This window comes from Hordeum vulgare, chromosome 7H (assembly GCF_904849725.1).
Source record: "Hordeum vulgare subsp. vulgare chromosome 7H, MorexV3_pseudomolecules_assembly, whole genome shotgun sequence".
NCBI classification, from domain to species: Eukaryota; Viridiplantae; Streptophyta; class Magnoliopsida; order Poales; family Poaceae; genus Hordeum; species Hordeum vulgare.
Genome location: NC_058524.1, coordinates 324,048,544 through 324,120,632, shown reverse-complemented (window position 1 = coordinate 324,120,632; position 72,089 = coordinate 324,048,544).

Below are 72,089 nucleotides of genomic sequence, written 5' to 3'. Positions count from 1 at the left end.
CTCAAGCAACACCGCCGACTCACCCCACTCGCTTGTGTTCCCTACAGCATGGGCTACATCCTCGTCGGAGCACTAGTGTGCGATGGACCTCGGTTCGGCTATATAAGCCAGCCCCGAACCCATCCTCTCCATCCCTGGCATCCCTGCACTCCTACTCGGACGCCCGCTGCAAGTCCCCCTCGTTTTGGTGCTCAGAAGCTCGAGTCCGAGCAGGATCTATGCCATGGTGGGTCCTCGTCGACCGGATGGTATAGAGCCTCCCTGGGCTTTCTTCTTCCTCATGTGCGATCTCCATAGGCCCCTGACTCCATGCCCCTCTTCTCTATTTCATTTGCAATATGGGGTGCTGGAATTCATCTTGGCCCGAAGCTCCACCGCCCTGCATCATTGTGGCCGGCAATATAGGTGTCCCCGCGGACCAACTACATCCTGTCTTGAATGGAGGCAGCCCCTCGAGCATTATGGTGCTGTCCACTTGCCTCGCTGTTGCCGGAAGCAGCCTTGGTGAGCTCCTCCCGGATCTAGCCGGAGGCGGGGGATGACTGGTGGCCCCCGCCTATCATACCCTCCACTCTGTTTGTTCCAATGTCCGCTGGGGCTGTGTGGGGACCCCGAGTCAATAGTCGTGATCACAGAATTCAGATGTATAGCGATCCCAGAGATCAATGCTCAGTGAACACACATAAGCGAAATAACAAGAGTCTTACATCCATACATATCGTGTGATACAAATAGAGACCGTTTAGGTCAACTCTTAAATAGCTATGACCTCGAAGGCCGACACACCAATAATAACTAGTAGCGGAATCCTTGAACAAAAGCGTGAACCCATGCCATCTTCCTCAACCCTACATGCATTCTGACTAGGTAGTGTCCAATTGTGTGTGTTCATCTCCAATGAACTCTTGCCCTTATTCCTTCTCTTCCATGCTTGTCCAATTAAATAACTAGTGGCAAGCCAATGAGTACCTTGAATGTACTCGCAAGCAACCAATTGTGTGAAACAAGGTTATGGCAAAACATGATCAAGCACTAAATATGTAATTTACAGAAAGCTAATTTTAAGTGCAATGACATGATTAATATCTTGGAGTGTATGCATCATAGGGTAGAAAATATCCATATGAACCGGTTACAGATATCAATATGAAGTGAGGGTTGAACATCCCATGTTCATCCTCCATGTCAAGTCGTCTGTCTCATCTCGTGACTCACATTGGCATCTTTCCCACACCGTCATCCTTCTCACACCCACGCACGCTTGGTTTATGCAAAAACATCTGGACATAGTTTAAGCAGGTCCATCAACTCTCCTTAAGTCTATACATGGCTATTCGAATAGTTTTACACTTTACAAAGGTTGCATGTTGTTCCCAAAGGCTCAAGGAACTTCCATGACATCCGCGACTCGTGTTATACTACATACCCGAGGTACGTACCTGAACAATGCCTTTCCCCTGGCGACACTAAACAAGGAGTCCACTCGTTGGCCCACATCCTCATTATGTTGGGAAACGTAGCATGGGAAACAAAAAAATTCCTACGCGTACGCAATGCCTATCCATGGTGATGATGATCTACGAGAGGGGAGAGTGAATCTACATACACTTGTAGATCTCTAAGCGGAAGCGTATATAATGCGGTTGATGTAGTGGAACATATTCGCGGTTGATGTCATCATGATCCGTCCTACGATCCCATCAAAATCCATCCTGATCTAGTGCCGAACGGACGGCACCTCCGCATTCAGCACACCTACAGATCGATGACGATCCCCGCCTTTTTGATCCAGCAAGAAGGGCACAGAGGTAGATGAGTTCTCCAGCACGGCGGCATGGTGGTGGTGGTGGTGAACTAATCCAGCAGAGCTTCGCCTAAGCACCGCCGAACTAGACTAGAGGAGAAACAGATCTAGAGTGAAGTAGAGGGACACGTGGTAATTAGGGTTACTCCACACCTCTAAAACCTCTAGTATATATAGGAGGGAGGGAGGGGAGGAGGCAGCATTAAACCCTCAAGGTTTGGCTAAAATTGGAGCTGGAGGAGTCCTCCTCTCCACTTGGAAACCCTTTCCACCTTTTCCACCTTTGGGTTTCTTTCCTTCGCACCTCCAATCCGCCTTGGAATTAAGTGGAGGCTTAGGTCAGCCCACTAAGGGCTGGTTCACGTCCTCCCACAGCCCATGAGACCCTTTGGGGTGGGTGGGCTAGCCTGGTGGACCCCTGGAACCCATTCATCACACCCGGTGCACTACCGGAAATGTCCGAAAGTTTTCCGGAGTTCAAAAACAACTTTCCTATAAAACAATATTTACCTCTGTACCATTCCAGAGCTCCTCGTGACGTCCAGGATCTCATCTACGACATCAAAAAACCTTTGGTTACTAACACCTATAAGTCAACTATACCGAAAACGCACCGAACCTTAAGTGTGCGGACCCTGCGGGTTCGAGAACTATGCAGACATGACCTGACACACTCCCGAGTCAATAACCAATAGCGGGATTTGGATGTCCATATTGTCTCCTACATACTCTACGAAGATCTCTATTGGTGGAACCTCTATGTCAAGGATTTAGTTAATCCCTTATGATGTTCCCTTTGTCCTTCGGTTTGTTACTTACCCGAGATACGATCATCGGTATCTCCATACCTAGTTCAATCTCGTTACCGGCAAGTCTCTTTACTTGTTCTGTAATACAAGATCAAGTGACTAACTCCTTAGTAACATTGCTTGCGAGGCTTGTTGTGATGATGTATTACCGAGTGGGCCCCGAGATACCTCTCCATCACACGGAGTGACAAATCCCAGTCTTGATCCATGCCAACCCAACAGACACCTTTCGAGATACATGTAGAGCACCTTTATGTTCACCCAGTAATGTTGCGACGTTCTATACACATAAGGTATTCCTCCGGTGTCCGGGAGTTGCATGAACTCATGGTCGTACGAACAGATACATTAACATGCAGAAAACAGTAGCAATAAACTGTCACGATCATATGCTACATTTATAGTTTGGGTCTTTTCCATCACATCATTCTCCTAATGATGTGATCCCGTTATCAAGTTAGAACACTTGTCTATGGCCAGGAAACCTTGACCATCTTTTATCAACGAGCTAGTCAACTAGAGGCTCACTAGGGGCAGTGTGTTGTCTATGCCCACACATGTATTTGAGTTTCTAATCAATACAATTCTAGCATGGATAATAAACGATTATCATGAACAAGGAAACATAATAATAACCAATTTATTATTGCCTCTAGGCATATTTCCAACAGTCTCCCACTTGCACTAGAGTCAATAATCTAGTTCACATCACTATGTGAGTGTAATGGATCTAACACCCGTACAGTTCTGGGGTTCGATCATGTCTTGCTTGACTATGATGAGACTTTCTCACTCCTAGCGATGCTAAGAGTCTGTTGGAATTATGTTAGCAGTTGCTGCATTATTTATGAAATCTTATATATAGGATGTCAAAACATTGTTTCCTTGAGGAAAGGTTGTATGTGATACAACCAGAAGGTTTTGTCGATCCTAAGGATGCTGACAAGTATGCAAGCTCCAGCGATCCTTCAATGTACTGGAGCAAGCATCTTGGAGTTGGAATATACGCTTTGATGAGATGATCAAAGTTTTTGGTTTTATAAAAGTTTATGAGAAACTTGTATTTCCAAAGAAGTGAGTGGGAGCACTATAGAATTTCTGATTAGTATATGTGGTTGACATATTGTTGATCGGGAATAATGTAGAATTTGTGGAAAGCATAAAGGCTTGTTTGAAAGGAGTTTTTCAAACGAAAACCTGGATTGAGATACTTGAATATTGAGCACCAAGATCTATGGAGATAGATCAAGACGCTTGATAAAACTTTCAATGAATACATACCTTGACAAGAGTTTTGAAGGAGTTAAAAATGGATCATTTTATGAAGGGGTTCTTGACTATATTGTAAGGTGTGATTTTGAGTACGACTCACACAGCCTGACCACGGCAGAAGAAAGAGAAAGGACGAAGGTCGTCCCCTATGCCTTAGCTGTAGGCTCTAAAGTATCACATGCTGTGTATCGCACCTCATGTGTGCCTTGTCATGAATCTGTCAAGGGGTATAGAAAGTGATCCAAGATTGAATCGCTGAACAACGGTCAAAGTTTTCCTTAGTAACTAGTGGACTAAGAAATTTTTCTCGATTATGGAGGTGTTAAAAGAGTTCGTTGTAAAGGGTTACGCCGATGCATGCTTTGACACTAATCCAGAAAACTCTGAGTAGTAAACCGGGTTCGTATAGTGGAGCAGTCATTTGGAATAGTTCCCAAATGGCACGTTGGTAGCAGGACCAATAGGATGACATAGAAATTTGTAAAGCACACTCAGATGTGAAAGGTTCGGACCCATTTACTAAAACCTCTCTCCCAAGCAAGACAAGATCAAACCCTAGAATTGTATGGGTGTTAGATTCATCAAAATCACATAGTGATGTGAACTAGATTACTGACCCTGGTGCAAGTGGGAGACTGTTGGAAATATTCCCTAGAGGCAATAGTAAATAGGTTATTATTATATTTCCTTGTTCAGGATAATCGTTTATTATGCATGCTATAATTGTATTGATTGGAAACTCAAATATATGTGTGGATACATAGACAAAACACTATCCCTAGTAAGCCTCTAGTTTACTAGCTCGTTGATCAAAGATGCTTAAGGTTTCCTTGCCATAAACAAGTGTTGTCACTTGATAACGGGATCACATCATTAGGAGAATTATGTGATGGACAAGACCCAAACTATAAACGTAGCATATGATTGTGTTAGTTTATTGCTACTGTTTTCTCCATGTCAATGTATCTGTTCCTATGACCATGTGATCATGCAACTCCCGGACACCGGAGGAGTACCTTGTGTGTATCAATCATCGCAACGTTACTGGGTGACTATAAAGGTGCTCTACAGGTATCTCCAAAGGTGTCTGTTGGGTTGGCATGGATCAAGACTGGGATTTGTCACTCCGTGTGATGGAGAGGTATCTCGGGGCCCACTCGGTAATACAACATCACAACAAGCCTTGCAAGCAATGTGACTAAGGAGTTAGTAACGAGATCTTTTATTACAGAACGAGTAAAGAGAACTGATGGTAACGAGATTGAACTAGGTATGGCGATGTCGACGATCGAATCTCGGGCAAGTAACATACCAAAGGACAAAGGGAAAAACATACGGGATTAAATGAATCCTTGACATAGAGGTTCAACCAATAAAGATCTTCGTAGAATATGCACTACAAGAATCACCTTCTTTGCCGTCTGCCATCACAGACGGCAAAGACAGTATCCCTGACGGCAAAGACAATACCACAGACGGCAAAGATTGTCACGGCTGGCAAAATTTCTGCGTCAGCCTACGACGACATAGGACCTTCTTTGCCGTCTGCCCCCCCAAAGGGGACGGCAAAGTTCTTTGCCGTCAGCTTTCATTAGGAGCAGTCGGCAAAGCTTTTGAGACGGCAGCCGACAGGCGTTGCGTCTATTAGGGGTTAACGGAGCCTTTGTCGTCTGCCTCCCCGTCAATCTTTGCCGTCTGCCTCCCCGTCAATCTTTGCCGTCTGCCTTCTCCTCCCCTCCCCTGCCCTCCATCTTTGCCGTCCGCCTCCCCGTCAATCTTTGCCGTCTGCCGGGTCCTTCGACCCCCTCTCTCCACTCTTTGCCGTCTGCCTCCTCCTCCCCCCTCTCTATGTTGCCGTCTGCCCCCTAGGAAGCAGACGGCAAAGAGACTATATGGCCAGCTGCTACTGCCCAGGTTGCACAGCTGGGCGCCACATGGCACCTTTGCCGTCGGCTGGCTGATGGCAAAGAGCCTATATTGTCACATTTTTATTTATTTTTTCTATTTCACAGCACATATACATATAATTCATAGCACATATATCATAAATAGATCACGACACATATATGATATACATATAAATCTCATCAATGCCATTTGTTCATCAACGTACATCCCATATATCAAAAGAACCAACACATACAAAGTTTCATCCATATATACATACATATAGTTGCACATATATTGTTCATCAACACATACAAAGAACCAACACATTGTTCATCAACTCAAATAAAAACGGAAACTAAAGCACTCCAACGCCAGCTTCCATGCATTTAGTACATCCAATCTGCAAAATGGGAATAAGAAAGTTAGAAGAAGAACCACAACAACATATATATGACAAATAAGCTAAATTGAAGAAGAAAGAGAAGAAGCAAGAAGAGAACAGGGAGAAGAAAAACAAGAAGGAGGAGGAGGAGGGGAAGGGGAAGGAGAAGGAGAAGGAGGAGGAGAAGAAGAAAAAAAAAGAGAAGAAGAAGGAGAAGAAGGAGGAGAAGAAGGAGAGAAGAAGAAGGAGAAGGAGGAGAAGAAGAAGGAGAAGGAGCCCTCCTTCTTCCTTCTCCTTCTTCTTCTCCTCCTTCTCCTTCTTCTTCTCTTCTTCTACTCCTCCTCCTTCTTCTTCTTCTCCTTCTCCTACTCTTCTTCTTATCTTCTTCTTCTTCTTCTTCCTCCTCCTTCTTTTTGAGCTAAATATTCCTATTATGTCATTTTAGAGGAAAACAAGCTAACTATATAATATTCATGAGCCAACCAAGGTTCTTATGCCATTTTGAGCTTATTATGGTATTTTGGAGCTAAATGGGCTAATTATGTCATTGTTGGGTTAATTAAAGCAAGGATAATATGAAAGAGGATAAGAAAGAAAATGGAGAAGGAGGAGGAGGAGAAGGATAGAAGGTCCTTGGCCTTCTCCTCCTCCTCCTCCTTCTTCTTCATCTCTTCTTCTTCTTCTATCTTTTCATTTTGCCTATTTCTTCTCCTCTTCTCCTCTTGTTGGAGCTAAATTACCTAATTATGTCTTTTTTGAGCTAAATATTCCAATTATGTCATTTTAGAGGAAAACAAGCTAAGTATATAATATTCATGAGCTAACCAAGGTTCTTGTGCCATTTTGAGCTTATTATGGTATTTTGGAGCTAAATGGGCTAATTATGTCATTGTTGGGTTAATTAAAGCAAGGTTAATATGAAAGCGGAGAAGAAAGAGGAGGAGGAGGAGAAGAAGAAGAAATCAAGAAGAAGGAGGAGGAGGAGGAGAAGGATAGAAGGGCCTTGGCCTTCTCCTCCTCCTCCTCCTTCTCCTTCTTCTCTTCTTCTTCTTCTTCTTCTTTCTTTTCATTTTGCCTATTTCTTCTCCTCTTCTCCTCTTGTTGGAGCTAAATTACCTGATTATGTCTTTTTTGAGCTAAATGGGCTAATTATCCCATTTTAGAGGAAAACAAGCTAAGTATATAATATTAATGAGCTAACCAAGGTTCTTATGCCATTTTGAGCTTATTATGGTATTTTGGAGCTAAATGGACTAATTATGTCATTGTTGGGGAAATTAAAGCAATTGCAAGGATAATATGAAAGAGGAGAAGAAAGAGGAGGAGGAGGAGAAGAAGAATAAATCAAGGAGGAGGAGGAGGAGAAGGAGGAGGAGGAGCAGGACTAGAAGGTCCTTGGCCTCCTCCTCCTCCTCCTCCTCCTCCTTCTCCTTCTTCTCTTCTTCTTCTTCTCTTCTTCTTCTTCTTCTATCTTTTCATTTTGCCTATTTCTTCTCCTCTTCTCCTCTTGTTGGAGCTAAATTATCTAATTATGTATTTTTTGAGCTAAATGTTCCAATTATGTCATTTTAGAGGAAAACAAGCTAAGTATATAATATTAATGAGCTAACCAAGGTTCTTGTGCCATTTTGAGCTTATTATGGTATTTTGGAGCTAAATGGACTAATTAATTCCAAAAAACTAAATACCAAACATGTGATCTTATTTTTGTCTTCTCCTCCTCCTATTCTTCTTCTTATTCTTCCTATTCTTCTTCTTCTTCTTCTCCTCCTCCTCCTCTTCTCCTCTTCTCCTCCTCCTCCTCTTCTTCTTCTTCCTATTCTTCTTCTCCTCTTCTCCTCCTCCTTCTCCTCTTCTTCTCCTCCTATTCTTCTTCTTCTTCTTCTCCTCCTCCTCCTCCTCTTCTCCTCTTCTCCTCCTCCTCCTCTTCTTCTTCTTCCTATTCTTTCTAGTAAGCTAACTAACTAACTAACCTAACTAACCAAGCTAACTAAACCTATCGATAAACCTAGATAGCACTAAACAGCAAAAACATAATAAAAACAGAATCTACCACTAAGTAACTAAAAAATAATCTAGCTACCACTAAATAACAAAACAAAATCTACCACTAAATTACCTACTAAATCTACTAATTAACTAACTAAATCTACCAACTAACTAAACTACCACTAAAACTACTAATTAACTAACCTACCAACTAAACTATATATGCCACAACAACTACAATAACAACAAAAACTACAATAACAAGAACAACTACTACAAGAACAATAAAAAATCATGCCGGTAGTTATAATCTAATTCCAAAGAACTAAATACCAAAAAATAAAAAATCAAGGGGGCGGGGGTGGATGGGCTTACCGACAGTGGGGCTGCGGGGGCGGCGCCGAGGCCTGCGGGGCAGTGGCTGGGCCGGCGGCGCCGGCGGTGGGGCTGCGGGGGCGGCACCAGGGGCGCCGGGGGTGGGGCAGTGGCTGGGCCGGCGGCGCCGGCAGTGGGGCTGCGGGGGCGGCACCAGGGGCGCCGGGGGTGGGGCAGTGGCTGGGCCGGCGGCGCCGGCGGTGGGGCTGCGGGGGCGGCACCAGGGGCGCCGGGGGTGGGGCAGCGGGGGCGGAACAGGGGCACCACGGGGCGCTGGCGGTGGGGCTTGAGGGGCGGCACCAGGGGGCGTCGGGGGGGTTGTGGGGCTTCGGGGCGGCACCAGGGGCACCGGGGCGGCGCCGGGGGTGGCCGGGCGACACGACAAAGGGGTCTATACTCTTTGTCGTCTGCCTCTGGCATCTTTGCCGTCAGCCAACAGACGGCAAAGAAGGGAGTAGGTTGACCTAAGGTTCCCCCAGCCAGATGAGCTTCTTTGCCGTGTGCTGGCGCCTTCTTTGGCGTCTGCCGCGGACGGCAAAGAGCTGACTGCTGGCAAAGACCTTCTTTGCCATTAGCTAGTTCTTTGTCGTCAGTTTTGCTGAAGCTGATGGCAAAGAGTGTCTTTGCCGTCTGCTAGCTGACGGCAAAGAATAGGCAGACGGCAAAATCTCTGATTCGAGTAGTGATTTAGGACCAATATGGACATCCAGGTCCCACTATTGGTTATTGACCGGGGAGTGTCTCGGGTCATGTCTGCATAGTTCTTGAACCCGTAGGGTCTGCACACTTAAGGTTCGGTGATGTTTTCGTATTATTGAGTTATGTGTGTTTGGTAACCGAAAGTTGTTCGTAGTCCTCGATGAGATACGTGACGTCACAAGGAGCTCTGGAGTGGTACGAAGGTAATGATTGATATATAGTAAGTCCTGTTTTGGTCACCGGAAAAGTTTCGGGCTCATCAGTAGTGTACCGGGAGTGCCGGGAGGGTACCGTTGACCATTGGGAGGGGTGTCACGCCCTGAGGGGCCTCATGGGCTCTGGGAGGATACAAACCAGCCCCGAGTGGGATGAAATAAGCTCCCACTAAGGCCCATGAGGTTTGAGAAGGAAAGACCCCCAAGGTGGAAAAGGTGGAAAGGGTTTCCAAGTGGAGAGGACTAATCCTACTCCTAGTACGATTGGAGTTGGACTCCTCCACCTCCAATTTCGACCAAACCTTGAGGTTTTGAGGCTGCCTACTCCCCTCCCGCCCTCCTATATATACTATAGGTTTTAGAGGTTAGGGCTAACCCTAATTGCCACGTCCTCCCTCTACTTCATCCGCTCAGTTTCTCCTCTAGTCTAGTTCGGCGGTGCTTAGGCGAAGCCCTGCTGGATTAGTTCACCACCACCACCACCATACCGTCGTGCTGGAGAACTCATCTACCTTTCTGGACCTCTTGCTGGATCAATGTGGCAGGGATCATCATCGAGCTGCACGTGTGCTGAACACGGAGGTGCCGTCCGTTCGGCACTAGATCGGGATGGATCGTGATGGGATCGCGGGACAGATTGTGATGAGATCGCAGGACGGGCTGCGAAGATGTTCCACTACATCAACCGTGTTATATACTCTTCCGCTTAGTGATCTACAAGGGTATGTGGATTCATTCTCCCCTCTGGTAGATGATCATCACCATGGATAGGTATTGTGAAGAAGGATCATCAACAATAAACCCACTATCATCATTGCAATGATCACCACTACTCACCATATCATTACCTGGTGGCAATCCACATGTAGGTGAAGTAGATGAAGTTGAGAAGAGCACACGACCGGAGGTGGAGGGAGAATAATCATCCCCACAAATCTTGGACGTACCATATTTATCTTGAAGCTTTGTCCACAACTCATGAGCATCCCGGAATGGCATGAGTTGAAATATAACTACATTGCTCAAAGCATCAATAAGCACATTAGAAGCTTGAGCATCAAATTAAGAGTTTTTCTCATCCTCTAAAGATATATTTTGAGAATCCTTTGGTGGAGAAAAACCCACATCTACAATCCGCTCTAAATTTGGGTCCAAGACCCAAAAGTGATTAAGCATGCGAATTACCCAAACATCCAAATTTATGCCATCGAAATTAAGAGTGTAAGTGAATCCTAAACCCCTAGTCGACATCCTTACTCTCTAGGTGGTTAAACCTAATAAAGAGATACCTAGCTCTGATATCAATTGAAAGGACGTGGATGTCGCCTAGAGGGGGGTGAATAGGCGCTTTAAAATAATTACGGTTTAGGCTTGAACAAATGTGGAATAAAACTAATGTTTAATTTTTCAAACACAAAACCTAAAACAACTTGGCTCGTCTATGTGCACCAACAACTTATGCTAAGCAAGATAAACAACTAAGTGATAGTAATATATATGACAATAAACAATATCGCTATCACAAAGTAAAGTGCATAAGTAAAGGGTTCAGGTAAGAGATAACCGAGGCACGCGAAGACGATGGTGTATCCCGAAGTTCACACCCTTGCTTATGCTAATCTCCGTTGGAGCGGTGTGGAGGCACAATTCTCCCCAAGATGCCACTAAGGCCACCGTAATCTCCTCACGCCCTCGCACAATGCAAGATGCCATTATTCCACTAAGGGACCCTTGAGGGCCGTCATCGAACCCGTACAAATGGCAAACCTTGGGGGCGGTCACCGGTAGCCGTACAAATTGCTCGGCACAATCTGCACAACCTAATTGGAGACCCCGACGCTTGCTCGGAGCTTTACACCACAATGATTGAGCTCCGAGACACCACCAAGCTTCCAGGACGCCAAAGCATCTACGAAGAACAATATCTAGGATACTAAGTACCAAAGGTAATAAGCTTCTCAAACTTGACTTCCACGTATCACCGTGGAGAACTCAAACCGATGCAACTAATGCAATGGCAAGAACACACGAAGTGGACAAGTCCCTTACACTCAAATCCCTCTACAACAACAAAAGCTATGGAGAAATATGAGAGGAAGAACAAGGAGCTCACAAAGAACTCCAAGATCTAGATCGAAGGGTTCCCCTCACATAGAGGAGAAAGTGATTGGTGGAGATGTGGATCTAGATCCCCTCTCTCTTTTCCCTCAAGAACTAGAAAGAATAATTGGAGGGACTGAGAGTTACCAAGCTCTAAGAAGGTCAACAATGGGGGAAGCACACGAGCTCAACGGAGAGGAAAACACCAAGGGTGAAGAAGGACCCCTTTATATAGTGGGGGAAAGATTAGACCGTTACCCCCACTTACAGCTCGAGCACAGCGGTACTACCGCTGCCCCCAGTGGTAGTACCGCTCAGGGAGGAGCAGTACTACCACTCCCCCTGTCGGTACTACCGCTAGCTCCTTGCGGTACTACCGCTAGACCTGGCAGTACTACCGCTAGCCCTGGCGGTACTACCGCTAGAGAAAGTCTTCGCAAAATGTCCGACGGAGAACAACCGCTCAGAGAGAGGTACTACCGTCCCGAAGCGGTACTACCACACACCCGGAGCGGTACTACCACTGCCCGTGGCGGTACTACTGCTAGGCCCCTGGCGGTACTACCGCTAGGACTAGAGCGGTACTACCGCTCTCCACAGAAAGAGCCTTAACTTTCGCATACAGACTCCGAATTCAATGAAACCAAGTTTGTTGGAAAGCTATAGACACGGGCTAACACAATCTTGATAGAAATATCAATAAGAAGAAAGTGAGACAGGGCCCATAAGAAAATGGTGAGAACCCTTCCTCGAATAATACCGGAAAAATCCCAACATCGAAAACATCATATAAGATGCATATGGACTCCGTTCTTGATGAACTCAAGCTTGTCATGAAGATGACCATAAGTTCTAAAACTCACAAAGAGAAACACCAAACAAGAACCAAGAACTATGATGCAAGGATGCAAATGGTTTGAGATCTCAACGAACAATACGATCAAGCTACTCACTTGAGAACCCCCTTGATAGTACGACAATCTATCCTAAAACAGAAAACCTATCAAGGGAAAACCTATACCTTGCACCTCGTCCTCTTGAGCTAGATGACGATGATATTGGGTTCCTCAATATGGACCAATTTCTTGATTGTGTTGGCTTGATGAAGACTATTTGATTGCTCCCCCATGCATAACATGGGTGAGCCTCTCTTCAGCATATCTTCAGAATTCCATTGCCACCACAATGGATGGCAAGCTTCAAGCATGATATCTTCGTGCTGATCCACTTGAACTTGCACACCGCAATCTTGATGACGATCACCACTTGACGTCCTCCTTCATGGGTTGTATGAGATCTTCCTCTAGACGCAATCCCATGGAAACACACCTAACCCCACATAGAACTCTCACGAAGACCATGGGTTAGTACACAAACACATAATGAACAATGCTTACCATACCATGGGATCACTTGATCCCTCTTGGTACATCTTGTATGCTTTGTGTGTTGAACATCTTGATTTACTCTATGGCTGAGATCTTGATCAACGTTGTGTTTCTATGACCATTCTTTGGATAATACCTTGAATACCTCCTTGGTCATCTCCCGAATAGCATTGCACAACCCTTGTATGCAAACGATGTTTGGTGCAGAATATCTCCCGAAACGCATTGCACAACCCTTCTACAGTGGATCCTTCTCCACGGCAGCCTTCTCCAGGTGAAACAAGCCAGAGCAACCGTGCTTCACCGCCGTGATGACGATAATGGTATGTTATTTCTAGTGTTTTAATAAAAATTACATATACTTAGCTAAGTTCTCTCCTAAATGACATAATAAGGCTTAGGTAGCTCCAAGATGACCTATTCCGACTAACTTAAGTATTAAATGGCCTATAATTAGCTTAGCTAGATCCAAAATGGCTTAATAAGCATAGTTTGCTCCGGAATGACCTATTTTACTCAAGTTAGCTCCCAAATGACATATAGTTAGCTAGGCTTCCACCTAAATGACATAATTAGCTTAGTTAGTTCCAAAATCACCTATTTAATAAAAAATGACCTACAGTTAGCTAAGTTCTCTCCTAAATGACACAATAAGGCTAACTTAGCTCCAAGATGAGCTATTCCCCTAACTTAGGTATTAAATGGCCTATAATTAGCTTAGCTAGATCCAAAATGGCTTAATAAGCATAGTTTGCTCCAGAATGACCTATTTTACCCAAGTTAGCTCCTAAATGACCTATAGTTAGCTAGGCTTCCACCTAAATGACATAATTAGCTTAGTTAGCTCCAAAATGGTCTATTTAATAAAACATGACCTATACTTAGCTAATTATCCTCGAAATAACATAATTAGCTCCCAAAAGGCATTCTTAGCTAATTATCCTCCAAAATGACATATTTAACCCAAGTTAGCTACGAAACGACATATAGTTAGCTAGGCTTCCACCTAAATGACATAATTAGCTTAGTTAGCTCCAAAATGACCTATTTAATAAAAAATGACCTATAGTTAGCTAAGTTCTATCCTAAATGACATAATAAGACTTAGGTAGCTCCAAGATGACCTATTCCTCTAACGTAGGTATTAAATGGCCTATAATTATCTTAGCTAGATCCAAAAAGGCTTAATAAGCATAGTTTGCTCCGGAATGACACATTTTACCCAAGTTAGCTCCGAAATGACCTATAGTTAGCTAGGCTTCCACCTAAATGACATAATTAGCTTAGTTAGCTCCAAAATGATCTATTTAATAAAAATGACATATACTTAGCTAATTATCCTCGAAATGAAATAATTAGATCCAAAATGACATATATTTAGCTACTTATCCTCCAAAATGACATATTTAACCCAAGTTAGGTCCGAAACGACATATAGTTAGCTAGGCTCCCACCTAAATGACATAATTAGCTTAGTTAACTCCAAAATGACCTATTTAATAAAAAAAATGACCTATAGTTAGCTAAGTTCTCTCCTAAATGACATAATAAGGCTAACTTAGCTCCAAGATGAGCTATTCCCCCTAACATAGGTATTAAATGGCCTATAATTAGCTTAGCTAGATCCAAAATGGCTTAATAAGCATAGTTTGCTCTGGAATGACCTATTTTACCCAAGTTAGCTCCTAAATGATCTATAGTTAGCTAGGCTTCCACCTAAATGACGTAATTAGCTTAGTTAGCTCCAAAATGGTCTATTTAATAAAACTTGACCTATACTTAGCTAATTATCCTCGAAATAACATAATTAGCTCCCAAAAGGCATTCTTAGCTAATTATCCTCCAAAATGACATATTTAACCCAAGTTAGCTACGAAACGACATATAGTTAGCTAGGCTTCCACCTAAATGACATAATTAGCTTAGTTAGCTCCAAAATGACCTATTTAATAAAAAATGACCTATAGTTAGCTAAGTTCTATCCTAAATGACATAATAAGGCTTAGGTAGCTCCAAGATGACCTATTCCTCTAACGTAGGTATTAAATGGCCTATAATTATCATAGCTAGATCCAAAAAGGCTTAATAAGCATAGTTTGCTCCGGAATGACACATTTTACCCAAGTTAGCTCCGAAATGACCTATAGTTAGCTAGGCTTCCACCTAAATGACATAATTAGCTTAGTTAGCTCCAAAATGATCTATTTAATAAAAATGACATATACTTAGCTAATTATCCTCGAAATGAAATAATTAGATCCAAAATGACATATACTTAGCTACTTATCCTCCAAAATGACATATTTAACCCAAGTTAGGTCCGAAACGACATATAGTTACCTAGGCTCCCACCTAAATGACATAATTAGCTTAGTTAACTCCAAAATGACCTATTTAATAAAAAAATGACCTATAGTTAGCTAAGTTCTCTCCTAAATGACATAATAAGGCTAACTTAGCTCCAAGATGAGCTATTCCCCCTAACATAGGTATTAAATGGCCTATAATTAGCTTAGCTAGATCCAAAATGGCTTAATAAGCATAGTTTGCTCTGGAATGACCTATTTTACCCAAGTTAGCTCCTAAATGATCTATAGTTAGCTAGGCTTCCACCTAAATGACATAATTAGCTTAGTTAGCTCCAAAATGGTCTATTTAATAAAACTTGACCTATACTTAGCTAATTATCCTCGAAATGATATAATTAGCACCGAAAAGGCATTCTTAGCTAATTATCCTCCAAAATGACATATTTAACCCAGGTTAGCTCCGAAACGACATATAGTTAGCTAGGCTTCCACCTAAATGACATAATTAGCTTAGTTAGCTCCAAAATGACCTATTTAATAAAAAATGACCAATAGTTAGCTAAGTTCTCTCCTAAATGACATAATAAGGCTAACTAAGGTCCAAGATGACCTATTCCCCCTAACGTAGGTATTAAATGGCCTATAATTAGCGTAGCTAGATCCAAATGGCTTAATAAGCATAGTTTGCTCCGGAATGACACATTTTACCCGAGTTAGCTCCGAAATGACCTATAGTTAGCTAGGCTTCCACCTAAATGACATAATTAGCTTAGGTAGCTCCAAAACGGTCTATTTAATAAAACATTACCTATACTTAGCTAATTATCCTCGAAATGACATAATTAGCTCCAAAAAGGCATTCTTAGCTAATTATCCTCCAAAATGACATATTTAACCCAAGTTACCTCCGACACGACATATATTTTGCTAAGCTTCCACCTAAATGACATAATTAGCTTAGTTAGCTCCAAAATGACCTATTTAATAAAAAATGACCTATAGTTAGCTAAGTTCTATCCTAAATGACATAATAAGGCTTAGGTAGCTCCAAGATGACCTATTCCTCTAACGTAGGTATTAAATGGCCTATAATTATCTTAGCTAGATCCAAAAAGGCTTAATAAGCATAGTTTGCTCCGGAATGACACATTTTACCCAAGTTAGCTCCGAAATGACCTATAGTTAGCTAGGCTTCCACCTAAATGACATAATTAGCTTAGTTAGCTCCAAAATGATCTATTTAATAAAAATGACATATACTTAGCTAATTATCCTCGAAATGAAATAATTAGATCCAAAATGACATATATTTAGCTACTTATCCTCCAAAATGACATATTTAACCCAAGTTAGGTCCGAAACGACATATAGTTAGCTAGGCTCCCACCTAAATGACATAATTAGCTTAGTTAACTCCAAAATGACCTATTTAATAAAAAAAATGACCTATAGTTAGCTAAGTTCTCTCCTAAATGACATAATAAGGCTAACTTAGCTCCAAGATGAGCTATTCCCCCTAACATAGGTATTAAATGGCCTATAATTAGCTTAGCTAGATCCAAAATGGCTTAATAAGCATAGTTTGCTCTGGAATGACCTATTTTACCCAAGTTAGCTCCTAAATGATCTATAGTTAGCTAGGCTTCCACCTAAATGACGTAATTAGCTTAGTTAGCTCCAAAATGGTCTATTTAATAAAACTTGACCTATACTTAGCTAATTATCCTCGAAATAACATAATTAGCTCCCAAAAGGCATTCTTAGCTAATTATCCTCCAAAATGACATATTTAACCCAAGTTAGCTACGAAACGACATATAGTTAGCTAGGCTTCCACCTAAATGACATAATTAGCTTAGTTAGCTCCAAAATGACCTATTTAATAAAAAATGACCTATAGTTAGCTAAGTTCTATCCTAAATGACATAATAAGGCTTAGGTAGCTCCAAGATGACCTATTCCTCTAACGTAGGTATTAAATGGCCTATAATTATCATAGCTAGATCCAAAAAGGCTTAATAAGCATAGTTTGCTCCGGAATGACACATTTTACCCAAGTTAGCTCCGAAATGACCTATAGTTAGCTAGGCTTCCACCTAAATGACATAATTAGCTTAGTTAGCTCCAAAATGATCTATTTAATAAAAATGACATATACTTAGCTAATTATCCTCGAAATGAAATAATTAGATCCAAAATGACATATACTTAGCTACTTATCCTCCAAAATGACATATTTAACCCAAGTTAGGTCCGAAACGACATATAGTTACCTAGGCTCCCACCTAAATGACATAATTAGCTTAGTTAACTCCAAAATGACCTATTTAATAAAAAAATGACCTATAGTTAGCTAAGTTCTCTCCTAAATGACATAATAAGGCTAACTTAGCTCCAAGATGAGCTATTCCCCCTAACATAGGTATTAAATGGCCTATAATTAGCTTAGCTAGATCCAAAATGGCTTAATAAGCATAGTTTGCTCTGGAATGACCTATTTTACCCAAGTTAGCTCCTAAATGATCTATAGTTAGCTAGGCTTCCACCTAAATGACATAATTAGCTTAGTTAGCTCCAAAATGGTCTATTTAATAAAACTTGACCTATACTTAGCTAATTATCCTCGAAATGATATAATTAGCACCGAAAAGGCATTCTTAGCTAATTATCCTCCAAAATGACATATTTAACCCAGGTTAGCTCCGAAACGACATATAGTTAGCTAGGCTTCCACCTAAATGACATAATTAGCTTAGTTAGCTCCAAAATGACCTATTTAATAAAAAATGACCAATAGTTAGCTAAGTTCTCTCCTAAATGACATAATAAGGCTAACTAAGGTCCAAGATGACCTATTCCCCCTAACGTAGGTATTAAATGGCCTATAATTAGCGTAGCTAGATCCAAATGGCTTAATAAGCATAGTTTGCTCCGGAATGACACATTTTACCCGAGTTAGCTCCGAAATGACCTATAGTTAGCTAGGCTTCCACCTAAATGACATAATTAGCTTAGGTAGCTCCAAAACAGTCTATTTAATAAAACATTACCTATACTTAGCTAATTATCCTCGAAATGACATAATTAGCTCCAAAAAGGCATTCTTAGCTAATTATCCTCCAAAATGACATATTTAACCCAAGTTAGCTCCGACACGACATATATTTTGCTAAGCTTCCACCTAAATGACATAATTAGCTTAGTTAGCTCCAAAATGACCTATTTAATAAAAAATGACCTATAGTTAGCTAAGTTCTCTCCTAAATAACATAATAAGACTAACTTAGCTCCAAGATGACCTATTCCCCCTAACGTAGGTATTAAATGGCCTATAATTAGATTAGCTAGATCCAAAATGGCTTAATAAGCATAGTTTGCTCCGGAATGACACATTTTACCCAAGTTAGTTCCGAAATGACCTATAGTTAGCTAGGCTTCCACCTAAATGACATAATTAGCTTAGTTAGTGCCAAAATGGTTTATTTAATAAAACATGACCTATACTTAGCTAATTATCCTCGAAATGACATAATTAGCTCCAAAAAGGCATTCGTAGCTAATTTAGCCCGAAGAAGGGGACAAGAGGAGAAGAAAGAGGAAAAATGAAAAGAAGGAAGAAGAAGAAGAAGAGAAGAAGAAGAAGAGAAGAAGAAGGACAAGAAGAAGGAGAAGAAAGAGGAAAAGAAGGAGAAGGAGCTCCTCCTTCTCCTTCTTCTCCATGTTCTTCCTCCTTCTCCTTCTCCTTCTTCTTTTCTTCTTCTTCTCCTCTTCCTTCTCCTTCTCCTCGTCCTCGTCCTCCTCCTCCTTCTTCTTTTACTTCTTCTCTTTTTGCTTCTTCTCTTTTTGCTTCTTCTCTTTCTCTCATTCTACATAGTTTAGACTCATCCAACAAAGATTAAATTGGCTAATTATCATACAAAATGACATAATTGGCTTAGTTAGGTGCAAACATCATAACAACCTTGGTTAGCTCATTAAAATGACAAATTAAGCTAAAAATGAAATAATAATCTCAAAATGGCATAAGAACCTTGGGTATCTCATGAATATTATATACTTAGCTTGGCTTCCACCTAAAAGATATAATTAGCCAATTTGGATCCAATATGGCTTAATAAGCATAGTTAGCTCCTAAATGACATATTTAACCCAAGTGAGCTCCGAAACGACCTATAGTTAGCTAGGCTTCCACCTAAATGACATAATTAGCTTAGTTAGCTCCAAAATGACCTATTTTAAAACAATTACCTATAATTAGCTATGTTCTCTCCTAAATAACATAATAAGGCTTACGTAGCTCCAAGATGACCTATTCCCCCTAACTTAGGTATTAAATGGCCTATAATTAGCTTAGCTAGATCCAAAAATAGCTTAATAAGCATAGTTTGCACCGGAATGACACATTTTACCCAAGTTAGTTCCGAAATGACCTATAGTTAGCTAGGCTTCCACCTAAATGACATAATTAGCTTAGTTAGTTCCAAAATGGTTTATTTAATAAAACAAGACCTATACTTAGCTAATTATCCTCGAAATGACATAATTAGCTCCAAAAAGGCATTCTTAGCTAATTTAGCCCGAAGAAGGGGACAAGAGGAGAAGAAAGAGGAAAAATGAAAAGAAGGAAGAAGAAGACGAAGAGAAGAAGAAGAAGAGAAGAAGAAGGAGAAGAAGAAGGAGAAGAAAGAGGAAAAGAAGGAGAAGGAGCTCCTCCTTCTCCTTCTTCTCCATGTTCTTCCTCGTTCTCCTTCTCCTTCTTCTTTTCTTCTTCTTTCATCTTCCTTCTCCTTCTCCTCGTCCTCCTCCTCCTCCTCCTTCTTCTTTTACTTCTTCTCTTTTTGCTTCTTCTCTTGCTCTTCTTCTACATAGTTTAGACTCATCCAACAAAGATTAAATTGGCTAATTATCATACAAAATGACATAATTGGCTTAGTTAGGTGAAAACATCATAAGAACCTTGGTTAGCTCATTAAAATGACAAATTCAGCTAAAAATGAAATAATAAGCTCAAAATGGCATAAGAACCTTGGTTAGCTCATGAATATTATATACTTAACTTGGCTTCCACCTAAATGATATAATTAGCCAATTTAGATCCAATATGGCTTAATAAGCATAGTTAGCTCCTAAATGACATATTTAACCCAAGTGAGCTCCGAAACGACCTATAATTAGCTAGGCTTCCACCTAAATGACATAATTAACTTAGTTAGCTCCAAAATGACCTATTTTAAAACAATGACCTATACTTAGCTAAGTTCTCTCCCAAATGACATAATAAGGCTTACGTAGCTCCAAGATGACCTATTCCGCCTAACTTAGGTATTAAATGGCCTATAATTAGCTTAGCTAGATCCAAAATGGCTTAATAAGCATAGTTTGCTCCGGAATGACCTATGTTACCCAAGTTAGCTCCAAAATGACCTATAGTTAGCTAGGCTTCCACCTAAATGACATAATTAGCTTACTTAGCTCCAAAATGGTCTATTTAATAAAACATGACCTATACTTAGCTAATTATCCTCGAAATAACATAATTATCTCCAAAAAGGCATTCTTAGCTAATTAAGCCTGAAGAAGGGGACAAGAGGAAAAGAAAGAGGAAAAATGAAAAGAAGGAAGAAGAAGAAGAAGAAGAGAAGAAGAAGAAGAGAAGAAGAAGGAGAAGGAGAAGGAGAAGGAGGAAAAAGAAGGAGAAGAAGGAGAAGGAGCAGAGATGCTCCTTCTCCTTCTTCTCCTCATTCTTCTCCTTCTTCTTGTCCTTCTTCTTTTCTTCTTCTTCTCCTCTTCCTTCTCCTTCTCCTCCTCCTCCTCCTCCTCCTTCTTCTTTTACTTCTTCTTCTCTTTCTCTTCTTCTACGTAGCTGAGACTCATCCAACAAAGACTAAATTGGCTAATTATCCTACAAAATGACATAATTAGCTTAGTTAGGTGAAAACATCATAAGAACCCTGGTTAGCTCATTAAAATGACCAATTTAGCTAAAAATGAAATAATAAGCTCAAAATGGCATAAGAACCTCGGTTAGCTCATGAATATTATATACTTAGCTTGGCTTCCACCTAAATGATATAATTAGCCAATTTAGCTCCAATATGGCTTAATAAGCATAGTTAGCTCCTAAATGACATATTTAACCCAAGTGAGCTCCGAAACGACCTATATTTAGCTAGGCTTCCACCTAAATGACATAATTAGCTTAGTTAGCTCCAAAGTGACATATTTAACGAAAAATGACCTATAATTAGGTATGTTCTCTCCTAAATAACATAATAAGGCTTACATAGCTCCAAGATGACCTCTTCCCCCTAACTTAGGTATTAAATGGCCTATAATTAGCTTAGCTAGATCCAAAAATGGCTTAATAAGCATAGTTTGCTCCGGAATGACACATTTTACCCAAGTTAGTTCCGAAATGACCTATAGTTAGCTAGGCTTCCACCTAAATGACATAATTAGCTTAGTTAGTTCCAAAATGGTTTATTTAATATAACATGACCTATACTTAGCTAATTATCCTCGAAATGACATAATTAGCTCCAAAAAGGCATTCTTAGCGAATTTAGCCCGAAGAAGGGGACAAGAGGAGAAGAAAGAGGAAAAATGAAAAGAAGGAAGAAGAAGACGAAGAGAAGAAGAAGAAGAGAAGAAGAAGGAGAAGAAGAAGGAGAAGAAAGAGGAAAAGAAGGAGAAGGAGCTCCTCCTTCTCCTTCTTCTCCATGTTCTTCCTCCTTCTCCTTCTCCTTCTTCTTTTCTTCTTCTTCTCCTCTTCCTTCTCCTTCTCCTCGTCCTCATCCTCCTCCTCCTTCTTCTTTTACTTGTTCTCTTTTTGCTTCTTCTCTTACTCTTCTTCTACATAGTTTAGACTCATCCAACAAAGATTAAATTGGCTAATTATCATACAAAATGACATAATTGGCTTAGTTAGGTGAAAACATCATAAGAACCTTGGTTAGCTCATTAAAATGACAAATTCAGCTAAAAATGAAATAATAAGCTCAAAATGGCATAAGAACCTTGGTTAGCTCATGAATATTATATACATAGCTTGGCTTCCACCTAAATGATATAATTAGCCAATTTAGATCCAATATGGATTAATAAGCATAGTTAGCTCCTAAATGACATATTTAACCCAAGTGAGCTCCGAAACGACCTATAGTTAGCTAGGCTTCCACCTAAATGACATAATTAGCTTAGTTAGCTCCAAAATGACCTATTTTAAAACAATGACCTATAGTTAGCTAAGTTCTCTCCTAAATGACATAATAAGGCTTACGTAGCTCCAAGATGACCTATTCCGCCTAACTTAGGTATTAAATGGCCTATAATTAGCATAGCTAGATCCAAAATGGCTTAATAAGCATAGTTTGCTTCGGAATGACCTATTTTACCCAAGTTAGCTCCAAAATGACCTATAGTTAGCTAGGCTTCCACCTAAATGACATAATTAGCTTACTTAGCTCCAAAATGGTCTATTTAATAAACCATGACCTATACTTAGCTAATTATCCTCGAAATAACATAATTAGCTCCAAAAAGGCATTTTTAGCTAATTTAGCCTGAAGAAGGGGACAAGAGGAAAAGAAAGAGGAAAAATGAAAAGAAGGAAGAAGAAGAAGAAGAAGAAGAGAAGAAGAAGAAGAGAAGAAGAAGGAGAAGGAGAAGGAGAAGGAGGAAGAAGAAGGAGAAGAAGGAGAGAAGCTCCTTCTCCTTATTCTCCTCATTCTTCTCCTTCTTCTTGTCCTTCTTCTTTTCTTCTTCATCTCCTCTTCCTTCTCCTTCTCCTCCTCCTCCTCCTTCCTCTTTTACTTCTTCTTCTCTTTCTCTTCTTCTACGTAGCTGAGATTCATCCAACAAAGACTAAATTGGCTAATTATCCTACAAAATGACATAATTAGCTTACTTAGGGGAAAACATCATAAGAACCTTGGTTAGGTTATTAAAATGACCAATTTAGCTAAAAATGAAATAATAAGCTCAAAATGGCATAAGAACCTCGGTTAGCTCATGAATATTATATACTTAGCTTGGCTTCCACCTAAATGATATAATTAGCCAATTTAGCTCCAATATGGCTTAATAAGCATAGTTAGCTCCTACATGACATATTTAACCCAAGTGAGCTCCAAAACGACCTATATTTAGCTAGGCTTCCACCTAAATGACATAATTAGCTTAGTTAGCTCCAAAGTGACATATTTAACGAAAAATGACCTATAGTTAGCTAAGTTCTCTCCTAAATAACATAATAAGGCTTACGTAGCTCCAAGGTGACCTATTCTCCCTAACTTAGGTATTAAATGGCCTATAATTATCTTAGCTAGATCCAAAATGGCTTAATAAGCATAGTTTGCTCCGGAATGACATATTTTACCCAAGTTAGTTCCGAAACGACCTATAGTTAGCTAGGCTTCCACCTAAATGACATAATTAGATTAGTTAATTCCAAAATGGTTTATTTAATAAAACATGACCTATAATTAGCTAATTATCCTCGAAATGACATAATTAGCTCCAAAAAGGCATTCTTAGCTAATTTACCCCGAAGAAGGGGACAAGAGCAGAAGAAAGAGGAAAAATGAAAACAAGGAAGAAGAAGACAGACAAGAAGAAGGAGAAGAAAGAGAAAAAGAAGGAGAAGGAGCTCCTCCTTCTCCTTCTTCTCCATGTTCTTCCTCCTTCTCCTTCTCCTTCTTCTTTTCTTCTTCTTCTCCTCTTCCTACTCCTTCTCCTCGTCCTCCTCCTCCTCCTCCTTCTTCTTTTACTTCTTCTCTTTTTGCTTCTTCTCTTTCTCTTCTTCTACATAGTTTAGACTCATCCAACAAAGATTAAATTGGCTAATTATCATACAAAATGACATAATTAGCTTAGTTAGGTGAAAATATCATAAGAACCGTGGTTAGCTCATTAAAATGACAAATTTAGCTAAAAATGAAATAATAAGCTCAAAATGGCATAAGAACCTTGCTTAGCTCATGAATATTATATACTTAGCTTGGCTTCCACCTAAATGATATAATTAGCCAATTTAGATCCAATATGGCTTAATAAGCATAGTTAGCTCCTAAATGACATATTTAACCCAAGTGAGCTCCAAAACGACCTATAGTTAGCTAGGCTTCCACCTAAATGACATAATTAGCTTAGTTAGCTCCAAAATGACCTATTTTAAAATAATGACCTATAGTTAGCTAAGTTCTCTCCTAAATGACATAATAAGGCTTACGTAGCTCCAAGATGACCTATTCCGCCTAACTTAGGTATTAAATGGCCTATAATTAGCTTAGCTAGATCCAAAATGGCTTAATAAGCATAGTTTACTCCGGAATGACCTATTTTACCCAAGTTAGCTCCAAAATGACCTATAGTTAGGTAGGCTTCCACCTAAATGACATAATTAGCTTACTTAGCTCCAAAATGGTCTATTTAATAAAACATGACCTATACTTAGCTAATTATCCTCGAAATAACATAATTAGCTCCAAAAAGGCATTCTTAGCTAATTTAGCCTGAAGAAGGGGACAAGAGGAAAAGAAAGAGGAAAAATGAATAGAAGGAAGAGGAAGAAGAAGAACAGAAGAATAAGAAGAGAAGAAGAAGGAGAAGGACAAGGACAAGGAGGAAGAAGAAGGAGAAGAAGGAGAAGGAGGAGAGAAGCTCCTTCTACTTCTTCTCCTCATTCTTGTCCTTCTTCTTGTCCTTCTTCTTTTCTTCTTCTTCTCCTCTTCCTTCTCCTTCTCCTCCTCCTCCTCCTTCTTCTTTTACTTCTTCTTCTCTTTCTCTTCTTCTACGTAGCTGAGACTCATGCAACAAAGACTAAATTGGCTAATTATCCTACAAAATGACATAATTAACTTAGTTAGGTGAAAACATCATAAGAACTTTGGTTAGCTCATTAAAATGACCAATTTAGCTAAAAATGAAATAATAAGCTCGAAATGGCATAAGAACCTCGGTTAGCTCATGAATATTATATACTTAGCTTGGCTTCCGCCTAAATGGTATAATTAGCCAATTTAGCTCCAATATGGCTTAATAAGCATAGTTAGCTCCTACATGACATATTTAACCCAAGTGAGCTCCGAAACGACCTATATTTAGCTAGGCTTCCACCTAAATGACATAATTAGCTTAGTTAGCTCCAAAGTGACATATTTAACGAAAAATGACCTATAGTTAGCTAAGTTCTCTCCTAAATAACATAATAAGGCTTACGTAGCTCCAAGATGACCTATTCCCCCTAGCTTAGGTATTAAATGGCCTATAATTAACTTAGCTAGATCCAAAATGGCTTAATAAGCATAGTTTGCTCCGGAATGACATATATTGCCCAAGTAGCTCCGAAATGACCTATAGTTAGCTAGGCTTCCACCTAAATGACATAATTAGCTTACTTAGCTCCAAAATGGTCTATTTAATAAAACATGACCTATACTTACCTAATTATCCTCAAAATGACATAATTAGCTCCAAAAAGGCATAATTAGCTAATTTAGCCTAAAGAAGGGGACAAGAGGAGAAGAAAGAGGAAAAATGAAAAGAAGGAAGAAGAAGAAGAAGAAGAGAAGAAGAAGGAGAAGGAGAAAGAAGAAGGAGGAGGAGAAGGAGGAGAGAATCTCCTTCTCCTTCTTCTCCTGCTTCTTCTTGTCCTTCTTCTTTTCTTTTTCTTCTCCTCTTCCTTCTCCTTCTCCTCCTCCTTCTCCTCCTCTTCCTTCTTCTTCTTCTTTTTCTTCTCCTTCTTCTTATCTTCCTGCTTCTTCTCTTCTTGCTTCTTCTCTTTCTTCTTCTACGTAGGTTATTTTCCCCAACAAAGACATACTTAGCTAATTATCCTCCAACATGACATAATTAGCATAGTTAGGTAAAAACATCATAAGAAACTTGGTTATCTCATTAAAATGACTAATTTAGCTCCAAAATGACATAATAAGGTCAAAATGGATTAATAATCATAGTTGGCTACAAAATGGCATATTTTATCCAAGTTAGCTCTAGAATGACCTATACTTAGCTAAGTTCTCTCCTAAATGACATAATAAGGCTATGTAGCTCCAAGATGACCTATTCCACGTAACTTAGCTATTAAATGGCCTATACTTAGCCAAGTTCTCTCCGAAATAACCTATATATACTTCTTCATCTAGTATTATTCTTCTAACTTTCTTATTTGTCATTTTGCAGATTACATTCACTTCACGGGAAGCTTGGATTATATTGATGGAATGCTTGAAGATGATTTCTTGTACCATGGCTTCATGGAAGCTTGTATTGAAACTATTGTAGTATATGGATATAAATGAAACTTTGGATGCATGTGGATGAAACTGGTGTAATATATGGTTTGGTACGGATGCAACTTGCATAATATGTATGTACTATGGATGAAAGTTATTTTAATATGCTTATGAGTATGGAAACAAATTTATTTTTGTCAAATATATATATATATATATATCCTGATTATTGTGATAATTGCTGGATATAATAAGAAATAAAATAAAAAGGGGCTGGTTCCCCCCTTTGTCGTCTGCCCCCACATGGCAAAGGGGGGAGGGCAGACGGCAAAGAGGGGAGAGAGGGGCTCGTTCCTCCCTTTGCCGTCTGCCCGCACATGGCAAAGGGGGAGGGTAGACGACAAAGAGGGGAGAGAGAGGGGTTGGTTCCCCCCTTTGCCGCCAGCCACCTCATGGCAAAGGAGGAGAGAGCAGACGACAAAGAGGGGAGAGAGAGGGGCTGGTTCCCCCTTTGCCGTCAGCCCCCTCATGGCAAAGGGGGGAGGGCAGACGGTAAAGAGGGGAGAGAGAGGGGGTGGTTCCCCCCTTTTCCGTCCACCCCCTCATGGAAAAGGGGGGAGGGAAAACGGCAAAGAGAGGAGGCCTGCCGTTAACACTTAACGGGACCGTTGGTGGATCTGCCGTCCCATTTAATTTGTCGTCTGCCCCCTCATGGCAAAGATTCTTTGCCGTCCGCTTTACAAAAGCAGACGACAAAAAACCTCTCCACCAGATTTTTTTTTTGCCATCTGTTGGCGGACGGCAAAGCCTTTGTCGTCCGTGGTTACCCCCTTTGCCGTGAGCCATGGCAGATGACAAATTATAAATTCCAGTAGTGTAAGGTAATAGAGTTGACTACCACTGTTAAGCAACTTCAGCATGAAGTTGATTCTGTGCAGATTCGCCGCTCCACTAGTGATGATGCAGAGTCGACTCTTCCTACTACTACTCATTTCAGGACCCACACTAGGTCAGGAGCTGTGCCAATTCTAAAAGCAAGACCATCTTCCTCGGCTCAATCTAACACCTTCAGTTCCCACTCCTGCACCTCCAGTGTCTACACCTCGACCTCTAGGGACATCTGGAGAAGCCTTCGTCGACACTCTCCTGTCCACTCCATGATTAGCTACGGGAGGAGATCGAGCCTAGAGAGATGATTAGTTCTAGACCTTTGAACTTTTGGGTAACTTGTTTCCAAAGGATGAGAAGTGTATAGATCAAATAAGCTGAGAGAGAGAGAGAGAGAGAGAGAGAGAGAGAGCTTTGCATTCTGTTTGCTCTAATTTCGTTTTTCAAAACTTTTGGTATATTGGATGAGATCATACGATTTGATTATTTGATGCTACCATCTTATTACCTTCGAGATATCTACATGATGATCATTCACTTGCTTATTTGGTATTATGTGCATTACTATTCATTCATATCATTCATGCGCATCACCAAGTTGTATGTGACATGGAAGAGTGACCCATGATCCTAATCGATTGTACATTTGCATTCAAACCCAAATTTGAAATAATGCATAAATTTAAGGGGAGCTCTTGCTTTTCACATACTTCTCAAAGCGTCGATTCTAATCATTCATTATATATTTATTGAAGCTTTCATCTATATGTTGTCATTAATTACCAAAAAGGGGATACTGAAATCACAATTTCTCCTTAAGGTGGTTTTGATTATTGATCACAATATATGCATCATTGGACTAACGAGCTTATCCAAGTATATTTGAGAAAAGTTGAAAGATGCCTTGGCTATAGGATTATGACGAGAGGCCCCTTGATTCAAGGAAAGCAATAGGATTGGCTCAAGCTTCAAGCAAGAAGACTCTACATTTTACATTTGTGGGAAATCACTTTGATTCCATAGGAAAGCCAATACTATTAAAAGTGGGCGATGTATTATGATGAATTGGGTTCTTAAGTTCTTGGAGGTAGCAACCAAAAGTATTGACTCATTCGACCACAATATATCTCTATCCAAAGCTAAACCAATAAAATAGGTGCCACCAATGATTTGCACTCGTCCCTACCGATTTTCCACCGCACATACCCTATGCCAAACCCTACCATCTCGATACCACCAACTTTCACATCGGTGCCACCGAGATTCATTGACCAACATTTCGTTGAGAAGATTTCAAGAATTCGAATTTCCAAGTTTCAAATTGGTCTCACCAAGATTTGGAATCTGGTCTAGGTCATCTTATCGGTAAACTACAGTTTTATGTCTAATTATACGGTGTGGACTTTTCATGGTGATTCTGACCAACGTGCCAGAGCTGACGTGATTCCTCGTTGCACCGACGAGCATGGTACAAGGATCAAAGACATGGTGTAAGACTTTGATGATGCTCGGGATTCGGACGATGAGATGGAGGAATCTTCAAGGACCTTCTATGAAATATTGGAGTCTTCAAAACGTCCTCTCCACGACCAGGCTGAGCTTTGTCAGCTGGATGTCATCGCGCAAGTAATGCCTCTGAAGGCTTAATTCAACCTAGGTAGAGAATGCTACAACGCGATGATGACGATATTTGGATGCTTTCTTCCCAAAGGCCATGTACTGCCAGCAAACTTGTACTAGTCAGAGAAAATCCTCCGTGTACTTAAGATGCCCTATGAGAAGATACATGCCTGTGAGAATGGATGTGCCTTACTTAGGCTTGAGTATGCGGCCTTGAACTATTGCCCCATTTGCAATTCTTCCAGGTATATTGTGGTAGACAACGGTATGGGTGAGAAGAATCAGACCAAAATCCCCATTAGTGTTCTTTTGTACCTGCCAATCGTACCAAGACTTCAACGTCTTTTCATGGTCGAAGAGAGGGCCAGACAGATGACATGGCACAAATTGGGCAAAAGAACCGAACTAGATGCGGATGGGAACAAGATGCTGGTACACACTTTAGATGGTTTTGCATGGAGGCACTATGATGCATTACATAAGGATAAATCGGAAAATCCAATGCATCCTAGAGTTGCCATCAGCACAGATGGGTTCAATTTCTATGGTATGACGGTAGCACAATACAGTTGTTGGCCCGTATTTGTCATTCCACTCAATAACCCACCCGGAGAGATTATGAAAACAAAAAACATTTTCCTGACATTGATAATTCCAGGGCCTAACTATCCGGGGAAGAATAAGAATGTGTACATGCATCCGCTTAAGGAGGAGTTGCAAGAACCATGGGATAATGGGATCAAGACCTACGACGCCGCTACCAAAACAAATTTCAAAATGCATGTGTGCTACATGTACTCGACGTATGATTATCCGGCGTTTGCGCTATTCGCTGCCTGGTGTGTGCATGGAAGGTTCCCATGCACCACATGCAAGGCAACTCTTCAGTTCTGTTGGCTGCAGGCTGGTCGCAACTTTTCTTGCTTCGACATGCATAGACAGTTCCTGGATCCTGACCATAAGTTCAGAAAAGACAAGAAGAATTTCATCAAATGTAGAGTTGTCAAAAACACTTCACCAGGTGCGTTGACAGGCCAACAGATCCTTGATCAGTTGAACACTCTCGAGCCTGATCCTTTGCGTCCAGGGTAATTCAAAGGGTATAATACGGAACACGCCTGGACTCACAAGTCCTGTTTATGGGATCTGCCATACTTCAAAGACCACCTTTGCCCACACAACATCGACGTCTTGTGAACTTGACCATTCGGTCACGTGATGTAATAATTCGATACTTGGATGTAAGACTCTTAATATTTAGTATATGTGTGGTCGGTATGCATTGATCTCTGGGATCACTGAGCACGTTCATTCGGCGATCTCGACTCGTAAGTCGGGGTCCCCACACATAGATCAGGGGGAGTGTTGATATTTAATTAACCCATCTGTTAATTAAGGAGAATCTCCACTATCCCTAACCACCATGCACAAGGGTCGCGACTGTTCGCTTGCGTCTCTTCGGACAATCGTGTATGTTGAATGCATCCCTTCGAGGCTATATATACTTGTACTCAAACATCAATAAAGACGACTGTTCATTTGTCTCTTGTTTTACTTTTAACAGAATCAACATAAGGAGGTAGTAGCTAAGGAAGGACTTGGATTAGCCCAAGCATAAGTAGGAATGCAATGACGACATGTACGTCCACAACTCCCGTCAAGGAGATATTTGTGCAAGAAGGGCACAAGGAAAACTGATTGGGAAACATCTGGAAGGTTCCGAGTAGGAAGGCCACAAGGGGCCAACCTATTCCCAACAAGCCAAAAGAATGTATGCCTCCATCATAGGTGCTCCATAAGGCAAAATATGGAGATGTCTATCCTTAATTTTTCGGGCCTCAAAATACTTTTCGTTTCTATGCAATTTGGGAGCCTAAGACCCTTGTTACTAACATGAGAGGTTGAAAGCACAATTGCTGCGTAAGGTGGTTTGGGCAATTGATAAGAACATATGCATATTTGGACTAATGATCTTATCCAAGTATATTTAGGAAAAGTTCGAAGATGCCTTGGGTATAGGATTGTGAGGATAAGACCCCTTGGTGCAAGGAAAGGAATAGGATTAGCTCAAGTTTCAAGCAAGAAGACTCTACATTTACATTTGTGATAAACAGTTTGAATACATAGGAAAGCCAATACTATTAAAATGGGGTAAGGTATTAAGATGAGTTGGTTGCTCAAGTGCTTAGAGGTACCCACCAAAAATATTAACTCATTCTCACACAAGATATCTCTATCCAATGCTAAACCAGCAAAATCGGTGCCACCAACTATTTCCACTCGGCACTACCGATTTTCCACCAGAGAGACCTTATACCAAACCCTACCATCTTGGTAACACCAACTTTCACATCGGTGCCACCGAGATTCAGTGTCCAACTTTATGTTGAGAAGATTTCAAGAATCGGAATTTATGAGTTTGTAATCGGTCTCACCGAGATTTGGAAACTGGTCTTGGTAATCATATCGGTACCACCGAGATTCATATATCGGTCTCACGGAGAATTCAAAAGTTGCCACATTTAGTGCAATTCTATACCACTGAGATTCATTTCGATGTCACCGAGTTGGGAAATAATGTTGTAATGGTTGGATTTTGGGAGATCCCTATATATACCCGTCCACCTCCTCTCATTCATAGAGGAAGCACTCAGAACACACACACACACACACACACTTGCGAGATCCATATTTCAGAGAGTGAGCCACCTACTCATGAGTTGAAATCAATAGATTCCAGTCCAACCATTTGAAACTTAATCTCTAGCCTCCCCAAGTTTCTTTCCACAAGATCAATCTCTCCTACCCAGGCCAAATCCATGAGAGAGATATTGAGTGTTGAGAAGACTATCTTTCGAAGCACAAGATCAAGGAGTTCATTGTTCTACCGTATCTATTACCTTTTGGAGGGTGGTGCCTCCTAGATTGGTTAGGTGTCTCTTGGGAGCCTCTTCACGTTTTGGAGTTTAACAAAGAAGTTTGTAAGGGCAAGGAGATTGCCTACTTCGTGAAGATCTACCATGAGTGAGGCTAGTCCTATGTGGATGGAAGCCATGGTGGAATAGACAATGCCGCTTCTTTGTGGACCCCTCGTGGGTGGAGCCATCCATGGACTGTTGCAGCCGTTACCCTCCGTGGGTTGAAGTCTCCACTAATGTGGACGTATGATAACACCACCTATCGAAACCATGCCAAAAAATTCCATGTCAATCTTTGCGTTTGTTTTTCCTAGCTTACCCTCTACGTTACATTTATATGTCTTTACTTTCCGCTCCTATACTCTTATATATGCATATGTAGGGTGAACTTGACTAGTCATAATTGCTAAAACTGGCTCACAACTAAAATTGGGAAAAGGATAAGTTTTTCTCTTTTCAATTAGTTTAAGCACCCCTCTCTAGACATACTTTCGATCCTACAAGTGGTGTCAGAGCTTTGCTCTCCATTGCGTTGGTTTCACAACCTAGGAGAGTATGACATCTAGTGAGGTAAATTATCATCATAGAGTTCCATATTTCGATGGTACCAACATCGCAAGTTGGAATCATAAGATAAAAATGCATATTTTTGTTCATAATCCTACTGGCTGGGCTGTTGTTCGTCTTGGTGTGCACGGTGAGTTCTTCGGAGAAGGAAGAGAAACAGAACGTGATGCGACATTGGAGGAACTGAATACGTTGCAATACAATGCTCAAGCCTGTGGCATCCCATTCAACTACTTTTGTCCTAAAGAATTCAACAAAATCAGCCGCCTTGAGAATGCAAAGGACATTTGGCATACTTTGATTGATATGCATGAAGGTACTGATTCTGTTAGGGAATCTAAGTTGGATGTGCTTCAAAGTTAGCTTGACCGATTCAAGATGAAGGATGGTGAAGGAGTCACTGAGATGTATTCTAGGTAGCTCTCATCACAAATGAGATTGTCGGCTTAAGAAATGAAGAGATGACCGATAAATTCTTCATCAATAAGATACTTAGAACCTTGGATGGAAGATACGACACTGTGTGCACATTAATTCAAATGATGCCAAACTAAAAGGATCTCAAGCCAGCTGAAGTCATTCGTAGGATTGTTGCTCATGCAATGTCACTCAGGGACAAAGATGAGTTGCACAACGGGTATAGTGTTGCTTACAAAGCTTCAAGTGATACTCATGCTACTTCAAATGACAACCTTGTTACCAATGAAGAGATCAGCCTCATGGTTAGAAAATTCAACAAATTCTACAAGAGTAGAGGCAAGTAAAGAAGCTCAAGTTCAAGATATGGGTAGAAGCGTTCGTCTAGTCGTGATCGAAACTGCTACAACTGTGGAAAGCCCAGACACTATTCCCACGAGTGCTCGGCTCCCCACAAAAGAAGAGAAGAGGCACCTATAAAAAGAAGCTCAAAACATGAGTCACCTCGCAGAGAGAGAAGGAGTAGAGAAGATCATCATGAATGAAGACACTCCCGTAGAGGCAACGAATCAGAGAAGAAGGACAAGTACACCAAGAGCATATCAAGAAGAATATACCAAGCTCATGTTGGTGAATGGGTTTCTGGCTCCGAGTCTGACAACCAATTAGAGAGAAGCTACCACTCCATCTCCGACTACATTCAAGATGAAGGTGTTGCCGGTCTTGCACTCGTTTCCTCCAAGTCCTACGACTTATTTGATTCACCAAATGAAGGGATTGGAAACTGCTTCATGACAAAAGATATCACACCCCGAGTACTTTGACGTTGATAGTGATGAAGATGACTTGTTAGGAGAACATGACTTCCTCCTTAATAAGACTAGTGATAACATTGAAAATGAACTTAAAAATAATCATGCTAGTCAAGAGAAATTGAATGATGATGATAAGAAATAGGTTGAATGACTAACTAAAGAATTAAACAATCTTTAGTTAGCTCATGAAACTACTCTAGAAGGTCATAGAGAGATTGCAAGAACTCATGAGAACATACGCTTCGAGAAGCTAAATTTAGTGCAAGAGGATGAGTTTATAAAAGTAAAAATCTTCATTGTCGACTAGCCTGAAGTTTTCTCTCACATGGGGAAAATAATGTTCATTGGCCTTGATATATTCCCAATCGACATATCTCATGTCGCTGACTACATGACTCTTATCAAGTAACATAGTCTCATAGAAATCTTGTTACTCCTTTGTGTGAAAACGGGGATTAATAGTAGTTCTCCTTCTCATATCATATGGATCAACTGATCTCCACTTCCTCGGTCCTTGATCTCTTCTCTTTTTCATGTCCTCAGCAGCAGGATGATCAACATTGTGGGATGGCAGATGAGCTCTTAGCTTCGTTAGCACAGGGGCATCCTCTTCTTCCTCTACAACTAATTCTCTAGACGCGGAGCGTTTTTTCTACTCAGATGTAGGAATGTCCTTGTTGGTCCTCTTGGGAGCTACAGACTTCTTAGCCTTAGGTGCTGAAGGCTAGGGGCTGTCTTCTTAGGCATAGCATCAACCATCAACTTTTTGTTCTTAGGAGGAGGGACCGCAGCTGAAATTTCTTAATCTTCATCATTAGTAGCTTTTGCTGGGTCTTCATACATTGACGTTGGCCTACCAATATCATAGACAATTCTCTTTGTGGCTCTCTTCAGACATGGCTTCTTTGCAGGCCTAGCTTCTGGAACTTTTAAGTCAGCAGGTCTGGCATATTCCTTCCTCACGGTCTTGCTAACTTTGGTCTTCTCTTTTTGCTTCTCAGAAACATATTCCTCTGGGATAAATTCAACATCTTCTTCATCATAATTGATCTTCCTTCTGGATCTAGTATCTGACTTGGGCAAGCTATTGGAGCTAGGTGTCCCTGGGTCAGAAGATGTCCTCTCAAGACTAGTGCCTGAATCCAAATAAACATTGTGCTCACTTAAGTTGTTCTGACTATCCTCTGATCCTGATATAGTGTCAAACAGCCAATCAGATAAGCACACAAGCACAAAGACCCTACGAAGTGATATAGAAGAGCTCAAAGGGATGATCATAACAAAAATCAAAAGTTATGAAAAGTTTGAACTCTGAAAAATTAGGTTTAATATTCACCAAAAAGGTATTTCGGTTCCACCAAGTCAGAAATTTCAGAGCCACAGAGACTGATGTTCTCATTAACAGAAACTTGGCACCCTTTTTGGTTCACCGAAAAGGAGAACTCGGTTCTACCGAGAAATTTCTCAGTAACCCTAAAACCAAATTGGTAGGACCGACTATTATGAATCGGTGACACCGAGATTCAATTTTGTAGACTGCTAACCCTAAAATTTCAATTGTTCTCTAAACTAGGAGATCTTTCTTTGGGATAACACTAGTGCAGAAGTGGCCACAAATCATCAAAGCCTATTTGTTCAAGAATTGGCATTGGGAGTGCAAAGTGGGGATAAATTCATAACTAACTTGGTGGTGAATCCGCTATGGCAGCGACGACACTGAAGATTCCTGTCGACGGCGAACACTACGGTGGGGAGGGCGCATGGAAAAATCAAATCTATGTCCACAGGACTAGGGCGAAGTAGTGAGGAGGTGCAGGAGGTGACATTTGAGAAGTTGTTTCAACCGTCGGGTCCACGGGATATATATGCCCTGTGGCTATCGGTGACACAGAGATGGAGTTTTCGGTGCCACCGAGTTCCTTAACAGTCAGCTGACAGAGAAACTCGGTGAGCCGAAAAGAACAGCTTAGCGGTACCAATATAGGAAAACCTGATCAACCCATGTTTCGGCAGGACCGATATTTTGAGGTTGGTCACCCGGAGATGTAGTTTGGGAGGTTTCGGAATTCAGCCCTTGTCGAGACGGATCGTTGAGTGATCCTCACACATAGTGTCCCTAAAGTGACTGCTCCATTTTTTTGGTGTAACGTGAATAGAATTTGAGATGAGATGGCAAAGATATCTAGAGAGAGGTACTTAGGCATTCTTGTTTATCCAATTGGCCAAAAGAAATAGAGTGCCAAATAACAACAATTGGATATCCTCGAATGAACAAAATATGCATACCAACATGCTCACACAATAGGATGACAAATAAAACATGGTGAACATGCACAAACATTCTAGCATCTATCAAGCACTTTGCTGATGACGAAGTCATCTATATATGAGTATATTGACATAGGAGCCAATTAAGCACAAGTGGGGTTACCACTTTTACATAAAGCATTAATGTGTTCACATCATTTAGTAGAAGCTTATACTCAAGTCTTAGAGTAAAGCTCCCCCTAGATGTGACATCCCCCTAAGAGCGATAAACTAACCTTGGGTTGTGTCGTAGAAAATTTCAAGTTGGTGTAGTAGTGGTGGATGCTCATTTTTTATGAAGATCATCTTGAGTTGTGATAAATCCTTGTTATTTCACCTACATAGGTTAGCCCCAAAGCACAACGAACATATGCAAGAATATCTATGGACATAGAATGGAATACATGAGCGGTCATGTCCAAAGATGCATTAATTACCTTGTCCTTTGCTTACCTTTGAAGGAATGTGTGACTCCTTGAACTAATTTCATATAGTTCTAGTCAAAATTAATAAGAGTGAATTTCATTGGTGGAGTCATCCCTCAAGAACTTTCTAGTTCTTCCTCTTGGGGACCCACATCAACTTAATGGGGATCCTTGGAGTTGTGGTAGCACTAGATGAGTTAGTGCTAGTAGTGTTCTTGGGAACCCACTAGACCTTTCGCTTGGGGTTCTTCCTCAAATGAGTCAATCTCCTCTTGAAGCTTTCACTTTCCCTTGTGGTCTTGTGGTTGAAGTTCATCTTGAGAGCTTGTTCCCTTGGGACGAGTAGTATCATACTTTTCCTCTTGAGGAACGAACTTCGGGATCGGATATGCACCTTCTTCCTATTCATCTCCATTGGCATTGAAGTAGCCAACACCTTACTTCTTCCGATGTTCTCCTTGCTTGCCATCAGCCTACACCAAGAGGCATTCTGACTGGGAAGCGTCCTAGTTCGCAGGGGCATCTCCGAAGACATACTCTTCTCCAAACTCCAGTCCTTCCATGTCTAGTCAATAATATAACCAATGGAAATCCAATGAGTACTTTTGAATGTACTCGCAAACAGCCCATGATATGAACAATGCAAGTGAAGGATAACAATAATATGCATCTGGTGGACAATAACTTGTTGTAATAAACATGATCATGTGTATGCATATTAAGCTAAATGTTGAATTTCAAGAACAGGTTACAAATATCAATATATCTGTCGAGGGCAGAATACTCCGTGTTCACCCTATATGCCAGGTCACCAAACTTGGTCATATCATTACTTTCATAATAACTCCTTTTTCTCACAACTCACACACACTTGGTTTATGCGGAAACGACTGGACGTAGTTTAAGCAGCACCACCCAACTGTCCCGGACCGTGGACATGTCTATTGGAATATTTTTACACTCTGTAGAGGTAGTATGCTAGACCCACGAGATCCGGGAAACTTCTGTGTCATCCATGACTCGCGGTATATAACATACCCGAGGTAACTACCCGATCAATGCCTTTCCCCTGACGATACTAGACAAAGAGGTCCACTCGATTGGTACCCAGCCCACATGTTGTACGTCTTACGAGCACCAACTCTCGACAGTATCAACCATGCGGGGACCAACGGTGTGCCTGGAACACGTAAAAACGGCATAGTTGCCCTACCTGGCACGTCCCCATCATGAGAGTGACCACACATCACTCCCGCCACTAGTAATCTGGCTCTTTGCTAGCACCGACCTGAGTAATCAACACAACCATGTCCAATAAAGGGGTAACGTGGTCGTACATGTAAGATTGGGACGGTCGACACATCATAAATCTAATCCCATTTCCGAAACCATACACACACAAATACCCGATGCACCACTTCACCAAAAGTTGCCACCTAACTCATCATCACCCTCGGGCATTAGTGGCACCCAATGGGTTTTTTGTAAACCTTTGATTTACGTCATCAACATTCTCATGCTAATACTACTTCTAACTTTACTTGTGAGCATGATATTAGCATGACCCTCATAGGTGGTAGGATCAAGCTCAATGCATGTGCTCCGGTGGAGCTATCGGTAACATCAGTTCAATGAATTACCGGCACTTATGATCTTATGCAACGGAAATATTTGCTATACTAACATGCATCATAACATATGCTTAATCATGGTCAAAGGGCTGCTTGCCTTAGTTAGCTAGGTATCCAGGGTGTTCGAGGTCTTCCGCTCCGACTCCTTCGTCACACGGGTTTTCTATCATCGTATAAAGATAAAATAATAAGTAGTTCTCTCTCACTCATATCACAAAGTCATTTAAAAGATGTTGGTTATTTTTGATAAATCCAGGTTGTTATTTTAAAAATATTTACTTCTGTTTATATTGAAGGAATATTTTTAAAATTAACATAACAGAAGCTAAACTGTTCCAAACTAATACTTTATATTATTATAAAATAGAATAGTTGGTGCAAAAATTACTTTAAGGGTTATGATAAATACTACATGTTTTTAGGAAAATAGCAGTGGAAAAATCATATTATTTCACTAGTTAAGTCTTTTTATAAAAAGCATTGAAAATCAAGTTTTAAAAATAACAAAAAAGGTCTACAGCCCCTGGCGTGGCTAGGCGTGGGACTAGGCCGGCCGAAAGGCCAGCCAGCTAGCCTGCCCAGGCGCGCGCACCGTCAGGTTTGAACCTGACATGCGGTACCCTGCGGTCAGTGGCTGTAGGCAGCGATGGAGAGAGAGACGGGCCACCGACAGGTGGGGGTCACCTGTCGTGGTCGTCTCCTACCTCTGGCCAGAGAGGAGGAGGAGCACGCGTGCGTGGCTACCGACGTCCTCGGGCCCTAATGACGACGGGAATGGGTCCGGCTCGTCATCGCCTACCTGATGGAGGCCGAGACAATGGCGGAGAGGCTCAGGTTCACCGGTGACAAGGAAGCTGGGGCGGAGGGGTTTCGGGCGAAGGTGGAGGTGGTAGCTAGGGGCACGGATTTCCTCGGGGGGCAGAGGGACGTAGGAGCCGACGTGTAGCCGGAGATCGACCGAAGCTCCGAGGCGGAGGGGCTCGGTCGATCTCGAGCATCAGGGCTCTCCTGGCTTACTGGGGTGGCTAGGGAGGTGCTAGAGGTTGCTGTGATGAGGTTTGAGGGGTGCTGGATCGAGGGGGAGCCTATATATAGGCCCGCGATGGTGAGCCGACTCGGGAGCACCGGTGATTCACCGCAGCGTGCATGGGGGTGCAGAGAGGAGCCCGGGTCGAAACCACGGTCTCAAGACATGGTTTTGGACTGCCAGGGCTCACTTCAAGGAAGGGAGAGAGAGGAGAGGCGAGCACCCGTGGCCGCGCATCTCTGGCTGCTTTTGGTGCGTGCGGGCACGCGTCGCACCAGCTCTTAGCGTGGGAAAGGAGGGCCCTGATGGTCGCCTGATGCAGAGGGCCTATCGGGGAAGAGGTTAGACACTTCGGGGGAGGCTGGAACTGGCTGACAGCGTCGCCACCACCTCGGTGTTCTCTGTAGCGTTCCCAGAGCACAGTTTTGGCAAGCCATGCCATGCTGGCCCGCTCTGGGTGCCTTGGACGTGTCTAGCCCCGAGGGGCCTGATGGGAAGTCCTGTTTCGGTCACCAGAAAAGTTTCGGGCTCATCGGTAGTGTACCAGGAGTGCCGGCAGTGTACCAGGGACCATTGGTAGGGTTGTCACGCCCCGAGGGGCCTTATGTGCTGTGGGAGGATACAAACCAGCCCCTAGTGGGCTGACATAAGCTCCCACTAAGGCCCATGAGGTTTGAGAGTCAAAAACCCAAAGGTGGAAAAGGTGGAAAGGAGGAATCCTACTCCTAGTAGGATTGGAGTAGGACTCGTGCACGTCCAATTTTGGCCAAACCTTGAGGGTTTGAGGATGCCTCCTCCCCTCCCTCCCTCCTATATATACTAGAGGTATTGAGGGTTTTTGAGACACACAATTTCAGCCACGTGCTACCCTCCCCTCTAGTTTGTAGTTCTTTTTCTGGATCGTATTTCTGCGGTGCTTACGCGAAGCCCTGCAGGAATATATCACCACCATCACCAGCGCACCGTCACGCTGCCAGAGAACTCCTATACTTACCCGTCTCTCTTGCTGGATCTAGAAGGCGGGGGTCGTCATCGAGCTGTACGTGTGCTGAACTCGGAGGTTCCGTCTGTTCGACACTAGATCGGAATGGATCATTGATGGGATCGCGGGACGGATTGTGATGAGATTGCTGGATGGGCTGCAATTTGAATCACGAAGATGTTCCACTACATCAACCACCTTATATACGCTTCTACTTAGCGATCTACAAGGGTATGTAGATTCACTCTCCCCTCTCGTAGATGATCTTCACCATGGATAGCTATTGCGTGTGCGTCGGAAAATTTTGTTTCCCATGCTACATTCCCCAACAGTCTTTATGTTCAGTATTTCTTAGAATGTGTGATGATCTTCTTTTTATTCATGTAAAACATAGAGTGTTGCCCTTAAGTGAGGAAAAGTTCCCAAAGAGGACTAAACAAAAGATCCCAAAGAGGAAAAATGAGAGATAAATAGAACGAGCCAAAGAGGCCACAAAAAAAGAGAAAAAAAGAGAAGGGGCAACACTACTATTCCTTTTTAAAGATCCACACTCATACTCCATTGCTATATTGGTACTACATAGAGATTATCATTCATGCATAACTACGTGGGGACCCTTACACTATAGAACTTGGTTTGTATATTCCAATGATGAGCCTCCTCTAATGAGGTCTAGGTCTTCATGAGCAAAAAATTTGGATGCACCCCCACTAGTTCCATTGGAGAGCTTACCTTAGCTCATATGCGCATCCGTTAGATGGCAATCCCTACTCCTCACATCATATCTATCATTTGGCTTTCTCTCGCCTATGGTTGTCCTCATTGATGTGAGACTTTCACAACTTTTTGTTTTCCTTCCCCATCATTATTCTATTTGCCATCCTAAGTGCCAACATATCTTGCTTACGCTCATCCATTGCATGAGTGCCCAAAGTCGAAAGGGAGACGATCATTTTGACTTGTGCCTGACTACTAGTCTGGACATGAGTGAAACTAAGATTCCAAAGGAGACCAAGTTTGAGGTTTAGTAGATTGAGTTCTCAATTAAAAAAATATTTTTTATCTCAACCCATCTCCCACTTCTTGCACACAAACACCATTTGGAGACATTCGTGTCACAGACAGCGAGCGATCTCGCACCTTTATGTTCTTACTTTGCTAAATTCAATACTAGATATAGACTCTTGCTGGTTATTATCTTGACTTGAATAGCATATCTCACTTGCTTTACTTTGAAGTTCTTATATGTGTGTTAGCATGTCACCACAGAAATTATTGTGTTATCATTTATCTACTCGAGGACAAGCAGAAATTAAGCTTGGGGATGTTGATACGTCCGAAACGTATCTATAATTTCTTCTTGTTCCATGTTCTTTTGGGTGACATAATTATATGTTTTGATACACTTTTATATCATTTCACACATATTTGGACTAACCTACTAACTCAGTGCACCGAGTGGTAGTTTCTGTCTGCTGATGTCTATTTTGCAGGGGCTTTTACCCAATTTTCAGAAGCCCAAAAAATCCCGAGAAAAATATATAAAAAATAAGCATAACGAAAGCTTCCTGATCACCAAAGATGGGCCAGAGGGGGCCAGGTGCCGCCGAGGAAACCTGTGGGCGCGGCCTACCCCCTAGTCACGCCACGAGGCCGCCTGGGTGGGTCCCACCTCCTTCGGTGCCCTCCTTCGTCCTATATTTAATACTATGAGAGAAAACCCTTCCATCAGATCCAGAATCATGAATTTCTCCATCGTTCCGCCGCCGCAGCGCTTCCGAGATCCGGAGCATCAGGAGAACTCTTACCGGCACCCTGCCGGACGGAGGATTCACATCCGGGAGCTTCTCCACCACCATGGACGCTTCTCGGACGTGCCATGAGTAGTCCTCCTTGGACCATGGGTCCATGACCAGTAGATATGTGACGTCTTCTCTCCAATCTTGTGCTTCAATGGTTAGTCCTGGTGAGCTGCCCAACATGATCAAGGAATCTATGTAATTCTCTTGCTATTGCTATGCTAGGTTTTTTGGGATCCGATGGATTATGAGATTATGTTCAAATTGTTATGAGTTATATATTTGATTATCCTTTTATATTATGTTCCTTAGTGATTCATGCATGTTCTCCGTTGCTATTTATTGCTTTGGCCGAGTAGTAGATTGTAACTCCAAGAGGGAGCGTTATGCATGATTGTGGGTTCATGCCAATCGATGTCTAGCTTGAGTGACCGAAACATGAGACTAGGGGATGTGATGTTGCCACCAGGGAGAAAACAACGGTGCTTGCGACCATGGTTGCAAGGATTGTTTACCTTACACATAGTTCAATAATGCACTTGTCCGTTGCTTTGAGTTTACACTTTGCATGGGCTCGCAACTTAATACCAGCGAGATGTTCTGGATAGATATCTCAGGGTGGATGATTAGTAAGTAGATGTTGATGAATAAACAGTCTACTTGTCGTGGTGTACTGCCCAGTACTATTGAACCTCTAACTATCAAGTAGCATAATTAGCATTGCGGTGCGTTCATAATTCTGTCAATTTCCAAACTGTAATTTGTTTACCCATGCTTAGCTGTTTATCGTCTTTTGGGAGAGTGACATCACTAGTGAACATAATGTGACTATGGGCCATATCACCATCATCATTTAAACCTCAATCATTTACCTCTTTCATTTACTTTTCCATTGCAATCACTATTACTTTTCCCGCTTGTGTCTTGATGTTTTACAAACTACAAGGCCGGAGAGATTGACAACCTCTCTATACTCGTTGGGAGCAAAGTTATTTGTTGTGTGTGCAGGTCCACGTCTTCTGCTACCGCCAGGGTGGGAGACACCTACTTGTTGAGCCTAGGAGTCCTCCTGGTTCGATAAACCTTACAGTCTCCGTGTAAGGGAAAACTTGCTGCTGTCTACATCTCAACCTTCCACATGGGGTAACCAACGAGGTGCCAGAAGTATGTACATCATCTCATCATCATAGCCTCGCATGCAGTGAGGCCTACGGGACTGTGGAAGGAATAAGAGAAGCCCTCAATAAGACACTCAAGTGTGCATGCCAGGAGATTGAAGCCAGAAGAAGTTAGCCCCGACAAGATCCTTGACCCATTGTTAGCAACGCCCCGGCAAGGCAAACCCCCAACAAGACCTAGGGCGCCCACTCCAGCTAGCGCACCCCCCCCCCGGAGTGTTGTGCTGCTATCAAGGGTGTGCCAGGGGAAGCCCAGAAGACCGAAGACAGAGCCCCCGGCAAGATACTTCCTGAGGGAGGCTAGCAAAGCCCCGGCTAGATCCTTGCCGGGGGACTTAGCGAAGTTCCAGTGCGACGCGCCTCCGGTGTTGGGGATATTACCCCGTTATAAGAACCGCCCTATGAGGCCGAGTCGGGGTAATGACGGCTCTACCTCTATGAATAGGATGGGTCGTTGTCAAAGAAATGGAAGGCACCAGATGAGACGGTTGGCCCAAGAACCTGAAAAGGCGACTTACGACCCATGTGAGGAAGGAGACACCAGAGGCTTCCATACGTGGGAGACAAGGCGAGTTAGAGATAGACTGGCTTATGAATTGTAATGAGAGTCGGACTCTTGTAAACCTAGAGCCTCGACCTGTATATAAAGGGGAGACACTTGGGTTGATAGGGTTAAGTTAAGATCAATCGAGAGCTTAATCACGCGAATTCGCACCCTTGTAATCGGTTCCCATAGCAATATACGCATAGCAGGAAGAAGGCTTTTACCTCAATCTGAGGGACCGAACGTGAGTTAACTCGTCTCCTGTTGCCCGATCAACCCGTTTGAGTCGCCACATCGTTGCGATGGCTTCACCACTAAGTCCTTACGGGAGGACATCTGCCGTGACAAAACCACCACAGTTGGCGCCCACCTTGGGGCGTGCGCACAGTGGATTCGAGTTCTCAAAGGGATCCCTTCCAGGGTTCGGGAGCTTTGTGGCGGCCTTATGATGAAGAGCGGCCGCGGAAAATACTACATCGACAATTCAAGTTAGGGTCCCTAGGCCGGATCAATCGAATCCAGGTACCAGGTCCCCTTCGGCAAGATCCATGTCTTCATCGGCAAGATCGGAACGCTGGTTCCCAAGCCGAACATCTGCACCGACATCGTCGAGCCAGCTCGGTTCGCCCAACCCGCCACACGTCGGCTCGGACGGCGTCGCGTGTTTGTCGGCTTCACGCAAGGAGCTGCCCTCCGAGAAGAGTCGGAAGCTGGTGGTAACACCCCCGTCAACTCCGATGGCGAGTCGTCGATGGGAGACACCGATTCAATCTGTCCTCTCCATGAAAGGAGGTTGGGTCGTTTTACTGAGCTGGTAACTTCCGAAGAACCACAGGGATGCCCTCGCCAAATCACCATCTATATGGCAGGAGCCACGGTGGCTCATGACTAGCCAAACGCGACAGCCGCCAATGGGGACAGCGGGTCAGGCAAGATCCCAACTTTGGCCATGTCAGATCTGATGGCAGAGATATCGAAACTCATGGCAGTGGTCGTGACGGCTGACAACCAGGCGGAGGTTAATGCCGAATTGACTAAACTTCGTGAAGAGATGGCCCATATACAACGCCAAATCGATGGGGAGAAGGCCCATATGGTGGATCAACAAGCCCGAATCAATGAAGAAGAAGAGCATCTGAAGTTGGACGCGTGGCAGCTCGAGCGTCATCTAGTTGCGTGAGAAGCTGTCTATGAGAGGAGGCACCAAAGTCGCGTCCCACCCAACCTTAGTCCAACTCGCCTGTTCAGTAGCCCGCAAACGCCCAGAGCAGGTCACAACCTGCCAAGCCAAGGCGATCCATGTGTGGAGATCATTCAACGGGCGACGCAACCCCCATTTAACCCGTAGGCGAGTTAGCACTTCTAAACACCTCAGGGTCACTTCTCCAATTCGGTGGATAATGTGCTGGCTGCGACCCGCCATCTGGAGTCTCTCCCCATCTGTGGTAATACTGCCCTGGAGGTGGAGGCACGAAATACCATAGAAATGTTAAAAACTGCGATCGTCTAGCAGGCTCAATTCTCATACAGACGCGATCGTCTGCACTCCACGCCCCAGGCGAGCCGCACGAAGAGCCGCCCGGATGACCATCCATCGATTTCCAATGACGCCCGTTGACATCAACCTCAGGCCAATCTGCCTGAGCTTCCAATTCCCAACGCTCAGGCCCTTATCAACGCTGGCCGAGGCGCCCGAGGCACCCGGCAGGTCGAGGCGGAAGCAGCGTCGGTTCTGGAGAGTCAAGGAGTTCCGGGTTATGTTCATCCAGCCTCAGGACATGGTGGACAAGGTAGGAATGTTGGAGTCCCTTTCCTATTTATTTCCCTGCGCAATGAACTCATGCCCAAAGACTTAAAAGGTCCCCGTAAGGTGCCCAATTACACTCCGGATCTCGAGCCGGGTGCGTGGGCGGAAAGTTATGAGCTGGCCATGGACATGCTCGATTCTAGTGATGCGGTCTGCGCCAAGTACTTCACCATTATGTTGGAAGGGTCGGCTCATACGTGGTTAAAGAACCTACCGCCAAATTCCATCAACACCTGGGCAGAACTCAAGGAGTGTTTTGTCAAGAACTTTCGCTGGAAGCGTCCGATGACTATTGTAGATCTCTATCACCGTGTTTAGTGAGCGGATGAATCCTGTCATAATTGGACCGGGCGGGTCGCGGAAATCATCCACTCGTTAGACGATATCTCGACGGCTCAAGTCGTGCTGATTTTGGAGAAAAACTTCCATTTCGAACCCGTGGTGTTTAAGATCGGCCGCCTCAAGCGAAATGTGCAGGATATGGGCGAGTTGATGGACACCCTCACCAGGTATGTCGAGTCCGACGAAACGAAGGACGTCGGCTTTGATGACGAGAAAGTCAGTAAAGCTAAAAGAGGTGAAAGAGGCAAGTGTCACCACCAACACTCTGGGCGCAATAATAACCAAGGAGGTCATGGGAAGAGGAGGCAGCAGGATGGCGTCTCCGATTTTGTTGCGAACACCAATGCCGGGCCATGAAATCAATGAAGGAACACACATGGCGGTTTTCAAGACCGATGCTTTACCAAGAGGAAGCCACGCAATTATGAGTAGATTCTTAAGGGACCTTGCCCCAAGCACACTACTCCAGGTGTCCCGTCTACTCATTCTTTAGAAAATTGTTTTGTGATGCAGGAGTTTCAACTATAGGCATCTCAGGGTCATCAAGGAGGAGTAGAAGGCGCCCAGCGGGATCAGTTTGGCCCGGGCGGGTCACATGGCTCTTCGTTCGGTGATTTTTCTAACCCGGGGCTAAAGGACGACGCGGCTCACATAACAATGTTGGACAGTCATCTAGTCAAGGCAATCAGCAGTATAACAACCAGGGCGAGTTCCAGCAGACAAACAACTAGGGCGGGTTTCAGAGCAACCCTAAGAAGCTGAATGGTGTACAGTACCATGTTTTTACCATGAGCTCTTGCAAGAGGGACAAGAAGGTAAGGCAAACGACTATTAGTATTATTGAGCCAACGGTTCACAGATATTTAGATTGGTCTGAGCAGCCTTTGACGTGGAGTAGGGTCGATCATCTGCCCCAGATTGATAACCCTAGCAAGTTGGCATTAGTGGTGGCGCCTTAGGTTGGAGGGTATACGATTTCTAAAGTCCTTATGGACGGAGGTAGAAGCATCAATATTTTAAACTACGACACCTTCCAGCGGATGAACTTTAAAGAAGAGAATTTGATGCCCTCGACCATGGTCTTCGACGACATTGTCTCGGGTAATTCAGCATACCCTATTGGGCGGAATAAGTTGAATGTGGCCTTCGGTGATGAGTCCAATTACAGAAGCGAGTCATTGACGTTTGAAGCCATCAAGAGAAAAAGCCTTTATCACGCTTTGTTTCGACGGCCGGCTTACGCCCGTTTCATCCCCCGGCCTTGCTATGTGTACCTCAAGCTTAAAATGTTGGGTCTCAATGGCACCATTACAGTGAATGGAAGCCAGAAGATAGCTGAGGAATGTGAAGAAGGGGATGCCGCTTACATTGCGTCAGCGTGTGCTGTCAAAGAGCTGAAGTTCCATCAGGCCAATGTGGATCCAGCTGACATGAGCCCGTTCAAGAGACCCACGGCCGACTCTGAACCACCTCTTCAGTTTAAACCGGCGGAAGACACCAAGCAGGTGGATTTTGTCCTTGACGACTCTTCAAAGCAGTTCACCATTGGCACCAGCTTTGATCCCAAATAGGAAAGCGCTCTCATCGAATTCATCCTTGAGAATCGGGACATCTTCGCATGGAAACCTTCTGACATGCCAGGTGTACCGAGAGAATTCGCTGAGCACCATATCAATGTAGATACCAAGATGAAGCCTTTTTGTCAATACTTCGTCGTTTTAACGAGGAGAGGTGCAAGGCGATTGGAGAAGAAGTCGCCCGGCTCTTAGTTGTTGGTTTCATCGTTGAAGTCTTTCATCCTGAATGGTTGGCTAACCCGGTCGTGGTTCTCAAGAAGAACGACACTTTCGGTATGTGCGTCGATTATATGGATCTTAACAAAGCTTGTCCCAAGGATCCCTTTGCTCTGCCCCGTATTTATCAAATCATTGACTCTGCAGCGGGTTGTAAACGACTATGCTTTCTGCATGCATATTCAGGATACCATCAGATCAAAATGGCCAAGGAGGATCGAGAGAAGACGGATTTTATCACCCCCTTTGGTGCCTTTTGCTATGTCTCAATGCCTTTTGGGCTCAAGAGTGCAGGGGCGACTTATGAGCGTTGCATCCAAAACTGTATGCACAGTCAGATTGAACGCAATGTTCACGCTTATGTTGATGACATTGTGGTAAAATCACAGAAGAAGGAGACACTTCTAAGTGATCTCAAGGAGACATTTGACAACCTCTGGGTCTATCAAATGAAGCTTAATCCAAGGAAGTGCAAGTTTGGGGTTATTGCAGGAAACTTGCTTGGGTTTCTAGTATCCGAGCATGGCATAGAGGCTAACTCGTACAAGATTAAGGCAATTACCTCACTTGGGAAGCCGACCAACATTAATCAAGTCCAGCATATGGCGGGTCGCATCGTGGCACTTAGTCATTTCAGAAGTCACATGGGTGAGAAGGCCATCCCGCTCTATCAGTTGCTCAAGAAGACTGATCACTTCATCCCGACTGATGCGGCCAATGAAGCATTTGAGGCCCTCAGAAAACAACTTGTTGAGCCGCCCGTACTGGCAGCCCCAGCTGACAAGGAGCCAATGCACTTGTACATTGCTGCTAATTCTAAGGCGGTGAGTGTGGTAGTGGTTGTTCAGCGCAAGGAAGAAGGCATGTAATACCTAGTCCAGCGACCGGTGTATTTTGTTAGCGAGGTGTTAACCTTGTCCAAGCAGCGGTATCCACATTGGCAGAAGTTGGTCTTTGGGATATTTCTGGCAAGCTATAAGTTGAAGCACTATTTTTTGGAGCACCCAATTACCGTGGTCAGTTTTGCACACATCGGGGACATTATACAGAATCGAGGGGCTATGGGGCGGATTGCTAAATGGGCGATAGAACTTGGTCCCCATCTTGTGAAGTATGCACCATGTACTACCATCAAGTCTCAGGCACTGGTCGACTTTATCAATGATTGGACCGAGCTGCAAGTTCCAGAACACAGGACGGATAACACCTATTGGACGATTTATTTTGACAGCTCTAGGCAATTGGAAGGTTCAGGCGCCGAAGTGGTGTTGACACTCCACGAGGTGACAAGTTTTGCTATGTTTTGCAGCTCATGTTTCCTTGCATGAATAATGCAGCCGAGTATGAAGCTTGGCTTCACGCGCTTAGGCTAGCTAAAGAGATGAATTTGAGTTGATTCAGGTGCTTGGGCGACTCAGATTTAGTGGCTCAGCAAGTGTCAGGTACCTGGGATTCTAAGGATCAATTGATGGCGGCTTACTGGCGATCGGTAACCGAGGTGGCGGGTTATTTCCATGGCTATCAAGTTGATCTTATTGTTCATCGACAGAACGAGGCGGCTGATGCCCTTTCCCGGCTCGGGTCACAGTGTAAGCCTGTCCCCCTAATGAATTTTTGGTTGTTTTATATAATCCTTCTGTGGAATTATCCTCTGAAGAAGACATAGCAATTCCTGACCTGGAGTCACAATTGGTGGCGGCCCTCAGAGCAATTCCTGATTGGACGATACCTTACATGGCTTATCTGGCTCGAGGCGACTTGCCATCTGATGAAGTTTTAGCCAGCCAGATCGTGCGGCGATGCCAATCCACGGTATACATAAAGGCGAGTTGCACAAACAAAGCACTTGTGGGATTTTCCAACGTTGTGTTTCGCCAGAAGAGTGGAGATAGATTCTGAATGAGATACATGCGGGTGATTATGGACATCACGCCGGGTCACGGTCTTTGGTGTCAAAAGCTTTTCGTCACGGTTTTTACTGGTTGATGGCTCATGTCGATACTGAAGATATAGTGCGTCGATACGATGTATATCAGAAGTTCGGACGTCGGGCGCACGTGCCAGCTCAGGAGTTGTGCATGATCCCATTAGAAGGCCTTTTGCAGTTTGGGGGCTTGACATGGTTGGTCCTTTTAAAAGATCTTAGGACAAGAAGACACATCTGCTGGTTGCGGTTGATAAATTTACCAAGTGGTTTGAAGCAGAACCAGTCAATAACTACAAAGCAAGAATGGCGGTCAAGTTCCTCAAGAAGCTGATCTTTCGTTTTCGTTACCCTCATAGCATCATCGCCGACAATGGTACTAATTTGTCTAAGGGGGCAATGAAGGAGTTTTGCCAGCAAGTGCGCATCCGGCTTGATGTGTCTGCAGTAGCTCATCCACAATCTAATGGTCAAGCTGAGCGGGCTAACCAGGAGATATTGCGTGGAATCATGCCCTGGGTCATGGTTCCTTTATAGCGCACTCTGGGTTGTTGGGTTGAATAACTCCCCTCGTTACATTGGAGTATCAGGACAACAACTAACAGTTCTGCCCGTTACACTCCTTTCTTCCTCGTCTATGGGGCAGAAGTGGTTCTTCCAAGTGATATGAAGCACGATTCCCCAAGAGTCGTCGCGTATGTTGAAGTTGTTAATGAGCAAGCACATCAGGATTCTTTGGATGCCCTGGAGGAGAAGCGTGATTTGGCTGCTGCCCGATCGGTGATTTACCAGCAAGACCTATGTCGTTATCATAGTCGACGTGTCAAAAGCCGGGTCTTTCAGGAGGGCGACTGGGTTCTTCGGTTGATTCAGGATCATACGGGTATGCACAAGCTTTCACCCCCATGGGAGGGGCCTTTCGTTGTCAGCAAAAATCTCCGCAACAACTCGTATTATCTGATTGATCTACGCCGTGACAAGCCAACCATGGAGGAAGACACAACCTGCCCCTGGAACATTGCTCAGCTGCGGCCCTATTATACTGAGAGCCAATGGCTCCTTATCTATGTACGTACTTAGATTATTGTGTACTCTTTACATTACATCAATAAAGCCGGCGCCCATTAAATTCGGGGTCTCTGCCGTTTCAGCCACATCTGAGCATGAATCTTTATTGATCAAGTTAAGTCGCCCAAGAGGATAAGTCGCCTTTGGGGAGGCTATTCAAACATGGACACTGCTGGTATCAAAGAGAGTAAGTCGTCTTGAGGTGACCACTCAAACATGGGTACCAGTAAATCCAAAGAGGATCAAGTTCCTTACTGCACGGTTCAAACATAGGCGCCTATGTATGATCATGAACGATGAAAATCGGCTTACTTGGGGGCTACTAGTTCCCAAGTCGTTCAACAGTAATAGCATTGTCTTCTGCTATCCTATGCCCATTTATCCTTGATCATAGGTCATTTGGGGGATTCAGACTCATTGAGTCCCACCTTAATACCCTCTTGGACAACAAAAAATTAATGCATTACTAAATGGTTATACTGGACTGTATGTTTTACGACTCGCCCTTACGACCTGTGTAATCTTGGCGAGTCAATCCAAGTATTGGACCCTGAACTCCCAATGTTAAAACATTAAGGAACTTTCGAGAGCCAGCACATGGAAAATAGATAAACCGTGGGTTCACTGAACCTTCTTAACTGAAGCTTGACTTGAGCTCGATCAGCCAGTCTAAATACATAAAAGTTTTTGCAAAACCCTTTCTGGGTCTGATTAAGAGCCTTGCAAGCTCGTCAATCCACAGTGACTCACAGAGCTGGCTTATTTTACACTTTATATGGTGATTATGCTTTCAAGAAGAAGATTCAATAGCAATGCCAAAGCTTCTTCAACTTGCCAAACCAAGGCGACTTGTATTGCAAGGTACTGTCATGCAAGTTTTCACATTAAATACATAGACAAAAGCAGTTTTTGGGCATGGTACAAAGCAAAGATTACATGGCTCGTGAAGGCCGGAAATTTCCTATGTTAAAACCCGGCGGCAAGATGTTTCTGGTTTCAAACTCCTCTGCGGGATGAAGCTTCAAAGAGCCGCCACGCCTAAGTCGACGCCGACTCATCCTGTGTTGGGGTTTAGGGGTCTTGGATCTGGAAGTTGTCCACATCCCAGGTGCAATTGATTAAGGCATGAAATTCGACTTCTTCTGTCAGGATGGTTGACTAGTCAGCATCAGAGACAAAAGGAGTCTTATGGCGATGAGGCGTTAAGTCCAAAGATGCAAAACTGGGAATCGCCGCGTCTGGTACTTCAGGAAATCAAGGTCTTCAACAATATACCTCGCTGCAGGGCAAACTTCCTCCATGCATTGTGCGTAGTCTTCCTACGTGAATTCCGAGTCATCATCCTTGTATTCAGGGAAGCCATCGGTTATTTCATCTGGCTTAAGCTCGGGAGCATAAGCTATTGACCGGCTCTTGGGTGCCATCACTCCGTTTTACGCGGATGTTTTCCTTATCTCGGTTATGTGTTCAGGAATGGTTGAGAGCTGTCCCAGCACATCTTGATGTACTTCACCGGGTCTTTGTTCCCTCAGACGGCCTTGACAGTTCCGAGTCAGAGTCTATATGGCCTTTAGCTTTAGAACCGGATCATCTTGAAGATCGGCAGATCGAGGGCCTATAAAGAAACAAGCGAAGTATAACTAGCCAAGCACCTTGTGTCCTTTGCAAGAAGTAATAACATATTTTATGAAGGACTTACCAAAGATCGCGTTGGTCATTTGGGAGATATGACGACGCAGACCAGTCAATTCTTTTGTGGCTTCTGCCAGTTGATCCTCATCTTTCTCTACTTGTTTTATAAGGGCGGCTTGTTCCGCTGAGGTTGACACCTGAAAGCTGAGATAGTGAGCCATGACCTGTCCAAGTTCGGCCATCGTAGCCCAGAGTTTTTGTTCTACTATGGCCCTGACGTCTTGTTGGAATCCCAGGTTTGTTCTCATCTCGCTTAGGGATATGTCAGCTTGACTCATAATGTCCTAGAAAATCAAGCAAGAAGGAGTAGTGACCTTACTATTATTTGGTTGCGTTCAAAGGCAGACAATCAAGTTTCAAGCATATTGCAAGAAATACACTCGATACTTGGGGGTAACGTATTTTCTTTCCTAAAGGGAAGGTAAGTTTAAATTTATTAAGAAAGACCAGGATCATCTTTAAAAATATGACCCGGCCCTTGGGGGCTACATGTTGAAGATTTTCAAATTCTTAAGCAAGACCCGACTCATCTTTACAAAGATGACCCGGCCCTTGGGAGATACAGGTTGAAGCTTTTCAAATAATTAAGCAAGACCCGGCTCATCTTTACAAAGATGACCCAGCCCTTGGGGGATACAGGTTGAAGCTTATCAATTTATTAAGCAAGACCCGACTAATCTAAGATGACCCGACCCTTGGGGGCTACAGGTTGAAGATTTACACAGACAAGTATACAAAACCTGGCTCATCTTCAAGAAGATGACCCATCCCTTGGGGGCTATAGGAGGATATATATGGTTGTTTGTTCCATACATACCTTGTATCTTCTCTTCATCATATTCACTAAGCCGGCTTCAATATGCTGGCTCGACGCAAGGAGGATCAAATATCCCGCGTGAAGTTCTTTGAAGTTTAACTTCTCAATATTTGGGAGGCCAAGTCTAGACTTTCCTTTCATCATCTTGGTGGAGACGTCCCCGGCAGTATGCTTCGCCAACACATTGCGGATAGGGGTCTTATGACCCGTCCCAGTAATAACGACACCATCATCTTCAGGAAGAGCGCCTGTGGCGGACTTCATGGGACTTGGTGGCTTGAGTTTTTCTTTATGACTCGGCTCCACCGCCATGTCACCAGTTCTTGATGGAATAGCTTGGGCATCAGGAATGTTACCCATGGGGGCGCCTTCTGGAGGATCAGCGTAAGCCCCAATATCTTCATATATGAGGATCTGTTTCGTCCGCTCTAGGCTTGTCAGCATTCAAAGTTGAATCGCCAATTCTCCGTTTCCTTGCTTGAGAAATTGAGGATGAAAGGGTCAGGATATACTTAATCAATATATCATATGAAGAGTTCATACAACAATTAACATCATACCCTGCAAAACAAACAAGAGGTGGTAATTTGAAGGATGATGAGTCGCAGGATGAATGAGAATAAACCTATTATGGTCATGAAGTTCGATGAATACAAGCAAGGTTGGTAATAAAGCTTGACAATAAATGAGAAGGTACCTCATTACGACGTATGTGGCCGGATGATTTTTAAGGCAAACCCACCATAAGATCACCTGAAGAGCTACGAGTGTGGCGTTTTGGAGTATATAAGGCCTTCTTCAAAAGGAAGTTAGGATCCAAGTGAGCATTTGGGTGATTCATAGGAACTTTCCTACAAACCCGCCTTTGAGGTATTTCCAAGGAAATACTTGAGTCAGAATATATGGAAATAATCTCAGCCTCTTCAGCACCGTTTTTCACGTCATCCCCCTGGATGTTAAGTAAATGGTTCGAACGAATATGTGATGCAACAAGGGGATGGTTCAGATATTTACCTCAGACATATCTTCAGTATGTGGACCCTCGCCCACGACGGATGACTCACCCACACCGGATTTACCTTTCTTCTTCTTGGCAAGGGTTTTCACCCTAGTCACGGGGGGCTTTACAATCCTACGTTTCCAGAAGGGTGCATTGTTCTGCAAAAGGGGAAGTCAGTTCTACCAAAGAGTATCAGAAGGCATCAAATTAAACGGATGAGAGATAAATTTATCTACCTCAGGAGCAGGATTGGCAAGACAAAACGGTTTCAGACCAATTTTGGAACAAGCCTCTTTGGTTTCACCACATAGCTTCTTCACAAGACTGTTGATTTCTTGAGTGTCAAGCATGACATTCGTGAAACGCTGAGCATTGTTCAAATTATTATCATACTGACACATCACACCCTCACACTGACTCAGAGGCATGATCCGTCATTCAATCCAACATCGGATCAAGTCGACGCCAGTCAAACCATTGGCGTTCAAAGCCCTGAGCAGGGGCCAAATAGATTTATGTGTGGCTTGTTCTTGTAGAGTCTTATTCTTCGAGAGTCACAAGCTCGAGGACTTGAAAGTCCATTGGAAGGCGATTTTATCTGTAACCTGGTAGGTGATATTTCTGATCCGGAGCAGTGTTTCTGCAGTAAAACCAGGTCTTCCCCCAACCTTTGGGATGGCTAGGCAAGGTGGCAGCAGGAAAGCCAGTTTGATGCCGCCTCTGGATGGTGTCTCCGCCAAGCTCTAAGCTAGGACCATTACCACATTCCGTTTGGCCGTTTAGATACTAAAATTACCTAAACAGGGAAACGGAGGGTTCAATTCCTAAGTATGCTTCACAATAAACCTGGAATTGGCACGGGTTACTGATTTAATTGGGAACCAAATCTTGGGGGTGGAGATTGAAAAAGCTGAGGGTGTCTCGAGAAAAGCCTCGCTCTAAATAGTCTGCAAAGACTATGACTTCCCCTTTGGCGGGTTGAGGTCGTACTTCTCTCACAGGGGCTCTCCATTGAGACAAAACGCTGCAAGTCGACTTCGTCAATATCAGAAGGTAACCAGTCACATTTTGATGGCTTTGACATAATGTCCCAAGCTGGAAGGAGGCCGGCTGCATGGATACACATGGCGAATTATTCTAATGCCCAACAAGAAGGGACATCGTAATGTATTAAGTCGCCTAAGAATGAGACGGCGCATGATGATGGCGAGTCAAGAAAAAGATTAAGTCGGTTTCACAATAAGCGGCCACTAGGTCATAAAGGACCACAAAAGTGTTGGAAGAATAGTTTTTATCAAAACTACAGAACATAATTGATCTACCAGCGATGCAGAAAAGAAAAATTAATGGCCAAACCGAGCAACAAAGAAATGGCGACGCATTTCCATACAAACATATCAGTAAGGTTTATCGAGATTCATCCTGGATCCGTTCCGCTACCTATTAAGGAGTTTCTTGAGTTGGAAGGAGAGCACCAACCCGTGCCGCTAATGGTGGCGTGACGAACCCTAGAAGAACTCTGGTGAAATACAACATACGACCTGAGCGGATCTATTACAAGGAGATGAAGACGTACCTAATAAGCGCAACCGGCGGAGGAAGAAGACCGAGGCTTGGCAAAGTAGATGAACAGAGGCGGAATCTGTGCTTCGGAGTGGTTCGCTGGAGAAGATGCAGTGGTCGTGTGCAGAGGGTTGAATAGCTCGAGGAGGAAGAAGACAAGCTAGGGTAAGAAGTAAAAAAAAGGTTCCCTATAGGTATTTAAGGACCGAAGGGAAGAAATGAAAACGGCAGGCGCGGGAAATTAGGAGGCGTTGTAAATCCGGAATTGATGGCGCCTAGATTTTCCGGTTGGACAGATAAGATCGAAAGGAGCCGTTGGGTGACGTCATGAAGATTCCTTGAATTTCGGAGTAAGTGACGTCATCACTCCACATGGCAGAAAAAACAGAGAAAGGTCACAAGCCGACAATTTTTCCGTTGGGAATAAGATTACATGTCAATTGAGCCGCCAAAGGTTAAAATAAAGTCTATGCACATGAATAAATTGAAGTTAATCTGGGGCCTAATGTTGGGGATATTACCCCGTTATAAGACCAGCCCTATGAGGGCGTGTCAGGGTAATGGGGGCTCTACCTCTATAATAGGATGGGACGTTGTCTAACAAGCGGAAGGCGCTAGATGAGACGGTTGGCCAAAGACCCACATGAGGAAGGAGACACCAGAGGCTTCCTCACGTGGGAGATAAGGCGAGTTAGAGATAGATCGGCTTACGAATTGTAATGAGGGTGGGACTCTTGTAAACCAAGAGCCTCCACCTGTATATAAAGGCAAGTGCCTAGCGTTGATAATGTTAAGTTAAGATCAGTCGAGAGCTAGGTCAGGCGAATTCACACTCTTGTAATGGATTCCCGCAGCAATATACACATAGAAGGACGTAGGCTTTTACCTCAATCAGAGGGGCTGAACCTAAGTAAACTCGTTTCTTGTTTCCCGATCAACCCCTTTGAGTCGCCAAATAGTTGTGATTCCTTCACCACTAAGTCCTTTCACGAGGACATCTGCCGTGACAAAACTACGACACCCGGAAAGGTCCCAGCTCACCTCTCCTCCAGCGCAGCGGCAAGCTATCATCCCCATTTGATACGTGTTGATTCACAAGACGCGTGTTGAGCGGTATCTGGGGAAAATAGTGCCGAGGGGACGCGCTCTTGTCCCATCTTTGGGCACCTGACGAAGCATTTAATGTGTTTGCTTAGACGCTAGAGACACTGTACTTAACCATACGCCCCGTGAGTGCACTGTTTCACTATGCACCCCGTGGGAACCCTGTGCTTCCACTATTGATGACCCCTTTAACCCATAAAAGGGGGCCCAGGGCATGCATTTGGGAGGGGTTCGAAGTCTAGACACTTAGTCACTAATTACTTGGTTGGTTAGTCACCCGACCCTTGAACACATCGAATACACATAAAGCAGACGTAGGGTATTACACTTCCGAGCAGCCCGAACCTAGGTTAATCTCCCATTATGCAGACAGTTAGTTTCACTCTTGGTGCATCCCTCTCCCCCACCGAACTACAAGGGTCAATCTGGCGCACCATGTAAGGGGAAGAAGGGGCGCTTAGTCTGACCTAGTGATACGTCTCAAACGTATCAATAATTTTTGATGGTTTTATGCTGTTATCTTGTCATCTTTGGATGTTTTATGTACCTTTTTTATCTTTTTTTTGGACTAACTTATTAATTCAGTGCAAAGTGCCAGTTCCTGTTTTTTTGTGTTTTTTGCTCTTTTCAGATCGGATTTTGGAAAGGAGTCCAAACGGAATAAAATCCCCTAAATGATTCTTTCCCGAACGAAAGAAGATCAGGCGGCTTGTGGGCCAAGCCAGGAGGGCTACAGGGAGCGCACAAGTCCCCCATCCGCCACCAGGGGGGCGGTGGTGGGGAGGCTTGTGGCCTCCCTGGAGCCCCCTTGGCCTAGATCTTTCGCCTATATATTCCCTAAAATACATAAAAAAATCAAGGGATCCACGAAAAAATCAAGGGTTTTGTTTGGCCAACTAGATCTATGATTCTTGCAATGGGAGAAGTGCTTGGTTTTGGGTTCTTACCGTGTGGTGACCTTTCCCAATGACAGTAGGGGCAGCAAGGCACAGATCATGTAGTTGCCATCAAGGGTAACAAGGCACACATCATGTAGTTGCTTAAGGCGTTACTCTGTTCCTTTGGACTTAATACACTAGATGCATGCTGGATAGCGGTCCACGTGTGGAGTAATAGTAGTAGATGCAGAAAGTATCGGTCTACTTGTTTTGGACGTGATGCCTATAGATATAATCATTGTCATAGATGACGTCACGACTTTGCGCGGTTCTATCAATTGCTCGACAGTAATTTTTTCACCCACCGTCTACTTGCCTTCATGAGAGAAGCCACTAGTAAACACTACGGCCCTCGGGTCTATTCACACCTATCGTTTCCACTTTCTCTTTTACTTTGCTTTGTTACTTTGTTGCTTTCAGTTCTCACTTGGCGAACAATCAATAAGGGATTGACAACCCCTTCATAGCGTTGGGAGCAAGCTTTTTGTGTTTGTGCAAGCACTTGAGATACTCCTTCACTAGATCGATACCTTGGTTCTCAAACTGAGGGAAATACTGACCACCGCTGCGCTACATCACACTTTCCGCTTCGTGGGAACACCAACGCAAGGCTCCAAGGCCACGGGGGAAATCCTTTGCATATTTGCCTGGGAAGTCCCTTAAGGCGTAGCCGTAGCAGAAGGATTCCTGGTGGCGTCAACACACCTATTTCTAGCACCGTTGGAAGGTCTTTTGTTGCAGTAGCAGAAGTATTTCTGGCCCATTGCCGGGGAATGATAGATCTATCCAAGTAGGTCTCACAAACTCATCTCTTGCATTTTTTTGCGAGTTGCCTCTCGTTTTCCTCTCCCCCACATCATATTTGCCGTTTTCATTTTCCTTTCGCCTTTGCCGTTTTCTTTTGCTTTTTGCCTCTTTTCCGGTTTCCTTGCTCGCTTGTGTGTCATGTGCCTTCGATATGCTTGCATCTTCGCTTGCTGAAAATCTATTCATATGGATCCTCATCCACTAGCTAATCTCTTTAAGAGACCCACTTATGTGGAACGGATTGCTAGTGAGTTGAGTGCACTTGACTATCTTTATGGAGTTTTGCTTGAGATGCGTGAATCTGAAAATTGTGAGGAAGATCATGAAGTGATTCGCGAGGGCTCCTTGGATGAAAAGCATGATTGCAATGGTTTCACTATAAATTCTATTAGTGACAATCATGCTAAAATTATGCAAAACCCTAAGCTTGGGGATGCTAGTCTTGCTATGACCACTACTTGTTGCAAAGATCATGATTGGGGTGATGATTTTTCTTTTGATCTTGAAAATTTATTCAAGCTCCAAGATGAATATGATATTTGCAATATTATTGAAAGTGGGTTTGGAGAAATCATGACTTTAGTTATCGTCAACTTTGCATGCATGTGGATCATGAAAAGAATATCATATGTGATAATTACATTGTTGAATTCGAATATGATCCCACATGTAATTGCTATGAGAGAGGAAAATATTTTTGTAGAAACTCTCATGTTACCAAATTACCTCTCGTTTTGTTGAGATTGCTATTGTCTCTTTCTTCTTCCTTGCATTTGGCAGCTATTGGTTGTCTTGCCAATTTGTTCCCCTATAAAATGCCTATGCATAGGAAGTATGTTAGACTTAGATGTGATTTTCACATTCTTTAGGATGCTCTCGTTATGCTTCAATTCTTTTCTTTTGTGAGAGCATCATTGAATGCCTAGCTAAGGGCGTTAAACAATAGCGCTTGTTGGAAGGCAACCAAATGAATTTATCTTTTTCTTTCTGTTTTGTGTTTTCCACACATTCATAATTCTGTTATGATTGTGTTTTTTGTGTTTCTTTTTGTGTTTGTGCCAAGGAAAACCGTTATGATTAGTCTTGGGGATGATAAAACCGTTATGATTAGTCTTGGGGATGATCGTTTGGTCATGCTGGAAAAGACAGAAACTTTCTGCTCACGAAAAGAATTTTCTTTTTTTTCTGTAAGAGCTTTTGAGTTGATTCTTTTTGTTGCTGATTTGTACGTAAATTCTTCAGACTGTCGTAATTTTGCAGAATTTGTGAAGTACCAGAAGTATACAAAATATACAGATTGCTACAGACTGGTCTGCTGTAAACAGATTCTGTTTTTGTTGTGTTGGTTGCTTATTTTGATGAAACTATGGATAGTATCGGGGGGTATTAGCCATGGAAGAATGAAAATACAGTAACCCAACATCAGCATAAGTGGAATTTAAGTTTGCTACAGTACCTAAGGAAGTGGTGGTTTGCTTTCTCATACTAATGTTATCACGAGTTTCTGTTTAAGTTTCGTGTTGTGAAGTTTTCAAGTTTTGGGTGAAGTTCTTATGGACAAAGAGATAAATAGTGGCAAGAGATCAAGCTTGGGGATGCCCAAGGCACCCCAAGAGATTCAAGGATGTCGTAAAATCCTAAGCTTGGGGATGCCCCGGGAAGGCATCCCCTCTCTCGTCTTCAATCCATCGGTAACGTTACTTGGGGCTATATTTTTAATCACCACATGTTATGTGTTTTTTGCTTGGAGCGTCTTGTATCATAGGAGTCCTTTATTTTTGGTGTGTCACAATCATCCTTGCTGCACACCTAGAGAGAGATACATGCACTCACCATGATTTTGTCGAGCTTCACTTATATCTTTTGGTAGAGAATTCAGCTCACATGTGCTTCACTTATATCTTTTGAGCTAGATACTTTTGCTCTGTGTGCTTCACTTATATATTTTAGAGCACAACGGTGTGTGGCTTGGTAGTTGATCTATGCTTTGAAAGTAGTCTCAAAAGGGGTAGTTATCCAAAGGGATACAAAGTCTTGCACCTTTATGTGCATTGAATAGTTAGAGAAGTTTGATTCATCTCAATTAGTTTTGAGTTGTGGTTTTGGTAATATTGAAGTCATATTAGTAAGGTGTTGTGGATCTAGAAATACTTGTGTTGAAGTTATTGATTCCCGTAGCATGCACGTATGGTGAACCACTATGTGATGCAATCTGAGCATGATTAGTCTATTGATTGTCATCCTTTGCGTGGCGGTCGGGATCGCGCGATGGTTTATACCTACCAACCCTTCCCCTAGGAGTATGCGTTGAATGCTTCCTTTCGATTACTAATAAAACTTTTGCAACAAGTATATGAGTTCTTCATGACTAATGTTGAGTCCATGGTTTAGATGCACTTTCACCTTCCACCATCACTATCTTCTTAGTGTCGTGCAACTTTCGCTGGTCCACAAAACCCACCATTAGCCTCCCTCAAAAGATCCACCATACCTACCTACTATGGCTTTTTCAAAGTCATTCCGAGATATATTGCCATGCAACTACCACCATGACATGTGCCACCACTTCTACATTGCCATTGCATGATCGTAAGATAGCTAGCATGATGTTTCCATTAATGTCTATGCCATGCTAGATCATTGCCATGGTACACTACCGAAGGCATTCCATATAGAGTCATAGTTGCTCAAAGTTTTGAGTTGAAAGTGTGATGATCATCATTGTAGAGCATTGTCCCATGTGAGGAAATAAAAGAGGCCAAAGATGCCCACCAAAAAAAAGAGGCCAAAGAGCCCACCAAAAAAAATGAGAGAAAAAGAGAGAAGGGACAATTCTACAACCTTTCCACACTTGTGAATATTAAGCACCATGATCTTCATGATTGAGAGTCTCTCGTTTTGTCACCACCATATAGCTAGTGGTAAATTTTCATTATATAACTTGGCTTGTATATTCCAATGATAGGCTTCTTTAAAATTGCCTTAGGTGTTCCTGAGCAAGCAAGTTGGATGCACACCCACTAGTTTTCTTTAAGAGCTTTCACATACTCTTAGCTCTAGTGCATCATTTGTATGGCAATCCCTACTCATTCACATTGTTATCTATTGATGAGCATCTCCACAGCTCATTGATATGCCTAGTTAATGTGATCATCTTCTCCTTATTTTTGTCTTGCAACCTCCACCACACTCCACACCATCTATAGTGCTATAACCATGGCTCACACTCATGTATTGCGTGAGAGTTGAAAAGGTTTGAGAAAGTAAAGGTGTGAAAGAATTACTTGGCCATTACCGGGGTTGTGCATGATTTAAATTCGTTGTGCAATGATGATAGAGCATAGCCAAACTATATGCTTTTGTAGGGATAACTTTCTTTAGGCCTTGTTATTTTGAAAGTTCATGATTACCTTGCTAGTTTGCTTGAATTATTATTGTTTCCACGTCAATAGCAAACTATTGTTTTGAATCTAATGGATCTGAACATTCACGTCACATAAGAGGAGTTACAAAGGACATCTATGCTAGGTAGCATGAAAGCATCAAAAATTCATTCTTCATCACTTCCCTACTCGAGGACGAGCAGGAGTTAAGCTTGGGGATGCTTGATACGTCTCAAACGTATCTATAATTTTTGATGGTTTCATGATGTTATCTTGTCATCTTTGGATGTTTTATCTACCTTTTTTATCTTTTTCGGGATTAACTTATTAATTTAGTGCCAAGTGCGAGTTCCTGCTTTTTCTCTGATTTTGGCTCTTTTCATATCTGATTTTGGAACGGAATCCAAACGGAATAAAATCCCCGAAATGATTTTTCCCCGAACGAAAGAAGATCAGGGGCTTGTGGGCCAAGCCAGGAGGGCTACAGCGAGCCCACAAGCCCCCCATCCGCCACCTCGGGGCGGCGGTGGGCAGGCTTGTGGCCTCCCTGGCGCCCCCTGACCTAGATCTTTCGCCTATACATTCCCTAAAATACAGAAAAAAATCAAGGGATCCACGAAAATGCTTTTCCGCCGCCGCAAGCTTCCGTTTCCGCGAGATCTCATCTGGAGACCCTTCCCGGTGCCCTGCCGGAGGGGACTTTGGAGTTGGAGGGCTTCTTCATCGTCATCATCGCCCCTCCAATGACTTGTGAGTAGTTCACTTCAGATCTACAGGTCCGTAGTTAGTAGCTAGATGGCTTCTTTTCTCTCTTGGATCTTCAATACAAAGTTCTCCATGATCTTCATGGAGATCTATCCGATGTAATCTTCTTTTGCGGTGTGTTTGTCGAGAGCCGATGAATTGTGGATTCGTGATCAGATTATCTATGATATATATTTGAGTCTTTGCTGATTTCTTATATGCACGATTTGATATCCTTGTAAGTCTCTCTGAGTCTTGGGTTTTGTTTGGCCAACTAGATCTATGATTCTTGCAATGGGAGAAGTGCTTGGTTTTGGGTTCTTACCGTGTGGTGACCTTTCCCAGTGACAGTAGGGGCAGCAAGGCACACATCATGTAGTTCCCATCAAGAGTAACAAGGTGGGCTCTGTCGTAGATATGAGATTGCCCATCTACATCATGTCATCTTGCTTAAGGCGTTACTCTGTTCCTTCGGACTTAATACACTAGATGCATGCTGGATAGCGGTCGACGTGTGGAGTAATAGTAGTAGATGCAGAAAGTATCGGTCTACTTGTTTTGGACGTGATGCCTATAGATATAATCATTGCCATAGATGACGTCACGACTTTGCGCGGTTCTATCAATTGCTCGACAGTAATTGTTTCACCCACCGTCTACTTGCCTTCATGAGAGAAGCCACTAGTAAACACTACGGCCCTCGGGTCTATTTACACCTATCATTTCCACTTTTGCTTTTACTTTGCTTTGTTACTTTGTTGCTTTCAGTTCTCACTTGGCGAACAATCTATAAGGGATTGACAACCCCTTCATAGCATTGGGAGCAAGCTTTTTGTGTTTGTGCACGCACTTGAGATACTCCTTCACTGGATCGATACCTTGGTTCTCAAACTGAGGGAAATACTTACCACCGCTGCGCTACATCACCCTTTCCGCTTCGAGGGAACACCAACGCAATGCTCCAATGCCAAAGGGGGAGAGATTGTAGAATTTTCTCGTTTTCTCGTTTTCATGGTTGTTCTATTTGTTGAACTTTTAGTTGCTTTCGATGGTTGTCTTTTGTTTATGGGTGGAACTATGGTGTGAGACATATGCTATATCTTCCTATCCTTTGTCTCATTATTATCCATTTTATTAATAGCTTGTGAGACTTATTATCTTGTGCCTTTATCTTCATGCTCACATGTTATGCCTTGCTTCCATACATAATTCTCTACTCTTTTATGTTGCAAGGATTGCTTAGGCTATAAAATCTAGGGGGATGCTTTGTCCTTTGTTGTGTATTGGTATGCACACACCCACGAGGAGCTTGCCTCTAGTTTATAGATTTTGGGTTTTGCATATCCTTTATGCGTAGATCCTGTATTGTCATCAATCCACCAAAAAGGGGGAGATTATTTGGGCATAATTCTCCCTAAGTGGTTTTAGTGATTGGTAACAATGCATGTGCGGACTAATCATGTGCATTGAGCATTTCAGATAATTCATATATAGGCAGAAGACGATTTGATGCCCCTCAGAATCTCTCAAAGACAGTTTTCTACGTTCTCTTTCGTGGATTTGAGTCGTACGAAAGCCGTACTATTAAAAGGGGGTCCGCGTCGGAAAGGTTTTGGTGGAATCATCACGTACACATTTAGTGCACCACCTTTTCTCTAGCTACAATGGAGATCCATACCCATCTTTAATGTCTATGCAAAAAAGCCAGCGGTAGTACCGCTCGCACAACGGTAGTACCGCTCTTAGAGCGATCGAGTGGTACTACCGCCCTCAGAGCGGTAGTAATTTTTTACTACCGCTCTGACAGAGTTTTTCACATACCCCCCCCCCCCCCGCAGTAGTAGGCATGTAGTAATTTATTACTACCGTGATTGGTGAGATGCATAGCATTAGTACCGCTCTTGGGAGTGGTAGTACCGCCCATAGCAGCAGTAGTACCTGCTCCTAGAGCAGTAGTACCGCTTGGCTCTTGGTGTGGTGGGTGGGTAACGGTTGGATATGACCGCCCCCACTATATAAAGGTGTCTTCTTCTTCGAGGAGCTTACCTTTAACCTCTCCAAGCTCCATTGTTCCTCCATAAGCTTATTCTTGCCCGATCTCTCACCCTAGCCAATCAAACTTTTTGATTTTCTAGGCATTGCTTGAGAGCGCCTTGATCTACACTTCCACCAAGAGATATTTGATTCCCCCCACTAATCCCTTTCGTATCTTGTTACTCTTGGGTGTTTGAGCACCCTAGACGGTTGAGGTTACCTCGGAGCCACATTCCATTGTGGTGAAGCTTCGTGGTCTAGTTGGGAGCCTCCGAGCTTTGTGTGGAGATAGCACCAACCTTGTTTGTAAAGGTCCGGTCGCCGCCTTCAGGGGTACCACTAGTGGCGCATTGTGTGAGGGCATGAGGAGAATACAATGGTCGTAGTGGCTTCTTGGGGAGCATTGTGCCTCCAAACCGCTCCAACGGAGACTTACTTCTTGTCAAAGGGAAGGAACTTCGGTAACACATCCTCGTCTCCACCGATTCCACTTGTGGTTATCTCTTACCTTTACTTTGTACTTGTTGTTGTTGTGATGTATTGTTTGGTTGCACTTATTATCCTTGTAGTTAGCATCATGTAGGTTGCTCACCTAGTCGTTCATATAGAGAAGCTTTTGTTGCTAACGCTAATTTGTTAAGATAAGCTAAAAATTGGTAGTTGCCTATTCACCCCCTCTAGTCAACCATATCTATCCTTTCAGCTCTGCTCAACCTTACACCTTGTAATACATGCAAGAACCCCTTCTTGGCCTTATCCATATTGAACTTCTTCAATATCTTGTCAAGGTATGTGCTTTGTGAAAGACCAATGAGGCATCTCTATCTATCTCTATAGATCTTGATGCCTAATATATAAGCAGCTTCTCCAAGGTCCTTCATTGAAAAACACTTATTCAGGTAGGCCTTTATACTTTCCAAAAGTTCTATATCATTTCCCATCAACAATATGTCATCCACATATAATATGAGAAATGCTACAGAGCTCCCACTCACTTTCTTGTAAATATAGGCTTCTCCATAAGTCTGTACAAACCCAAATGCTTTGATCACCTCATCAAAGCGAATGTTCCAACTCCGAGATGCTTTCACCAGCCCATAGATGGAGCGTTGGAGCTTGCATACCTTGTCAGCATTTTTAGGATCAACAAAACCTTCCGGTTGTATCATATACTGTTCTTCCTTAAGAAATTAGTTAAGGAATGTCGTTTTGACATCCATTTGCTAGATCTCATAATCCTAAAATGCGGCAACTACTAACATGATTTGGACCGACTTCAGGATCGCTACCGGTAAACAAAGTCTCATCGTAGTCAATTCCTTGAACTTGTCGATAACCCTTAGCAACAAATCGAACCTTATAGATGGTCACATTACCATCCGCGTTAGTCTTCTTCTTAAAGGTCCATTTATTTTCTATGGCTCGCCGATGATCGGGCAAGTCGACCCAAGTCCATACTTTGTTCTCATACATGGATCCTATCTCGGATTTCATGGCTTCAAGCCATTTATTGGAATCCGGGCCCGCCATCGCTTCTTCATAGTTCGAAGCTTCACTGTTGTCCAACAACATGATTTCCATGACAGGGTTGCCATACCACTCAGGTGCAGAACGTGTCCTTGTGAACCTTTGAGGTTCAGTAGCAACTTGATCCGAAGTTTCTTGATCATTATCATTAACTTCCTCTCTAGTTAGTGCAGGAACCACATAAACATTTCCTTCTCTGCAATACTCTCCGGTTCGAGAGGAGGTACAATTACCTCATCAAGTTCTACTTTCCTCCCACTTACTTCTTTCGAGATAAACTCTTTCTCTAGAAAAGATCCGTTCTTGGCAACAAAGATTTTGCCTTCACATCTAAGATAGATGGTATACCCAATAGTTTTCTTAGGGTATCCTATGAAGACACATTTTTCCGCTTTGGGTTCGAGCTTCTCAGGTTGAAGTTTATTCACATAAGCATCGCAGCCCCAAACTTTCAGAAACGACAGCTTAGGTTTCTTTCCAAACCATAATTCATATGGTGTTGTCTCAACTGATTTAGACGGTGCCCTATTTAAAGTGAATGCGGCAGTTTCCAATACATATCCCCAAAATGATAGCGGTAAATCAGTAAGAGACATCATAGATCACACCATATCTAATACAGTCCGATTACAATGTTTAGACACACCGTTATGCTAACGTGTGCTAGGAGGCGTGAGTTGTGAAACAATTTCACATTTTCTTAAGTGTGTGCCACACTCGTGACTCAAATATTCTCCTCCATGATCAGATCGCAAGAACTTTATTTTGTTGTCACATTGATTCTCCACCTCACTCTGAAATTCCTTGAACCTTCAAAGGTTTCAGACTTGTGTTTCATTAAGTAGACATACCCATATATGCTTAAGCCATCAGTGAGGGTGAGAACATAACGATAGCCACCGCGAGCCTCAACGCTCATTGGACCGCATACATCAGTATGCATTATTTTCAACAAGTTGGTTGCTCGCTCCATTGTTCTGGAGAACGGAGTCTTGGTCATCTTGCCCATGAGGCACGGTTCGCATGTGTCAAATGATTCAAAATCAAGAGACTCCACAAGTCCATCTGTATGGAGTTTCTTCATGCGTTTGAGACCGATATGACCAAGGTGGAAGTGCATAAACCTTACATCTTTTGGTACTATGGTCCTATCATTATCAACGTTACATCTTTTCGTACTCACACTATGAACATGTGTAACATCACGTTCGAGATTCATCAAGAATAAACCATTGACCAACAGGGCATGACCATAAAACATATCACTCATATAAATAGAACAACCATTATTCTCATATTTAAATGAGTAGCCATCTCACATTAAACGAGATCTAGATACAATTTTCATGCTCAAAGCTGGTACAAAATAACAATTATTGAGGTTTAAAACTAATCCCGAAGGTAGATGTAGAGGTAGCGTGCCGACAGCGAACACATCGACCTTGGAACCATTCCCGATGCGTATCGTCACCTCGTCCTTTGCCAGTCTTCGCTTATTCCGCAGTTCCTGTTTTGAGTTGCAAATGTGAGCAACAACACCGATATCAAATACCCAGGAGCTACTAGGAGCGCTGGTAAGGTACACATCAATAACATGTATATCATATATACATTTGACGTTCTCGGCCTTCTTATCCGCTAAGTACTTGGGTGAGTTTCGCTTCCAGTGACCGGTTCCCTTGCAGTAATAGCACTCATTCTTAGGCTTGGGTCCATTCTTGCGCTTCTTCACGACAACCTTTTAACTCGGCACGGCAACTTCTTTGTCTTCCTTCTTGAAGCTCTTTTTACCCTTGCATTTCTTGAAACTAGTGGTCTTATTCACCATCAACACTTGATTTTCCTTCTTGATTTCCGCCTCCACTGATCTTAGCATTGAATATAACTCGGGAATGGTCTTTTCCATCCCTTGCATGTGATAATTCATCACGAAGCTCTTGTAGCTAGGTGGAAGCGACTGGAGGAATTTGTCAATAACCGCGTCATCCGGATGATTAACTTCCAGCTGAGACAAATGACTGTGCAACCCAGACATTTTGAGTATGTGCTCACTGACAGAACTATTTTCCTCCATTTTACAGCTGAAGAAATTGTCGGAGACCTAATATATCTTGGCTCGGGCATGAGCTTGGGAAACCAGTTTTAGCTCCTTGAACATCTCATATGCTCCATGTTGCTCAAAACTCTCTTGGAGCCCCGTTTCTAAAATGTAAAGCATGCCACACTGAGCCAGTTTTAGCTCCTCGAACATCTCATATGCTCCATTTTTCTCAAAACTCTCTTGGAGCCCCCGTTCTAAACTGTAAAGCATGCCGCACTGAATCAGAGAGTAGTTATCACTTCGCGACTGCGAGGCGTTCTGAATATCCTGTGATGCCGCGGGAACGGGAGGGTCACCTAGCAGCGCATCAAGGACATATGCCTTCTTGGAAGCCATGATGATGAGCTTTAAATTACGATCCATGTCCCATAGTTGCTACCATCGTCTTTCATCTTGGTTTGCTCTTGGAACACGTTGAAATTGAAAGTTGACATGAGCGTTGGCCATTGGATCTACAATACCGTAAGACATTTTTAGACTAAGTTGATAATAATTAAGTTCATCTAATCAAATTGTTTAATGAACTCCCACTCAAACAGACACCCCTCTAGTGATCGAAGTGATACATGATCCACATCAACAAGCCCATGTCTGATCATCACGTGAGACGGACTAGTCATCAATGGTGAACATCTCCATGTTGATCGTATCTCCATACGAATCATGTTTGACCTTTCGGTCTCTCGTGTTTTGAGGCCATGTCTGTACATGCTATGCTCGTCAAGTCAACCTAAGTATTTTGCATGTGTAAATCTGGCTTACACCCGTTGTATGCGAATGTTAGAATCCATCACACCCGATCATCATATGGTGCATCGAGACAACGATCCTTCGCAACAGTGCACACTTAGGGGGAACACTTTTCTTGAAATTTTAGTGAAGGGATCATCTTATTTACTACCGTCGTTCTAAGAAAATAAGATATATAAACATGATAAACATCACATGCAATCATATAGTGACATGATATGGCCATTATCATCCTGCGCCTTTGATCTCTATCTTTGGGGCGGCGCATGATCATCATAGTCACCGGCATGACACCATCATCTCCATAAGCATGATCTCCATCATTGTGTCTTCACGAAGTCATCTCGCCAACTATTATTTGTACTACTATGGCTAACGGTTAGCAATAAAGTAAAGTAATCACATGGTGTTGCAGCTCATAGAATAAATTAAGACTATTGCTATGGCTCTTGCCGGTTGTCATACTCATCGACATGCAAGTCGTGAATCCTATTACAAGAACATGATCAAACTCATACATCACATATATATCATCACATCCTTTTTGCCATATCACATCACATAGCATATTCTTATGCAACAAGTGCATGTCAGGTGGTAGAACCAGTCTCACGTAAGCGTACGTGTAAATTCGGTTTGGGCCACTTCATCCCACAATACCACCGAAAAAAGATTGGACTAGTAACAACAATCAATTGGCAAAATCATCACCCACAACTTTTGTGTTCTACTCGTGCATAGAATCTACTCATAGACCTAGCTCGGATGCGACTTTTGGGGATCGTAGTAATAATTCAAAAAAATTACTACGTCACACCAAGATCAATATAGGAGATGCTAGCAACGAGCAAGGGGTAGAGAAGCTTCACACCTATTAAGATTGCTAAGCGGAAGCGTTACTATAAACGCGGTTGGTGGAGTCGTATTCGTAGCGTTTTAGATCACGGAAGATTCTGATCTAAGCACCAAAAATGGCGCCTCCGCGTTCAACACATGTGCAGCCTGGTGACGTCTCCTTCACCTTTATACAACAAGGCGAGAGAAGAAGTTTAGGAAGAGCTCTGGCAGCACGACTACATGGTGACGATGGAGCTGCATTTTACTCCGGCAGGGCTTCACCAAGCGCTACGAAGGAGGAGGAGGAGGAAGAGCACGGCTGCGCCAAGGGAGGAAGATATTGGCTTATTAGAGGAGGGAGAGGAGGAAGAGGGTCGGCCACCCTAGACCAATATAGGATGCGTGCGACGGCCAAGGAGGGGGCGGCGGCCAGGGTGGAGCTGGCTTGCCTCCCAAGTTGGGAGGTAGGCCACCAACGCCCTAGGCTTCCCAACCCTAGGCGTCCATGGGCCTTGGTCAGCCGAGCCAGCCCACCTAGGTGGCTGGCTCCCACCTTATTTCAGCCCTTGTGGCCCTGCGGGGCTGGTGGCCCCTCCCGGTGGGCCTCCGATACCCTTTCGGCGGTCCGGGTACAATACCGATATACCCAGGAACCTTTCCGGTGGCCGAAACTCGACTTTCTATATATAAATATTTACCTCCGGACCATTCCGTAGCTCCTTGTGATGTCTGGGATCTCATGCGGGACTCCAAACAACCTTCGGTAACCACATACTATTCTCATTACAACTCTAGCATCATCGAACCTTAAGTGTGTAGACCCTACGGGTTCGGGAACCATGCAGACCTGACCGAGACACCTCTTCGCTCAATTACCAACAGCGGGATCTGGATACCCATGTTGGCTCCCACATGTTCCACGATGATCTAATCCGATGAACAGCGATGTCGAGGATTTACTCAATCCCGTATGCAATTCCCTTTGTCTATCGGTATGACACTTGCCCGAGATTCGATCTCGGTATTCCTATACCTTGTTGAATCTCGTTACCGGCAAGTCTCTTTACTCGTTCCATAACACATCACCCCTTGGCTAACTCCTTAGTCACATTGAGCTCATTATGATGATGCATTGCCGAGTGCGCCCAGAGATACATCTCCGTCACACGGAGCGACAAATCTCAGTCTCGATTTGTACCAACCCAACGGACACTTTCGGAGATACCTGTAATGCACCTTTATAATCACCGAGTTATATTGTGACGTTTGACACACCCAAAGCACTCCGACGTTATCCGGGAGTTGCACAATCTCATGGTCTAAGGAAATTATACATGACATTATAAAAGCTTCAGTAGCTGAACTACACGATCTTGTGGTATGCTTAGGATTGGATCTTGTCCATCACATCATTCTCCTAATGATGTGATCCCGTTCTCAATGACATCCAAAGTCCATGATCAGGAAACCATGACCATCTATCGGTCAACTAGTTGGTCAACTAGAGGCTCACTAGGGTCATGTTGTGGTCTATATATTCACACATGTATTACGGTCGGTAGCAATACCTTGGCGATCTCAGCATAGCCACTTCAGTTGTTGAGCGGGCTCGAAACAAAGCAAGGGCATATCCGATCACGACAAGTTCCGCGTGCAATTTTCAGAACCTTGCTGGTTCGTCAATATTTGTCGTAGGTGAGTGCAACACAAAATCTCAGGTAAGACATGCATATCAATGAACACGAAAGTATGCAAGAGAATGCGAAATGCTTAACTTTATTTAACTGTGCGCAGGGTTTGTGCCTGGCTTTGTGAATATGTTTACATGCCCTTCCGACAAGACTTGCACAAAGAGTGGTTGCCGAAAGGATCGGTAACCGCGCCTCATGGGCCCCCAACTAGGAACTTGCCATCCAGGTAGCAGTTGTGGGCGATGCAGGGTCCACAGCGAAGCAACAGGCTCCAACAAGGGTGTAATGCCTTGCCGGGCGCTCTTTGGCCTACCCTCGACAGCAGAGGAGCACTCCGAAGAGATGCGCTTGCCGAAGGGGGCTTCTGGGGTCTCACCGGAGCCCCCTGGTACACCCTCGATAGCAACACATTGCTCCGGGGGGGTGCGTTTGCCGTAGTGGGTGCCAGATGTCTTACCGGACAGGAAATTGTCCGGGGCGACGCCAAGCCTGGCAAGGAGCAATCGGGCCACGACAAGGACGTAATGCCTTGCGGGGGGTGGTCTTTGCCCCACCCTCAAGACGAGCGCAACACTCCGAA